General features: G+C 41.2%; 1 protein-coding gene across 17 annotated transcripts; it reads right to left on the bottom strand.

The window, feature by feature from the left end:
- Positions 1 to 552: 552 nt before the first annotated feature.
- LOC124268726 (SCO-spondin-like) lies at positions 553 to 53,123 on the bottom strand. 17 transcript variants are annotated; one of them, XM_046703735.1, is made up of 28 exons: positions 52,800 to 53,120; positions 52,363 to 52,441; positions 49,377 to 49,637; positions 46,665 to 46,838; positions 45,417 to 45,611; positions 43,426 to 43,701; positions 40,918 to 41,112; positions 39,800 to 39,979; positions 37,507 to 37,686; positions 37,027 to 37,206; positions 35,355 to 35,543; positions 34,090 to 34,278; positions 31,738 to 31,926; positions 30,835 to 31,017; positions 29,786 to 29,965; positions 28,492 to 28,671; positions 27,358 to 27,546; positions 26,432 to 26,620; positions 23,906 to 24,094; positions 22,842 to 23,024; positions 21,721 to 21,909; positions 20,863 to 21,060; positions 15,753 to 15,932; positions 9,598 to 9,792; positions 7,113 to 7,313; positions 5,543 to 5,727; positions 4,222 to 4,404; positions 553 to 2,967 (listed from the first exon to the last, which is right to left on the bottom strand). In XM_046703735.1, the coding sequence occupies exons 2-26, from the start codon at positions 52,439 to 52,441 to the stop codon at positions 5,654 to 5,656; spliced, it is 4,617 nt and encodes a 1,538-aa protein (XP_046559691.1). In that variant the 5' UTR covers positions 52,800 to 53,120; the 3' UTR covers positions 553 to 2,967; positions 4,222 to 4,404; positions 5,543 to 5,653. The 17 variants fall into 17 exon arrangements, with proteins under 17 accessions (XP_046559691.1, XP_046559695.1, XP_046559696.1 ...); XM_046703739.1 differs by lacking the exon at positions 28,492 to 28,671 and having other exon boundaries at positions 52,800 to 53,121; XM_046703740.1 differs by lacking the exon at positions 27,358 to 27,546 and having other exon boundaries at positions 26,432 to 26,611.
- Positions 53,124 to 54,685: the final 1,562 nt, after the last annotated feature.

Below are 54,685 nucleotides of genomic sequence, written 5' to 3'. Positions count from 1 at the left end.
AACGTTGCACTTAAGAATATTTCGCTCATATGACAACGTACATGCATGTGTATGTGTGGCTGCTTGTACTAGCCCAGACTTAAGCTGGTTTTATAGTGCTAGCTCACTGAGATACCATGCCGCAGTTAAGCATGAATACCCAACTCAGACACATTATACTGACTCCGAGCCGACCAGTCCCTGTTTTACCCATTAATGACGAGCACCAGGCAAGGACCAATAAGTACAAATTTTAATGTCTTTTGGTATGACGCGGCCTGGGATCGAACCGGCGACCTTCCGCTCTCCGGGTGGACTCTCTAACCACTACACCACGGAGTGAGGAACTGTGGGACACACTAGGTGTCATCGTTGCTTGACAGCGTTGGTCGTTGCCGATCACTGGATTGTATGGTCCAGATTCGATTACAGGCCGCTATCATGAAATAATGTAACGTTGCTGGGTGCGATGTCTAACAACGCAACCACAAGCACTTAATACATCGTCCTTAAATCTTTTGATAAAAAGAGGATAGATCATAATCCTTGGGCAGTAAATTTGAACAAGCAGTATGAAAACATATTCTTTATTATGAAAAAGTAAAAAGGTATAACACACAATGGTACGTATGTACATGGCAGATACAACTCCAATTAGCCAAACATTCTCATCAGCAGGAGTAGCAATGGTTATATTGATGACTTGATGCGTACATATGTAGCAATACATGGGAAGCTTGTACTGCGATTAATGGAAGATCTGAATGCTGTAAATATCAATATTTAACCAAGAGTATTATGGCACAATCCATTTTATACGATGAGCTACTTACTAAAAACACACTAGTTTATTCACACATTGGTTGAACTTCATACAATCATGTATAGGTTCTTTACTACACACCCTCACGCATCCAACGCACACACGCGCGCGCACTCTCACACACAAAACACAAAGCACCAATTGGATACACAAAGGTAAATTATACTAACGATGTATTATATAGTAAATACAACTGCATGTTTACGCTTCCAGACCCATCTCCTACTGTACTCTACATACATATCTATTACATGAGCTGTAACGCCGATTGACAATGTACAGAGTTGCATCCCGTTGCACGCAAGAAACCGATGCATGTGGGTTAGAATCCTAGTTAGGATCCCAGAATACTGGGTTACGTTTCCTGGCTTGTCAGTCTCATTCGGTTTCATCAAAGTGGTAAAAGTCTCAGACCTGTATCCCTTCGGGATTTTCTCCCACTTTAACCAGACACGCCGTGATGTAACTGTTCAAAGCGGCGCTAAACCAAACTCACTCATTCACACCTTGATGGAGTATTAGTAATCATTAACGCATTCTAGTGACACAAAAAATAATATATAAATATATTGACCATATACACACAAGTAAACAATGTATAAATAAACCCTTGTGCACAAGTACAATGCAACAGCCAAAAGGTGAAATTTCCCGGCAGTGAAAATTAATATCATGTTGCCTTTTAATCTTTCATTGCGGTCTTTCATTCAATGATTTCTGACATCGAACGCCCATAAAGATTGGACATAACGGCTCATTCTTATCAGTTTGATATTTGATTTGAAAATCGTAGCATAAATTCATTCATTTCAAATAACCGACCGCGGAGATGAGATGGGCTCGCATAACTGTGAACCTACTCTTTCCCCTGAATCTATCCTCGTGGTTCTCACGATCTTAAATTCACCGCCCGTAATTTCAATTAGCCAGTTTGATTTGCTACCCTGGCCAGTCTAACGGACCAATCAGAATGTGAGTTACAAATAAGCCTCAGTGGTGGGTGTGATATTTAAGATAGTAGAGTGTTCGAGAAATTATACATCGAAAAAGTGACTACCACGTGAAAAAGAGCCTTCAAACCTATTTTTATAATCTTGCTGGAATTGTTTTCTTTACGTGCATTAAAACTGACGGCGAGTTGTCTTCTCTTACTGTTTTCCTTTACCATATCTCATTGTTTGATTGGTCGATAACATTTCAATATTTTGAGATCACTAGAAACACGTGAGCAGTAACATGACTTTGGTTTACGGATGTGTCAGCTCTTGGGATAAAGAGGTTGCCAAAGAATGAACACAGACAGTACCATTCTTTTAAACCTGGTGTACATCATTACATGATAAATGCTGAGATGGTGTTCCTAGCATACACGACATGTCTGCTAACACCAACCTTCTGATGTAAGTCAATCTTGCTCCCATTACCTAATTACGTCATTACTCAGAGAGCATCATCATTTCGCACACAACACTATTATCACCTGCTGATCGAAACCGATCACCCGTGAACTAGTCAATTTGACGTCATCAGGACATGAACGTGTCCTTATAAAAAAGTTGTAGAAAATAACATATTTTCTGAATACACACTTCAAACTTTTTGATAAGAGTATATCATATTTGACAAAGTGAATGGAAGAGCCTAAATTGTGCAGAAATGAATGTGAAAATAAAGTTGCAGTGGTTAACTGTGGTTGAGATACAGGTTCGTGCTCTTGTCTGTTAATGTTGTAGTATCCGTTTTATTATTACTACGAAATCTTTAGGGGCAGGGACGATACGCCGTATTAATTATAAATATATACTCAGTTATGCCATATACTAATATATACAGGCACTGCTACATCCCAGTTCCCCCACCCTGAATATCACATGGTTCGCCAATCACAATACCCGCCATTTTGAAACGACACCTGCAATGTAGGAAACAAGGTCGAAACACAATATATCTACTGTTGAGTTCTAGATGGCGGTGTACAAGCGACTGGGAAATCGGTCTGTAATCTCTTTAAGAGGAGGGTCACGTGTGTCCCTTTAGTCTCATCTTCATCCTCATCTTCATCCCCCCATCCTCTTGTTCATCATCTTGATGCAGATGTTACATCAGACACAGGCTTATTGCAGCTCCGATCATCACCAGTACAATCGTTCCAGTTGTCTTGGGAGCTGAAGAAGGAACACTTAGTTTTAGTACAATATTATTATAGGATATTTATATAGCGCACATATCCACGCGACTAGTACATGTTCAATATCGCATACAAAAGTATAGCACTTCTTGACTGCAGAGAAATACCGCAGCAATTGTGCTATTAGAGACACATAGAACACAGGTTGGTTGGTTGTTGTTTAACGCCACTCTACAGCAATATTCCAGCTATATGACGGCGGTTTGTAAATAATCGAGTCTGGACCAGACAATCCAGTGATCAACATCATGAGCGTCGATCTACGCAAATGGGATACGATGACATGTGTCATCCAAGCCAGCGAGCCTGACTACCCGATCCCGTTAGACACCTCTTACGACAAGCATGGTTTGTTGAAGACAAATTGTAACCTTGTTCTTCACGGGTCCGAGAACACAGGACTGAAGGTAGTGAATGAATAAGATTTTACGCCTTGAGCAATATTCTAGCAATATCACGACGGGGACACCAGATATACCCTTTAGACATTGTACCTATATGGGGAATCGAACCCGGGTCCTTGGCATGAGGGAACGCTTTAACCACTAGGCTACTCAACCGCCCCAGATTGAATTTATGATATTTTCACAACAAAAAGCAAAACAACATCAAATATTGTTCCTTCTTAAATAGGAGTTGTGGGGTAGTCCAGTGGTACAAACTGCTCACTCGTCATGCAGACGGGTTCGAACCCCCGTATGCATATAAAATACACGACGCCATTCTCTGGTATCCTGAAAAAGTGTTACATTAGGAATATTTTTGAACGCGTCGTAAAATGACGTTCACTCAATTTCTTAAATACCAGTTTTCTTGTTTCGGTCAATGAAAGAATTATTTCTGTTTGAAAGCAAATTATTGCTACAAATTCCCTAATATATAAGTTAAACACAAACAAAATAACATTCGGGGTACCCCAAGGATCAAGTGGCATGTTATGTACGAAATCCGTCCCAGTGGGGGTGGTGGGGTAGCCTTGTGGTTAAAGCGTGCGCTCGTCACACCAAAGACTCGGGTTCGATTCCTCACATAGGTACAATGTGTGAAGCCCATTTCTGGTGTCCCCCGCCGTGATATTCCTGGAATATTGCTAAAAGCGGCGTAAAACTTCACTCACTCACTCCGCCCCAGTGGTGGAAGTAGACCCGTTGAGGGAAATTCAAAACATATGTGCAAACATTAACCACCCGTAATCTACCCCGAATAGCATTGTCAGCGAGATTTAACGTACCACCAGTTGTCGGACATCTGTTTCCGCAGGATCTGTTCTCAGATTGTTTCCCTTCGCCTGGGCAGCCCGTCCCACCTATGCAGGTTCTCGTCCTCTCGACGGTGTGTCTGGCTGACGGACCGCACGTGGCGGAGCATGGAGGGTTGGACCACAGCGACCACTCACCCCAGTTGCGGTAGATCACTGGAATCAGAAGTACCATTTCCTAAACAAGCTGTTGTGTTTTACACACCTACTGGAGTAAAAGGATATTTGAGATACATTGTCTAACACATGTCAAATCGACTTTCACGTTAGCGATTGGGTACGCCATGGTATGGTACGACCGCATTTAAAAACTGTCATCTTCGTAGAAAAGTACTTTCATCTATGAAGGGGACACTTTCATCCAAGTATCTTTAAGGTTCTTTCATCTACGTTGAAGGCACTTTATCTACGTCGGTTCTTTCATCTACGTAGAAGGCACTTTCATCTACGTAGAGGTTTCTTTCATCTACGTTGAAGGCACTTTCATCTACGTAGAGGGTTCTTTCATCTACGTTGAAGGCACTTTCATCTACGTAGAAGGTTCTTTCATTTACCTTGAAACTACTTTTATCTACGTGGAAGATACTTGCCTCTACGCAGATGATTCTTACATCTACGAGGACATACAACATATGTAACCATTTGAAATCTATACCTTTTGAAATAACTCGCTATAACATATGGTATCTAAGGGCAACTCGTGTAAATCTGTTTCTCTAATTTTAACGAAAAGTACTTTCAACCTGTAATTTGAAAGATTTGAAAGAGCGACACACAAATCTTCCTCAAACGTTGTTTGATTAAGGTGAACACTCAATGCCTTAGTAAAGCTTTCAAAACGTGTTAAGGAAGACATGTGAAATTTAATACATCAGTGATACAATTCCCAGGTTTAACTATTACCTGTGTCCTCGTGCTTTACAGGTGAACAATTAATTTGCCTTTGCATGTGTTTGTGACAGCATACGCTTACCTGGTATCATTACTTCTTGATAGAAATTACTAATTACTAAACACATAGTACGAAAACATAGCTCTATGGATAGTTTCGGTGGAGATACTAACACCGTCATCAAGTAAGTGTTAACAATGTAAGTACCTACACCGAAACGTCGCATTTATTGCAATATAGAAGTTGACTATCCATAGAACTTGGTTTTCCTCCTTTATTCATGTATCACATGGAAATACATTAGGCTACGACAGGTATCGCATTTTTAATGAGAGAAAAACTTCACTCACTCACTCACTCACTCACATCGCTAACATTCAATAGCAAAATTGGCATATTGACCTTGGCAGACCGGAAGGTCACAGGCAAACACTTGACCCTGCGTGTTGTTTCCAGGGCAGGTGGGTTGCCCTGGCTGCTGGTTGCAGGTTCTGGTTCTTTGGGACGTTCTTGTCACCCCACACCACAGGTCACCGGGCAACCTGGGTCCACCCAGCGTCCCCAGTCGGCCCACACAACTGGGCGTTCTGAAACGGAAGTAGGAAGGTTAAAGAGTATGTTACAAGTGTTTGTGAATAAGTCATGTACACTGCATTGTATGAAATATACAATTTTACAAGAGTCTCATCATCTGTCACGTAGAAAATCAACCACCCAGTACTACTACTACTAGATTACATTTTCATTTATTGAAATTGCAAATCACGAAATAATGCAATAAAAAGGTGAAACATATGCACACACGATTAACAACTTGAAATGAATTGCAATGGTATTGAGCAATAATACTCTTACAAATAATTAAAAGCATGTACCCGTGAAACAGTCGTGCAAAATGTGCAGCATTGATGGAGCAAAATGTTAACATTAGGGTTCAAGTCAGTTTTGGACAGTGAAGCAGTGTTCAGTAACGCGTATGACCACCATGAGCACAAATGCAGGCTTCTAGACGTCTTTGCATTGACCAAATGAGCCTTTAAAGTTGCTGGTGTGAAACGTTCTGCCATTTTCTGTGTAACGTCTGTTGAAGGTCATCCAGAGTCTGGAGTGAACATGGAGACAGTAAACACGACTTCCAATAATGTCCCAAGCATGTTCAATGGGATTAAGATCAGATGACCTTGCATGCCAGTCCATATGTGTGATGTTGTTGATCTAAACAACATCGTTTACACCTCTTTCTCGGGATTTATCATCCATGGAGGGGCATTATCATCATAAAAATGAAGTTTGGACCCGCTTGTTGTGCCAGAGGAATGATTACAGGTAGGTTTACACCGATCAGGGTGCATGTGTGAAGAGTGGAGCACATTCATGCCACACATTTTGCATGCCGTTTCTGAGGGTGGTTGTGTTTGGGTGATGTTGTCAATGTCATCAGATAAATCAATTGGACAGTCACTGAAGGTTATGTATTCTTTGAATATTTACCTTTGGTAACATGTGGCAAAAATCGCTGTCAACATTGATAAAGATATTACACTGAAAATATTTGTTGCTTAATTTTTTGTGAGGAGTATATATACTACGATTACTGTCTTCTACTGATGCTGATACTACTACTACTACTATTACTACTACTACAACTACTAGTACGACTTCTGCTACTACTTCTACTACTACTACTACAACTACTTCGACTACTACTACTACTACTACTACTACTACAGATGCTACAGCTGCTACTACTTCCACTACTACTACTTCTACTACTACTTCTACTACTACTGCTACTACAGATGCTACTTCTTCCACTACTACTACTTCTCCTCCTCCTACTATTTCTACTACTACTACTACTACTACTACTGATACTACTGCTACTACTACTACTACTACCACCACTACTCCCACCACTACAACTCCGCTGCTTCGGCTGCTACTACTACAGCATCTATAACTGTTAACATACCACACACAGCTGCTACTCCACAGTCTCGGGTTTGGTTTTGAGTGCTGTCACCAATACACGGAGCTCCACCATCGCTGGGAGGTGGGTTAGTACAGTACCGATCCCTGGCCAAGGTGTGTCTAGCCATGGGACCGCATGTGGCAGGACAAGAGGGGCCACGCCACTCTGTCCACTCTGTCCAGTTCCCGTTTATGCCCGACCCTGAAAAGGAATGTAACGGTAGTTTCATGGTGACATAAACTAACATCTTGTCTCTGAAATGAACATATTTTACAGAAGAAATGTTAATCACAATCTCCACTTTCAGAAACTGTGGACATCTAGGCTTGCCACGTTAATCTAGACTTGCATGGACTTTCTTGGATGCAATTGTTTCAGGGTCTGTATGACAGACTAACAGTGGCAATGATGCATGCATACAACAATGACATGCTTGTACAGCATCTCCTACAAATGCCTTGGGAGTTTTGTTCCAACAAATGTAAAGAAATACATGAATAACAAATTTGTAAAAGAGAACTCCCGTTGATTTCTACAGTTCAAGAATTGAAAAGGTTTATTAAACCGTGCCTGGAAACCTAAACAACATCTGCGCATCTGTATGGACATCATAACGATACTTGTCAGTCACAGTGGACCCAGATCCCATACCGAGTTTTCAAAGTCAATTTCGACCTACAAAAATTAATCGTAGAAAGCTGGTGTTTTAAATAATGGCTAAGTTTCACTACAATAACCAGTGGCTGAAGGGATGGTGTAAATCCAGCTGGGGTCCATGCAGGAAGCAAAGGTACTGTAAGTCCCCATGGTCCCTAGTATGGTGATCTATCTTCAGTTGCTGGTGATCTATAACCTGTTTATATATTGTAATGTACCAAATAGTATACTACCCATCACAAGTTTAGACTCGCTTAAATCAATCACAATAAGTTATGTATGTTAATAAGGTTAAAACGAAGATGGATTTCTCCACTAACTTGGGGGAAACATTTGCAAACCTTATGCAGATTAATTGCACGAGGATCATGCATCAAATTGCTGAAAAACACGTGCAAATATCGTGCATGTGAACAGCTGCGTATTGGTGTAAAGTTATGATAAAATCGCCATTTTTCAGCGAGTTTCATCATTTATTGAACACATGACAATAAACCTTTCAACGTCTCGAATTTGTTTTACAACACATCAGCTCATGTATAAACAGTACCTTTAAACTGTATGGGTTATTTTACAAAACCTAGTTCAGAACAGTTGACTTGAGTAAGTGGCTACATTTACACTAGTGAGTCTAAAGTTTACATGGGGAGTATATATACTGTTAAGTCACATTGCTAGTTTTAAATCTCTGACCGTGATATTCTTGTTCTTTTACTATACTTCGCAGACAGATTTTAAGATATAATAATAATAATAATAATAATAATAATAATAATAATAATAATAATAATAATAATGCTATTTTTTGCGCCTAGAATCTGTTCTCTGGCGTTACATTATTACCCTGACGGAATTGTACTTTCAAAGCTGCTACTAAGCGCTAAGTGCGACCGTATAGGTCCGTACATCCGCATCTCACGTACCCATTTTAAACAGCTGGGTGGACTCACTGCAATGTGGACGAAGTGCCTTGCCCAGGGACACAACACAGTATGAGACCCAGGTCACAAATTTTGATGTCTCCAAATGGGATTCGAACCCTGGCCTTTGGCGTGAGAGGCCAGCATGTTAACCACTACACCACTGTGCTCCACATATAACATTATACATTCCTTAAATATCACTCTTTTAAGTCACGCCATGGCTGAACCATTGCCAAAGTGACTATAACAGTTAACTCACTCACTCTGATACCGAACTACGTTACTCTCTACCTCGGGATCAATCTTGAACTCAGTATCATATAAGCACCGAACATTTGTTCTTCTGTTTAGAGACAGTGTGACGGTAGGTTCGATACGTCCATCAGCTGCGTTTGTGGTGAAGGTTACGAGCTGCAAGGTCGAATACAGGCCATGTCCTTCGTTTCTCGGAGCACAAGGTCATTCAAATAATAGCATCACAGACCTGATTTCAGGCACATGTGACGCATAATCTACACTGGGAATGGTGAATATCCCTCGTATAGCTTACGTGACGGTAAGTAGCCTTGTTATCTGAGGCGGTGTAATTCGCTGTGCAGAGTTGTGGCCCTTGGCGCACCAGAAACCAAAGATTGTTGACATAAACCATTCTATGCTTCTAGGATTGAAAGCACCGTACCCATGCTCTCGGGTTTCTGAAAATTGGTAAACTGCTGTTTAAAGCTTTCGCTCGTCACGCCGAAGATTATGGTGCGATTTCCCACATGAGTACAATTTGTGAAGCCCATTTTTAGTGTTCACCGCAGTGATCTTGCTGAAATATTGCTAAACTCGGCGTAAAATCAAACTCTATTGGTGCGAATTGCAAAACATACATGATAATCTTCAAATGAGTGCCAATTTACCTGTGCAGTCAGGACTTGCCACGCACACTTCCTGCTTCGTCTGGAGAGTGTCACCCCGACAGGGCCCCCCGTTGAAGGCTGGGGTGGGGTTGTTGCAGCTACGGGTGCGGATTAACGTCTTCACCTCGGCCTCACACGTGCCCGTACAGTAGTTGTAGGTCACCCACACGCTCCACGGAGAGAACCCGCCATCAACTGATGATCAGAGGTGTAAGCTGAGTACAGTTACGACGAAGGCTGTTATGATGAATGTGATTATTATAAACATATTATGATCTCTTATTTCTATACAAATGTAACTCAACAAACAGTTTTCAGTACAGTTCACATATCAGAAGGCGGTGGGGTAGCTTAGTGGTTAAAGCGTTCGTTCTTTGGGTCAACGGTCCGGGTTTGAATCCTTATACGGGTACAATGTATGGGGCAAATATCCTCAATGTTACATTGCTTGGAAATTGGTAAAAGCGACATATAATTTCATTCATTTGAATTTAAAATTCGTGCTCGTGGTTTTGTTAAATCATCATCACACCAGACTCTCTCTCTTCCTCCATTTGCCGTAATATGACTTACACGCTGTTAATACTAGTGTTTCGCTCAACCGCCTCATTCATTCACTGTAATAGTATGTCTGACAGTCTGTTCTTGGATGGATGTAGGAGTGGATTAACATTGCTGGGTGTTGGTGTGTATGGACATTGCTGGGTGTTGGTGTGTATGGACATTGCTGGGTGTTGGTGTGTATGGACATTGCTGGGTGTTTGTGTGGATGGACATTGCTGGGTGTTGCTGTGTATGGACATTGCTGGGTGTTGGTGTGTATGGACATTGCTGGGTGTTGGGATGGACATTGCTGGGTGTTGGTTTGGATGGACATTGCTGGGTGTTGGTGTGTATGGACATTGCTGGGTGTTGGTGTGTATGGACATTGCTGGGTGTTGCTGTGTATGGCCATTGCTGGGTGTTGCTGTGTATGGACATTGCTGGGTGTTGGTGTGTATGGACATTGCTGGGTGTTGGGATGGACATTGCTGGGTGATGGTTTGCATGGACATTGCTGGGTGTTGGTGTGTATGGACATTGCTGGGTGTTGGTGTGTATGGACATTGCTGGGTGTTGGGATGGACATTGCTGGGTGATGGTTTGGATGGACATTGCTGGGTGTGGGTGTGTATGGACATTGCTGGGTGTTGGTGTGTATGGACATTGCTGGGTGTTGGTGTGTATGGACATTGCTGGGTGTTTGTGTGTATGGACATTGCTGGGTGTTGGTGTGTATGGACATTGCTGGGTGTTGCTGGGTGTTTGTGTGTATGGACATTGCTGGGTGTTGGTGTGTATAGGCATTGCTAGGTGTTGGTGTGTATGGACATTGCTGGGTGTTGCTGGGTGTTGGTGTGTATGGCCATTGCTGGGTGTTGGTGTGTATGGCCATTGCTGGGTGTTGCTGGGTGTTGGTGTGTATGGACATTGCTGGGTGTTGGTGTGTATGGACATTGCTGGGTGTTGGTGTGTATGGACATTGCTGGGTGTTGGTGTGTATGGACACTGAAGGATGTTGGTGTGTATGGAGCCTGAAGAGTGTTTGTGTGTATGGACATTGCTGGGTGTTGGTGTGTATGGACATTGCTGGGTGTTGGTGTGTATGGACATTGCTGGGTGTTGGTGTGTATGGACATTGCTGGGTGTTGGTGTGTATGGACATTGCTGGGTGTTGGTGTGTATGGACATTGCTGGGTGTTGCTGGGTGTGTATGGACATTGCTGGGTGTTGGTGTGTATGGACACTGAAGGATGTTGGTGTGTATGGAGCCTGAAGAGTGTTTGTGCGTATGGACATTGCTGGGTGTTGGTGTATGGACATTGCTGGGCGTTGGTGTGTGGTATGGACGTTGCTGGGTGTTGGTGGCATGGACATTGTTGGTGTGTATGGACATTGCTGGGTGTTGTGTGTATGGACATTGCTGGGTGTTGGGTGTGTGTATGGACATTGCTGGGTGTTGGTGTGTATGGACACCGAAGGATGTTGGTGTGTATGGAGCCTGAAGAGTGTTTGTGTGTATGGACATTGCTGGGTGTTGGTGTGTATGGACATTGCTGGGTGTTGGTGTGTATGGACATTGCTGGGTGTTGCTGGGTGTTGGTGTGCATGGACATTGCTGGGTGTTGGTGAGTATGGACATTGCTGGGTGTTGGTGTGTATGGACATTGCTGGGTGTTGCTGGGTGTTGGTGTGTATGGACACTGCTGGGTGTTGGTGTGTATGGACACTGAAGGATGTTGGTGTGAATAGACATTGCTGGGTGTTGGTGTGTATGGACACTGAAGGATGTTGGTGTGTATGGACATTGCTGGGTGTTGGTGTGTATGGACACTGAAGGATGTTGGTGTGTATAGATATTGCTGGGTGTTGGTGTGTATGGACATTGCTGGGTGTTGCTGGGTGTTGGTGTGTATGGCCATTGCTGGGTGTTGGTGTGTATGGACACTGAAGGATGTTGGTGTGTATAGATATTGCTGGGTGTTGGTGTCTATGGACATTGCTGGGTGTTGCTGGGTGTTGGTGTGTATGGACATTGCTGGGTGTTGGTGTGTATGGACACTGAAGGATTTTGGTGTGTATAGACATTGCTGGGTGTTGGTGTCTATGGACATTGCTGGGTGTTGCTGGGTGTTGGTGTTTATGGACATTGCTGGGTGTTGGTGAGTATGGACAATGCTGGGTGTTGGTGTGTATGGACATTGCTGGGTGTTGGTGTGTATGGACATTGCTGGGTGTTGGTGTGTATGGACATTGCTGGGTGTTGCTGGGTGTTGGTGTGTATGGACATTGCTGGGTGTTGGTGTGTATGGACATTGCTGGGTGTTGGTGTGTATGGACATTGCTGGGTGTTGGTGTGTATGGGCATTGCTGGGTGTTGGTGTGTATGGACATTGCTGGGTGTTGGTGTGTATGGACATTGCTGGGTGTTGGTGTGTATGGGCATTGCTGGGTGTTGGTGTGTATGGGCATTGCTGGGTGTTGGTGTGTATGGACATTGCTGGGTGTTGGTGTGTATGGACATTGCTGGGTGTTGGTGTGTATGGACATTGCTGGGTGTTGGTGTGTATGGACATTGCTGGGTGTTGGTGTGTATGGACATTGCTGGGTGTTGGTGTGTATGGACATTGCTGGGTGTTGGTGTGTATGGACATTGGGGTGTTGCTGGGTGTTGGTGTGTATGGACATTGCTGGGTGTTGGTGTGTATGGACATTGCTGGGTGTTGGTGTGTATGGACATTGCTGGGTGCTTGTGTGTATGGACATTACTGGGTGTTGGTGTGTGTATGGACACTGGTGTTGTATGGACATTGCTGGACATTGCTGGGTGTTGGTGTGTATGGACATTTGCGTTTGCTGGGTGTTGGTGTGTATGGACATTGCTGGGTGTTGGTGTGTATGGACATTGCTGGGTGTGGTGTGTATGGACATTGCTGGGTGTTGGTGTGTATGGACATTGCTGTTGGTGTATGGACATTGCTGGGTGTGTGTATGGACATTATTGCTGGGTGTTGGTGTGTATGGACATTGCTGGGTGTTGGTGTGTATGGACATTGCTGGGTGTTGGTGTGTATGGACATTGCTGGGTGTTGGTGTGTATAGACATTGCTGGTGTTGGTGTGTATGGACATTGCTGGGTGACATTGCTGGTGTTGGTGTATGGACATTGCTGGGTGTTGGTGTGTATGGACATTGCTGGGTGTTGGTGTGTATGGACATTGCTGGGTGTTGGCGTATGTACATTGACATTGCTGGGGTTGTATGGACATTGGGTGTTGGTGTGTATGGACATTGCTGGGTGTTGGTGTGTATGGACATTGCTGGGTGTGTTGGTGTGTATGGACATTGCTGGGTGTTTTGTGTATGGACATGGACATTGCTGGGTGTTGGTGTGTATGGACATTGCTGGGTGTTGGTGTGTATGGACATTGCTGGGTGTTGGTGTGTATGGACATTGCTGGGTGTTGGTGTGTATGGACATTGCTGGGTGTTGGTGTGTATGGACATTGCTGGGTGTTGGTGTGTATGTATGGACATTGCTGGGTGTTGGACATGTATGGACATTGCTGGACATTGAAGGTGTTGGTGTGTATGGACATTGCTGGGTGTTGGTGTGTATGGACATTGCTGGGTGTTGGTGTGTATGGACATTGCTGGGTGTTGGTGTGTATGGACATTGCTGGGTGTTGGTGTGTATGGACATTGCTGGGTGTTGGTGTGTATGGACATTGCTGGGTGTTGGTGTGTATGGACATTGCTGGGTGTTGGTGTGTATGGACATTGCTGGGTGTTGGTGTGTATGGACATTGCTGGGTGTTGGTGTGTATGGACATTGCTGGGTGTTGGTGTGTATGGACATTGCTGTGTTGGTGTGTATGGACATTGCTGGTGTTGCGTTGGTGTGTATGGACATTGCTGGGTGTTGCGTGTGTATGGACATTGCTGGGCGTTGCTGGGTGTTGGTGTGTATGGACATTGCTGGGTGTTGGTGTGTATGGACATTGCTGGGTGTTGGTGTGTATGGACATTGCTGGGTGTTGGTGTGTATGGACATTGCTGGGTGTTGGTGTGTATGGACATTGCTGGGTGTTGCTGTGTATGGACATTGCTGGGTGTTGGTGTGTATGGACATTGCTGGGTGTTGGTGTGTATGGACATTGCTGGGTGTTGGTGTATGGTTGGTGTGTGTATATGGACATTGCTGGGTGTTGGTGTGTATGGACATTGCATTGCTGGTTGGTGTGTATGGACATTGGTGTGTATGGACATTGCTGGGTGTTGGTGTGTATGGACATTGCTGGGTGTTGGTGTGTATGGACATTGCTGGGTGTTGGTGTGTATGGACATTGCTGGGTGTTGGTGTGTATGGACATTGCTGGGTGTTGGTGTGTATGGACATTGCTGGGTGTTGGTGTGTATGGACATTGCTGGGTGTTGTTGGTGTGTATGGACATTGCTGGGTGCTGGTGACATTGGGTGTTTGGACATTGCTGGTGTTGGTGGACATTGCTGGCGTTGTGTGTATGGACATTGCTGGGTGTTGGTGTGTATGGACATTGCTGGGTGTTGGTGTGTATGGACATTGCTGGGTGTTGTGTATGGACATTGCTGGGTGTTGGTGTGTATGGACATTGCTGCGTGTTGGTGTGTATGGACATTGCTGTGTTGTGTGTATGGACATTGCTGGAGTGTTGGTGTGTATGGACATTGCTGGGTGTTGTGTGTATGGACATTGCTGGGTGTTGGTGTGTATGGACATTGCTGGGTGTTGGTGTGGTATTGACATTGACATTGCTGTATGGACATTGCTGGTTGGTGTTGGTGTGTATGGACATTGCTGGGTGTTGGTGTGTATGGACATTGCTGGGTGTTGGTGTGTATGGACATTGCTGGGTGTTGGTGTGTATGGACATTGCTGCGTTGTTGGTGTGTATGGACATTGCTGAGTGTGTTGTGTGTATGGACATTGCTGGGTGTTGGTGTGTATGGACATTGCTGGGTGTTGGTGTGTATGGACATTGGACATTGCTGGGTGTTGGTGTGTATGGACATTGCTGGGTGTTGGTGTGTATGGACATTGCTGGGTGTTGGTGTGTATGGACATTGCTGGGTGTTGGTGTGTATGGACATTGCTGGGTGTTGGTGTGTATGGACATTGCTGGGTGTTGCTGGGTGTTGGTGTGTATGGACATTGCTGGGTGTTGGTGTGTATGGACATTGCTGGGTGTTGGTGTGTATGGACATTGCTGGGTGTTGGTGTGTATGGACATTGCTGGGTGTTGTGGTGTGTATGGACATTGCTGGGTGTTGGTGTGTATGGACATTGCTGGGTGTTGGTGTGTATGGACATTGCTGGGTGTTGGTGTGTATGGACATTTGCTGGGTGTTGTATGGACATTGCACATTGAAGGATGTTCGTTGTGAATGGACGTTAATGGGTGTTGCTGTGTATGGACGTTAAAGGTCGTGGATGGACATTGCTGGGTGTTGGTGTGTATGGACGTTGCTGGGTGTTGGTGTGTATGGACATTGCTGGGTGTTGGTGTGTATGGACATTGCTGGGTGTTGGTGTGGATGGACATGAAAGATTAATACAAGAAATATGACAGGGTTACCTGGACACAACACGTCGATGCAGGTGAAGTTCCTTCTCTCGAGGCGGGAAATTCCACATGTGTTGTCGCTACCACTGGGATTCAGAACAGTGCACGTTCTAGAACGTTCCTGAACGACTCTGACGTGGCGACCACAGGTAGCCGGGCAAAGAGGTCCAGTCCAGCTGCTCCATTGAGACACTAGAAACAGGGGATTTACAGTTAACCTTTAATCCTATGCCTCCATTTCCTGATAAGCTCCATATCCAACTTAAGATGTTAACAAATAGACAGAATAACAAGAAGTCAATATCCCCCGCAATGGCAAAATACTCTTCATGATTATGTCTACGAGTTAGGATTATGTCAAATATTTAGGTGTGTGTATAGAAAAGTGGAAGGAGTGTATTGAAAAGTTTTTAAAGTTCTGCTCCAGAAAGGAGCACTATCACCAATTTCAGGCTAAGTCGAACTTGTTGCCATGGAAACGCCAACAATATTTTATTCAGAATTCCAAAACTACCAAAAGGCACCAGTACACCACCAGATCTATCTATGTGCCAAGTTTGGTGAAGAAATAGTGAACGGTTTTAGAGTTCTGCTCCGGCAAAGAGCACTACCACTAGTTTCAGTCTAAGTCGAAATTGTTGCCATGGAAACGCCAAAAATATTTTATTCAGAATTTCAAAACTACCAAAAGGTACCAGTACACCACCAGATCCATGTATGTGCCAAGTTTGGTGAAGAAATATTGAACGGTTTTAGAGTTCTACTCCGGAAAAGACAAATGTGCACGGACGGACGGGGGATAATTATCGATAGTAACATCTCACATTGATATTCACACTGTACTCGTCTATTTGTCCCTGACACTCGTCTATTTCCCCACATGTACCTATCCCCTGACACTGTACTCGTCTATTTCCCCCCTATCCCTTACACGGTTCTGCCTATTTTCCCCCTTACATCCTTCACTGTCTATTTCCCCACATGTACCTATCCCTGACACAGGACTCGTCTATTTTCCCACATTTACCTATCCCTGACACAGTACTCGTCTATTTTCCCACATGTACCTATTCCTGCCTCTGTACTAGTCTATTTCCCCACATGTACCTATCCCTGACACTGTAGTCGTCTATTTTCCCACATTTACCTATCCCTGACACAGTACTCGTCTATTTTCCCACATGTACCTATCCCTGACACTGTAGTCGTCTATTTCCCCACATGTACCTATCCCTGACACTGTAGTCGTCTATTTCCCCACATGTACCTATCCCTGACACTGTACTCGTCTATTTTCCCACATGTACCTATCCCTGACACTGTAGTACTGACACCGTCTATTTCCCCACATGTACCTATCCCTGACACACTGTAGTCGTCTCCATGTACCTATCCCCTGTACCACACTGTACTCTGTCTATTTCCCACATGTACTATCCCTGACACTGTACTCGTCTATTTTCCCCACATGTACCTATCCCTGACACTGTACTCGTCTATTTCCCCACATGTACCTATCATCCCTGACACTGTACTCAGTCTATTTTCCCCCACATGTACCTATCCTCCCACACCGTATCCCTGACACTTGTAGTCGTCTATTTCCCCATGTACTCTATCCCTGACACTGTAGTCTATTTCGTCTATGTACCTATCCCTGACACAGTATCGTCTATTTTCCCCACATTATACCTATCCCTGACACAGTACTCGTCTATTTTCCCACATGTACCTATCCCTGACACTGTACTCCGTCTATTTCCCCACATGTACCTATCCCTGCCTCTGTACTAGTCTATTTCCCCACACGTACCTATCCCTGACACTGTAGTCGTCTATTTCCCCACATGTAACCTATCCCTGACACAGTACTCGTCTATTTCCCCACATGTACCTATCCCTGACACTGTACTCGTCTATTTCCCCACATGTACCTATCCCTGACACTGTAGTCGTCTATTTCCCACATGTACCTATCCCTGACACTGTACTCGTCTATTTCCCCACATGTACCTATCCCTGACACTGTACTCTCGTCTATTTCCCCACATGTACCTATCCCTGACACTGTACTCGTCTATACCTATCCCCGACACTGTACTCGTCTATTTCCCCATGTACCTATCCCTGACACTGTACTCGTCTATTTCCCCACATGTACCTATCCCTGACACTGTACTCGTCTATTTCCCCACATGTACCTATCCCTGACACAGTACTCGTCTATTTTCCCACATTTACCTATCCCTGACACAGTACTCGTCTATTTTCCCACATGTACCTATTCCTGCCTCTGTACTAGTCTATTTCCCCACATGTACCTATCCCTGACACTGTAGTCGTCTATTTCCCCACATGTACCTATCCCTGACACAGTACTCGTCTATTTCCCCACATGTACCTATCCCTGACACTGTACTCGTCTATTTCCCCACATGTACCTATCCCTGACACTGTAGTCGTCTATTTCCCCACATGTACCTATCCCTGACACTGTACTCGTCTATTTCCCCACATGTACCTATCCCTGACACTGTAGTCGTCTATTTCCCCACATGTACCTATCCCTGACACTGTACTCGTCTATTTCCCCACATGTACCTATCCCTGACACAGTACTCGTCTATTTCCCCACATGTACCTATCCCTGACACTGTACTCGTCTATTTTCCCACATGTACCTATCCCTGACACTGTACTCGTCTATTTCCCCACATGTACCTATCCCTGACACTGTAGTCGTCTATTTCCCCACATGTACCTATCCCTGACACTGTAGTCTATTTCCCACATGTCGTCTAGTACTCGTCTATTTCCCACATGTACCTATCCCTGACACTGTAGTCGTCTATTTATTATCCCTGACACAGTATGTCTATTTCCCCATGTACCTATCCCTGACACTGTAGTCGTCTATTTCCCCACATGTACCTATCCCTGACACTGTAGTCGTCTATTTCCCCCCATCCCACACTGTAGTCGTCTATTTCCCCCATGTACCATCCCCTGACAGTACTATTCTATTTCCCCACACGTACCTATCCCCTGACACTGTACTCTCGTCTATTTCCCCACATGTACCTATCCCCTGACACTGTAGTCTATCCCTGACACTGTAGTCGTCTATTTCCCCACATGTACCTATCCCTGACACAGTACTCGTCTATTTCCCCACACGTACCTATCCCTGACACTGTAGTCGTCTATTTCCCCACATGTACCTATCCCTGACACAGTACTCGTCTATTTCCCCACATGTACCTATCCCTGACACAGTACTCGTCTATTTCCCCACATGTACCTATCCCTGACACTGTACTCGTCTATTTCCCCACACGTACCTATCCCAGCCTCTGTACTAGTCTATTTCCCCACACGTACCTATCCCTGACACTGTACTCGTCTATTTCCCCACATGAACCTATCCCTTCCACTGTACTCGTCTATTTCCCCACATGTACCTATCCCTGACACTGTACTCGTCTATTTCCTCACATGTACCTATCCCTGACACTGTAGTCGTCTATTTCCCCACATGTACCTATCCCTGACACTGTACTCGTCTATTTTCCCACATTTACCTATCCCTGACACTGTACTCGTCTATTTTCCCACATGTACCTATCCCTGACACTGTACTCGTCTATTTCCTCACATGTACCTATCCCCTGACACTGTAGTCGTCTATTTTCCCCACATGTACCTATCCCTGACACAGTACTCGTCTATTTCCCCCACATGTACCTATCCCTGACACTGTACTCGTCTATTTCCCCACATGTACCTATCCCTGACACAGTACTCGTCTATTTCCCCACATGTACCTATCCCTGACACTGTAGTCGTCTATTTCCCCACATGTACCTATCCCTGACACTGTACTCGTCTATTTCCCCACATGTACCTATCCCTGACACTGTAGTCGTCTATTTCCCCACATGTACCTATCCCTGACACAGTACTCGTCTATTTCCCCACATGTACCTATCCCTGACACAGTAGTCTCGTCTATTTCCCCACATGTACCCTATCCCATGACCACAGTACAGTACTCGTCTATTTCCCCACATGTACCTATCCCTGACACAGTACTCGTCTATTTCCCCACATGTACCTATCCCTGACACTGTACTCGTCTATTTCCCCACATGTACCTATCCCTGACACTGTACTCGTCTATTTCCCCACACGTACCTATCCCTGACACTGTACTCGTCTATTTCCCCACATGTACCTATCCCTGACACTGTACTCGTCTATTTCCCCACATGTACCTATCCCTGACACTGTACTCGTCTATTTCCCCACACGTACCTATCCCTGACACTGTACTCGTCTATTTCCCCACATGTACCTATCCCTGACACACTGTACTCGTCTATTTCCCCACATGTACCTATCCCTGACACAGTACTCGTCTATTTCCCCACATGTACCTATCCCTGACACTGTACTCGTCTATTTCCCCACATGTACCTATCCCTGACACAGTACTCGTCTATTTCCCCACATGTACCTATCCCTGACACTGTACTCGTCTATTTCCCCACATTAACCTATCCCTTCCACTGTACTCGTCTATTTCCCCACATGTACCTATCCCTGACACTGTACTCGTCTATTTCCCCACATGTACCTATCCCTGACACTGTACTCGTCTATTTCCCCACATGTACCTATCCCTGACACAGTACTCGTCTATTTCCCCACATGTACCTATCCCTGACACAGTACTCGTCTATTTCCCCACATGTACCTATCCCTGACACTGTACTATTCTATTTCCCCACATGTACCTATCCCTGACACTGTACTCGTCCATTTTCGCACACGTACCTTTCCCTGCCACTGTACTGATGTATTTACCCACCTTGACAAGTCACTGAAACGGCTTATGTTCACCCACATGTACCTATCCATGGCACTGTACTGGTGTATTTACCCACATTGTCATGTCATTGAAACCTTCTATTTACCCACATGTACCTATCCCTGACACCGTACTCCACTATTTACCCACCTTAACATGTCATTGAAACCTTCTATTTACCCACATGTCACTGAAACCTTCTATTTACCCACATGTACCTATCCCTGTCACTGTACTCCACTATTTACCCACCTTGACAAGCCACATTGCATGGTGCTGTTCGGTTCTCAGCGGACGGTCCTGAACAAGGCAGACCCCCGTTCTGCGGTGTAGGTTCAGTACACGAGCGTGTCCGTGTGTCGGTCTTCACCCCGTCTCCACATGGCACTGAACACTGACCAGTGCTCCACGTGCTCCACTGACTGTAGCCGCCATTGATTGTAACATTTGCTGAAACATAAATAATTAATAAAACAGGTAGAATCGTCGGTAAACCTACTCGTGGTAATAACACCCACCCACACAGACAGTCAGTCAGTCAGTCAGTCAGTGAGACAGACAGACAATCCGACAGACAGAGGGACAATCAGACAACAGAAAGACAATCAGACAGACAGACAACAGACAGACAGACAATCCGACTCGTAAAGGCCTGGTGCCGGTCCTCGTAGTTTTGTTCTTAAAAAACATAACAGCCACAAAATCATGTTCCATAGTAGTAAGATATCTCTGATACCATTGTACTATTCCAGTTTATGAACACATGCATATGCCTATGAACTATATTACCAACCAGTTGCAAAAAAATATGTCTACCCTTCCTCACTGGTGTCACCCGTTAAAACACATTAAAAGGCAAGGCATGAATTACCCTTTTGAATTTCATGAAATTTTATGCATTAAGTCACGTTTACCATTTTTCTATGATTAACTTTGATACCTGCTAAAGACAGTATATATTAATTTATCCATTCGTCTCCATCGATTCAAACACGATCAACAGCCAGCAGTAGAATAGAAGAGAATAGAAGAGAGTAAAATTATGTATATTCTTATATCCTATTACACGTGCAACAGAAACATAAAATCAGAAAGAAATGGTTTTAATACCACAAAATGACGGTCCACAGGATATGCTTTCAGTCATTGAGCCTTGACCAGAACAGAACACTCCACCACTGCTGGGAGGTGGGTTATTACAAGACCTGGATCTCGAGATGTTGCGTCTGGCTGTTGGACCACACGTGACAGAACAGGGGAGACCACTCCACTGTGACCACTCGCCCCAGTTCCCGTTTACTGAAACAAAAGAAAATAAAGGAAATTCAGGTTAACCGAGGTTAACATCTTACTATTATTAAAGATACATTTCAGTGGGATATATATCCTTACATCTATAGTATGTATTTTCCCTTTATGTAAGATTCAAACAGATTGTAGTAGGCGGAAATTGAAGGTCACATTGTGATCACAACGAAAATTGCCGGCATCAGCAATGGTTAATTCCATTGCAAACCTCTCCTGAAAAGAGTCTGTTTCTGTCACGTACGAATTCCATCAATGAACTTTGTGACATACACGTATTTGATACTTGATACAAGATACAGGATACGTGGCATGTATTTGATACATCTTCAACAACGGAGAAAGTTTGGAAATCTTGTTTAGGCGTGATCATTCATTAAATAGATTTCAGGTCATTTTGCGAGATCTTTAACAAAGGTGACATCGATGACGGCTTATCCTTGTTCTGTTTCTGTGTAACACTTACAACATATACTTTCACTTACATTGGCTATTTCATGTATATGTCAGCTTCTATATCCACATCATGGTCCTCGTTTTCATTATACGCAACAAAAAAGGACCACCCCAATATTCAATATTTAAGCATTGTATGGAACATAATATGAACTATTAAATACTTTAATATTGAAAATTGGGGTGGTCCTTAACGTTTATTGTTGAGTATATTATTATTGTTATTCTATGTGAGCTCTATTTTTTTTTGCATAAGAGATTACATATTCTGTCACTGTGTCGAAACACAGAGCACGTATTCCCTGCCTGGGCTGAAAGAAAGACTGCACGTCCTAACTCCGCTTACAAAATTTTTACTTTCATGTTACATCTCCAAGACTTAATCTGCAATCTAAGGCACGTTCACTCATTCTGTTTTTAAGCAGAAAAACATAATGAAGAACAAAAGAAATTCATTTCACATTGGTTACCTGCGCACAAAGGAAGGTTGCACGTCCTAACCTCGGAGTCCTCGGTAGAACCAGAACAGAAGGGTTGACCTGGCTGCTGGTTGCAGGTCCTACTTCGAGTGGCAGTTCGTGTCACACCAGCACCACATGTTCTTGAACATCCGGGATCGATCCATTGGCCCCAGTTGTTCCAGGTTGATTGTACTGTTTTATATAGGTGCCAGTCAACAATATACAGTCCCCGCAAATGATAATCATGTCATTCAAAGGTTATTCAAGGAGTATAAATAACTTTATCAAGTTTCGGTATTACATAAGCATGCTTTTTTTACATACTGTGTTGACGAAATTGACGCGCTTACCATGAAATTTCAAGTTCTGATACAAGTAACTTTTCATTCGAGTGAAGTAACGTGGTATTGTACTCAAGAGTTGGCTTTGGTCGTCGTTAAATTCATCCACGAGTTGAAATGTCAATTTTTTTCAAGATTAGACATGACATAAACATGGATTTGTTACAAGAAGTAATGTATAGTTTACTGTAGTACTGACATTCACCATTTGTACAGATATAAACAACGTTTCATTCAAAGCAAAATTATTACTTAGATAAATGCAATATTTTATTAGCAAAAATCAATAAATGTATCATCCTTACATTTCTAACATATTTTCATCTGTAGGAATTTGTTTTATAGGTTGTATACTGTGTTAACGTACTCTGAAATGTGAAGTTCTAATGGAATGAAATTCTGTAGTAAGGTCGATTGCTATTTCTCAAGTTTCCTATCAGTCTTACATATTTAAATAACTAGAGAATTCTAATATGTCTGTATGTTTTATCTAGGTTCAGAAACCATTAAGAATCTGTATATTTTGTTCCATTGATTCCATGGATGTAATTGTAAGTATCTTATTGCTTAACGTGTAAGCAGCTATATCCATAATACTTTGTGTTCCTTATATCAAAGATATCGCTTCTTAAATAATATATAGGCATTTACACGTCAATAAAGAAAAAAAACTACAGAAAAGGAAAGAAACAAATGAGTATGCATTGATGTAAAAACTTTTGAAGTACCTACCACATATGGAGGGTCCACACGAAAATTCATTGGTCACTCTGCCAAGGCCCGAACATGATGCGCCACCATTACTGGGAGGTGGGTTATTACAGAGCCTGGACCTGGTGATGGTCGTTATGGCTGTAGGTCCGCATGTGGCAGAGCATTGAGGCGCACTCCACTGTGTCCATTGACCCCAGTTTCCATTAACTGAAAGTTGTAATTAAGCAATAGGTAAGTCACGATATAATATATTTTGTGGGTATTTAAGCTAGGTATCAACAATACATGTAAAGTTATGGAAGCACCATTCCCCAAAACATCAGATTTAAAGAGAGTGCATGAAATCTTAAAAGAACTGACATTTCATGCATAAGCATTTCTATTTCCAAATAATAGCGACACAATTATACATCTCTCGACTGTACAATTCTGACTATATCGTGAGCATGTGTTTTCAATCACTGACAAAAATATATAGGGTGTTCACGAAATAACAAAGGCAAGTCACATCTTCACATAAGATTCGGAAAAGTACGGTGCAAGTAGAAATAGGGAACTGCACTGGACATAATTTTGTCAACGATGTGTCAACATTTGAATTTCCTTCATATGTGTACCATACAACTTTTTGAAAGCTTTAACCTTGCCTTGAATGTTGTAACCTTGATCGACAAACATTTACTGTCAAACTTTACGAAGATTTTATGAATGAGGCATTTCACATTTTGTTTTCTCAGTAATTTGCAGATGGCATTACTTTCATTCTTGACAAAATGTCACTATCCTCTGAAGTTGGATAAGTCACCCTATCTATGCTCATCACGGTTATTAATAAAAGCCCCATGAATAAAGGAATGAAGTATTTCCTTAAGTCTGTCCTGTGGGATAGTCTTGTATGACACTGGAAAATCAAATGTTTTGATACTGAACTGAACTCGGTCCGTTTCTGAGATTGCAAATATTCAAGCACAAGTTTCTTAGAATCCTCATGACATTGATTCCGCTTGTTTCAAATACTTTCTGTGAATATAGAGAGAGTCTTTCCTTGAAGGGTTGTGATTTATCTTTCAGACAGTCATTTTGGTGATACATTTGCTGGGTACAACAATATCTCTCTCTTTGCATGGGCTTTCTAAAGTTTTGGAAGCCAGTAGAAAAGGAGAATGGGTTCAGGCTTTAGAGTAAAGCCAAAGGGTGATAATACCGATGACTGGTTTCCACAGATTACCTTAAGTTAAAATACTGGCCTAATATATGTTTCATTAGATGCTTGGTTGGCATTTAAGAAGATGATATTTGATGAACATAGAGATTTTTTCTGGGTTACATCTTCTTTTCATTCTCGAGTACAACGTTTCAGGGCTTGTTCTGGCCCCATCATCATCATCATCAGTTTTACCTGATGATGGGGCCAGAACAAGCCCTGAAACGTTGTACTCGAGAATAAAAAGAAGATGTAACCCAGAAAAAATCTCTATGTTCATATGTTTCATTGTTTGATATAACCATTTCAATAATTGGGAATTATGAATTCACTTAGGAATCCAAGGAATACATTGTGTGATATCATGTGTGAAGCCTGCAACATCATTACTCTTAAACACCGATGTAGTGATAATAATGTGATAAATTCTAAATGTTTATGTTCAGACAATAATACAAAGGCAATGAAAACATAACAATGTAAGTAACAATATCCATCAAAGTCGTGACAGTTTCCTGATATGTTTCACTTGTTATGTTCAGGAAATGATATGAATACAGCTGCACTTTATGAAAACTTGTCACTTTGTCTCTGACCCACTGTCCCATGGTTTTGTAATACCTATTTCAATATCTCTATTAACGGAACCTTACGGTTGCAACTTTGGTAGCATACGTGTATTTATCAAAAATTTCAAAATAACAATGTTTTTTTTCTTGCTGCTTCCCTCAATTGTACATATTTCCAGTGATTTCCTAAAATTACGAAATTTTGGTCGTTTTCTGGTACTATCGATTAATTTCTCGTTAGATTAAGTCTTCGAGAAAATAATCTTAAGTACCAGAATATTTAAAATTTCAAGAAAGTATAAAACGAGAGAGGAAAATACCAACGTTTGAAAGAATGGAATTAGAAATTCGTGTTTTTACAATAAACTTGAAATGAGGAGAAATTAGTCGGAAAATTAGAAAACAATCCAAGAAACGACAAATAACTCTACATTTCGAAGAATATTTAAGCAAGAAAATATTTTAAACACCGAGAGAAAAAGGCACATATCAAGTTTTTCAAATAACTAAATTACTAGGAAACAATCTAAATTACAAAAATATATCAACATTTCAAAAATACACACCACTCATAGTGAAATAACGAGAACGTAATGTTCATTAATAATTTATGCTCTTGAAGTGCCAACATCAGGCTTTCTTAGCTATCACTCTAATGGTAAGTACTGCTGGATGTGTAATGGTATATGTACAAGAACGAATATTTGATGTTGCTAAGGGACAAGGCTAAATATCCTATTACAGAAAGGAAATGGTATATATGTTGCCTACCTGGGCACAATGGAAGCTCGCACGCCCTAACTTCGGAAACCTCGTTAGAACCAGAACAGAACGGTTGACCTGGCTGCTGGTTGCAGGTCCTCCTTCGAGTGGCAGTTCGTGTCACACCAACACCACATGTCCTTGGACATCCGGGATCGATCCATTGGCCCCAGTTATTCCATGTTGAAGTCACCGAATCTGTCACATAGGAAGATTGTCGAATGAGGAAGACACTATATTTATTCTAAAGGCAACAGCAATTTCTTGGAGGCTATTGGAGAATTATTCTTAAAACAGATGCTTCTCTTATCTTGTGATCAGGTAGAGTTAATCATTGTATAGAAAAATGAGAACTTGGCAATTCACGTGGCGTGACAAAACTAAAATTCATTGCACTAACCACCAGAACTCATTCTGACACAAAAGAGTACTGTCAATTCGTATACAACAGGAAGTTAAATATATTTGATCATGTCTCTTGAATGAAGATTGGATTGTGACCGACATCACAGCCATATTCCCATTGCGTATCACCTAAATTCATATTCTAATCATTTGAACAGAAAACTCAACATCAATATAGTCCTCAAACTGAATTAGACCCGTGAAGATCCGGGTTAGAATTGATCTTCAGTAACCCATACTTGTCGTAAGAGGCGACTAACGGGATCGGGTGGTCAGGTGCGCTAACTGGGTTGACACATGTCACCGTATCTTAATTGCGTAGATCGATGTTCATGCTCTTGATCACTGGATTGTCTGGTCCAGACTCGATTATTTACAGACCGCTGCCATAAAGCTGGAATATTGCTAAGTGCGGCGTAAAAGTAAACTCACTCACTCACTCAAACATAATTAAGACAACAGAACCGTGCTTTAAACTAAAATGTAATATGAAGGTATACATTGATACAAATATATCTTGAAGTACGCACCACAGATGGAAGGTCCACACGATAACTCATTATTGACTGTGCCTTGGCCTGGACAGGAAGCACCACCATTGCTGGGAGGTGGGTTATTACAGGACCTGGATCTGGTGATGGTGCGAATGGCTGTAGGTCCGCATGTGACAGAACATGGAGGTCCACTCCACTGTGTCCATTCACCCCAGTTCCCATTTACTGAAATCGTTAATTAAACAGTAGTTTTATCAAGGTTTACATATTTTGAATGTATTGAAGCTACGTATGCATAATGCATGTTTTGTTACTGCGTCACATTTCCAAATTACAGCAGATTGAGTGTACAGTACCAGAGTATAGGAAGCCTTATAGAAAAGACAATTACGATTTCATTAATGACTTCAAGGATTTTATTGTGTGGCATTAAATATAAATTCACCGCACATGAACACTAAAATAATGATAATTTTCCGTTGGATTTTGTTTTCAAGATTTCTCGTCATTTTGTCTCTGGCGCACTGGCACACAACCATTTATTGCACATTGCAGTGTCAATATCTATGAAGGAATATATAAGTTTTGCAAAAATGTCGTTAATTCAACCATATTTTGATTATTTCACATCATTTCAAGTAAAAGAGTTCTAGTTTAAGAATATATATTATGGTAAAGCCTTGAAACTTCGAGAACAGTAAGCGTGTAAAAATAATGAACGTATCGAGACACAAAGTAATAATTTCCTAATATCCATTTGAAATAAGGGCAAAACAATCGGAATGACTGTAAAACAGTCGAAGTAACTAAAGTAACTCGAAATCTTGAGAAAAACATGAAATAATCAGAAACTGATCATAGTGACGAAAAACGAATCGCAATATTTTCAAAATATTTGAAATTATTAGAAAGCAATCAGATTTAAGAAAACATATAAAAATTCTTAGAAAAAAATCAAATGCATCGACAAAAAAGAAGGAATAATTGAAATAAGGAGGACTTTCAGGTTGGAAACTATATTTATGCTACCAAACTATCACAATTTCACTGTCATGGGAATACATCTCAAGGTCAATTCTTCTAGGTTGTGTCATTTTCTATTGACGAGAGTGTATTTTCAATTATACATTCATTCTGCCGTGAGATAGAAAGATATTTCACATTGCTTACCTGGGCACAAAGGAAGGCTGCATGCCCTAACCTCGGAGTCCTCGCTAGGACCAGAACAGAAGGGTTGACCTGGCTGCTGGTTGCAGGTCCTCCTTCGAGTGGCAGTTCGTGTCACACCAACACCACATGTCCTTGGACATCCGGGATCGATCCATTGGCCCCAGTTATTCCATGTTGAAACTAATTGATTACATTGTGGAGTTAATTTTGATGAATTGCCAGCTAATTGTTCTTGCTATGGCATTAGGATGTGCAAAAGAGATACTTTGTGATAAGACACATGCTCTTTCACACATGTTTTGATAAAATGTTCATATTCAACATGTACAAATGTTGGATTGGTAAATTCAGGAAATACAATAAACGTTTTAGTGACAAGAAAATGATTATGTTCTATTTGGTATGCATTATATATCCGAACCTGATCTGAATAAAGACAGACACTGACGCCAAAAGTAACATAAGGATACCTGTCTGCAAGGGAAGATAACCCATCCAGGTTCATTTTTGTGGGCATGTTCGGGTCCTGTCTCAAGTGTACGTCATCGTAAAATTGATAATATATTCGAGTGAGTGAGTTTAGTTTTACACCGTACTCCGCAGTATTCAAGCTATATGACGGCTATCTGTAAATAATCAAATCTGGACCAGACAATCCAGTGATCAACAGCATGAGCACTGATCTAACGCAATTAGGATACGATGACATGTGTCAACAAAGTCAGCGAACCTGACCACGCGATCCCGTTAGTCGCCTCTTACGACAAGCAAGGGTTACTGAAGATCAATTCTAACTCGGATCCTCACGGGTGATAATATATTCGAAGTAACGGAAAAATATGTGAATGGCATATTTTTAAATTCTTCTTGTAATATGGAGACATCATTCGGAATCACTATAAAACAATCGAAGCAACGGAAAATATATCCATTTTTTCAAAATATATGAAACAACCAGAAAATAACCAAAGTGATGAAAAAACGATTGAAACATCAACTATATGCAGTGTACTTGAAATTACTAGAAAACAGTCACGTTAAGGAGAACATATATGCAACAACCTTCCAATATTTGAGAGAAAATTAAATGAACAATTGAAACAATGAGAACTCCACTTGGACAAATAGATTTATGCAACGAAAGTGGCACCATTTGACTATATCACACTCTACATAATGATCAAATCATGTAGGTTGTGTAATGTTACATGAACGAACTATTCTTTATATTATTCTGAAAATAGGTTTCTACATTCTGTCGTAGGGTAGAAAAAATCCATTTCACATTGCTTACCTGGGCACAAAGGAAGGCTGCATGCCCTAACCTCGGACTCCTCAGTAGGACCAGAACAGAAGGGTTGACCTGGCTGCTGGTTGCAGGTCCTTCTTCGAGTGGCAGTTCGTGTCACACCAGCACCACATGTCCTTGGACATCCGGGATCGATCCATTGGCCCCAGTTATTCCATGTTGAAACTACATGATTACATTGTGGAGTTAATTTTGATGAATTGCCAGCTAATTGTTCTTGATATGGCATTAGGATGTACAAAGGAGATACTTTGTGATAAGACACATGTTCCTCTTCACGAGTTCTGATAAAATGTTCATATACATGTACAAATGTTGGATTAGTAAATTCAGGACATACGATAAATATGTTAGTCAAATGCTTATGTTTAATATGCTGAACCTGATCTGAATAATGGCAGACACGGACACCAAATTAGCATAACAAGCCCTGCCTGCAAGGGAAGATAATGCATCCAGATTCATGTTTGTGGTCATGTTTCAAGTGTAAATAATCTTAAGATTGAGATCATAATCGAAGTATTGAGAATATCGAAGATTGAGAATATAATCGAAGTAACCAAAACATATACTAATGTCCTGCTTGTTTTATAATCTACTTGAAATATGAAACAAATAATCGGAATCTCTGTAGAACAATCGAAGTAACGACAAATAAATCGAGATATTTAGAAAATACAAGAAATAACAAGAAACTATACAAAATGATGAGAAAAGAAATGAAACATGAGCTGTATTAGATATACTTGAAATTACTTGAAAACAATCAATTTGGGGAAAACATAATCGTGGATATTAAACGATCTTCAAATATTTGAGCAAACATTACATGAATAATTGAAATAATGGGAACGTCCAGTTGAAAAAATATATCTATGCCACCAACGTGGCACCTTGTGACTGTCGGAGCAATTTACCTAATGGTCAAATCTTATAGGTTGTGTGATATTATACGAACTATTATCTTTCTTATTCTGGAACAAGTTTCTACAGTCTGTCATGAAGAACACAAAACATCTTTTCACATGCCATACCTGGGCACAAAGGGAGGCTGCACGCCCTAACCTCGGACTCCTCAGTAAAACCAGAACAGAACGGTTGGCCTGGCTGTTGGTTGCAGGTCCTCCTTCGAGTGGCAGTTCGTGTCACACCAACACCACATGTTCTTGGACATCCGGGATCGATCCATTGGCCCCAGTTATTCCATGATGATTGTTCTGTTTTAACAATTTGATTGTGGTGTGAATCCATATGCAGAATGATTAGCTTGGTTGTTTAGACTCACATGATTGACATAGATGCCAGCGAACCAGTTATCATCAAAACAAATAATTATCACATCATGTCGCTGAGAAGTTCTTGAAGGGATATAAAGAGAAGAGACTTTTTGTGGGTATCCGACTACACGTTTATGCCATCATAAACTTTATCAAGCTTCGATATAACATAAACGTGTGTTTTTTTCTTTACAAGAAATGACTAATGTTCAATGTATTGTATATTGTGTTAATGATATTCACACCTTATCCTAAAACCTTAAAGATATTTTTATTCAAGTGAAGTAAGATGTTATTTCAATCACGGTATTTAGTATCATACATACGATATTTTATTGCTTTATCACATGTCAATAAATTTATCATCAATATATATGTAACATATTTGTGTATATAAATATAGTTAAAAAATCGTTAGGAATCTGTTTTAATGAAAATATTTTGTCTTAGTGATTTAGGTCATGGAGATACGACTTCAATGCTAAGCCTATATAGAACTGTATCCACAATACTTGTGTCTTTCTTTAAACGTTCATTACAAGAAAAACCCTGCTTCCAATAAAAAGCAAGGACCATTAATTCAGGAAAACAATACTGTTTTACAATAGATGAAGGAAAACAATGAGTATACAATGACGGAAAGATACGTAGTTTACGAACCACAAATTGACGGTCCACACGAGAGCTCATTGGTTACTGTGCCTTGGCCTGGACAGGAAGCACCACCATTGCTGGGAGGTGGGTTATTACAGAGCCTGGATCTGGTGATGGTGCGAATGGCTGTAGGTCCGCATGTGACAGAACATGGAGGTCCACTCCACTGTGTCCATTCACCCCAGTTCCCGTTTACTGAAAGCGTTAATTAAACAATAGTTACGTCAAGGTTTACATATTTTGAATGTATTGAAGTTACGTATGAATAATGCATGTTATGTTATTGCTTGGAAAGGCGAATGTATCTTGCCCACCGTTGGAACCCATCATGACCAAACGCAAAGGTTATTCAAATAGAACGATTTCAGTAATGTATGGCTCAAGTCAAATTAGGCAATTGCATTATGCATCATATTTATTGCAGATGCGTCTACTTTTGCAATTTCCTCCATACGCCTACTATACAATTTGCTGAAAGCATTACAGAGTCCTTGAATGTTGTAAGATTAACCCGATCGAGAATAGTACGACGCTCTTTCAAATTTTGGTAAAAGGATCATGCTCGATTGTACCTAAAATACCTGATTGTCAAATGTACAGATGGTAGGCTGTGTCTGTTGGAATATTGCTCGACATAAAGGCAAAACATGCTGTTCGAATGTTGAAATCACCACTTTAGTCATACACCCTTGTGGGTAATGTCACACTAGATCTTTATCCATAGATCTAAATATGACATTGTCTCACGTGTCTCCTTTAGCTCAAACCCATTCTGGTAAGTTCGAACAAAGAACTGGCCATTAGATGGCTCTTGAAAGATGTTAGATCATCGATATACCTAAAGTTAAGCTCAAACTTATCATACAATGTACCTTGTTTTGATTTTGAAAACCCGAGTAGAATTCTGATTCATATGCATACCAAAACTGGTCCGGAGGGGAGGACAACTGATGCCCATGTGGATGCCTGCTTTTTGTCTAAGTGGTTTACCCCTGAAGTCTACGCAGATATTATCAATTAGGAAGTCCAGGATTTCACATACTATTTTCTCAATACACTGTAAATAATATATAGAACATAATAAAAATCCTTGATAGTTTTCAGGGTTGTGGTTTATATTTGGGATGGGATTTTGGTGGTACATTTGCTGGGCCTAACAATATATCTCTCTTTGTTCGGATATTTATAGAGCATTAAAATCCAGTACAAAAATAATGATATGTCTTCAGGTTGATAAGCCAAAAGCTGATAATGACGATGGCTTGTTCAGGCATGTTTTTCAGTTAACATCATAGCCTCATATATGTGCCATCATTTAAATTAAATTATTGCCACTTATCAATTATGTGTGTATCCAAGGAATACACTGTGTGACATTATATGTGAATTCTGCTACCTCATTGCTAATAAACACCAAAGTAGTGATACTTTTGTGATAGATTTCAAATGTTTATGTTCAGGCAATGATATAAACACAAGATAAACTTAATCGACGTATCAACAAACAAAAGATGAAATTGCGAGATTTTGAAAGAAACTTAAAATAGATTGAGAAAACAATCAAAGTAATAAGAGTCAAAGCCTCATTTCCATCTTTCACAGTGCCTTGAAAGGAGAAATCAATCGGAATTACCAGAACGAAGTCGAAGTTTTGACGAATAACTCACATCATTCGCGAAAAAGTTTGAAACAGTAAAACTCAATAATCGAAGCAAAAATAAAAAATAAACAGCGAACAATCGAAATTACGAAAATATAAGGTGTACACACAAAGGTGTACACTTTCCGACTGAAACATATTTTATGCTCCCAAAATGGAACCATCGGGTTTGTATAGCTATCTATGAAATGGCCAGTCCTGTAGGTTGTGTAATGGTATAGTATATACAGTATACCCTGGTTATAATGTCCCGTTCATCCAGGAGCAAAAATGGCATTATATCCAGGGTGGCATTATAACCAGGTAGGACAGTTAGAGGCCCTATGCAATCAACAAGGTGATTGGGCTGATTGAATGGCTGGATGACCCCTACGTGTACCGGCGTCTACCGACTGCAGGTGACTTGTTGTAGGAGGTAGGGAGCGCATTGTCACATGTGTTATCCCATTTGGGATTACATGAGTACTTAAAGCATTTGGTCAATTGGTTTGAGTCATGTCAAGTAACCAATTAAGGTATGTATACTACATGCAGATAGTGTAAATGGCATCATAACCAGGGGAAATGGCTTTTGTTCCAAAAACCATTGGCAAATGGCATAATATCCAGGGTGGCATTATGACCACGATGCACCGTATATACTATATATACAAGAACGATTCTTTTATATTGTTCTAGGGAAATTTCATGTTGCTTACCAGGGCACAAAGGAAGTTCGCACACCCTAATCTCGGAAACCTCATTAGAGCCAGAACAGAACGGTTGACCTGGCTGCTGGTTGCAGGTCCTCCTTCGGATAGCAATTCGTGTATCACCAGCACCACATGATCTTGGACATCCGGGATCGATCCACTGGCCCCAGTTATTCCATGTTGAAGTCACCGAGTCTGTCATATAATACTATTGTTGAGACATGAAGGCTCTGTACTAATCTAGGTGCAACAGAATTATCGTAGAAGCTATTGGGGAAGTATCCTTAAAGATATATATGCTTCCCTCATCTTCTCTTAGGGGGAGGCAACGATTAATATATGAAAATGACCCATTGTCAATTCACAATATGTGACAAAACTGTAATTCACGCTTGAAACCCTGAGTTTGTTCCGCTGTACTAATCACCAGAATTCCGACACATCAGATTACTCGTCACCTCAATAAGAACAATAAAGCATAATCTTATAAAGATAGAATAAGGGTATTCATTTGAGATAAACACAGCCCACCATTAGCATTTCTCTCTCTGAAAAGTATATATTATTATTATAGGATATTTATATAGCGCACATATCCAGGCAACAAGTGCTTGCTCAAGGCGCTGGTATTTTCGCCTCGATCATTGCATGTCAATCTCAACGGCACATCATATTATCAATCTCAACTCCCTGAGGAATATACAACTCTTGCAGCAACTAGGCGCACCGAGTTATTGTGGCTTTCTCATCCCAACGAGGTACCCATTAACAGCTGGGTGGATTGGGACACATAGTCACAGTACTTTGTCCAAGTTCACTGCACGTTGTTGTACCCGCAACTAGGTGTTTGCACGTATTCATGTGGCCACCATCTGGTCATATACCAACGGATGCGTGGGTTCGTTTAAGTGCACAGGGTTGTGTACTCCACACTAGGTGTTGTGACAACACTGAAAGAGTCTGCACACAAAGTTTTTTGGTCACAGGTTGGCTCGATCCCGACACCTCAACCTCGCTGGATCACTAGCCTGGCGCCTTAGCCAGCTCGCCCAGCTCGCCCACCGCGCCCCCATCATATATTCATGATAATGTCTTGAATGGCAGTTACAATACCGACACCGCAGTCATATTCTCATTTCGTATCACCTAAATTCATAGCTGGGTGTTAAATGTCATCGTCAAGATAGTCTTCAAGGGGGGTTAAGAAAATAGAACCGTCCTTTTTAAACACAACAACATGAACGTATACTCTGATATCTTGAAGTACGCACCACAGATGGAAGGTCCACACGATAATTCATTATTGACTGTGCCTTGGCCTGGACAGAATGCACCACCATTGTTGGGAGGTGGGTTGTTACAGGACCTGGATCTGGTGATGGTGCGTGTGGCTGTAGGTCCGCACGTGACAGAACATGGAGGTCCACTCCACTGTGTCCATTCACCCCAGTTCCCATTTACTGAAAGCAGTGATTAAACAATAGTTACGTCAAGGTTTACATAATTTGAATGTATTGAAGTTACGTATGAATAATGCATGTTATGTTATTGCTTGAAAGCAGTGATTAAACAATAGGAAGGATTCGGATTATATATGCTGCGTGTATTGAAGTTACGTATGGATAATGAATGTATTTTCTTTGACACACCTTTCCCAATTGCATCTAATAAACAGTAAGAGATCCTATAGAACAGGCATTTCTGGCATCAGCAATTTCGTAATTCCAAAACCACTCGATGACATTTTTGCTTATTACGAATTTACTAATGAATCCAAGGAATTCCTTATTTGACATTATGTGTGAATTTTGCGACATCTAACTCGTGATAATTTTCTGATAGATGATAATTATGAACACAGGCTCATCTGATGAAGATTTCTCGTTATTTTGCCTTTGATATACTTTTACAATACAACAGAATGCATACGAGTATTTTGATGTCCCTGTCTATGGAAGCCACTATGGTAGCATACATACATTTTTACAGATCCAAAGTTCTCGTTACTTCATTTATGCGTTATGATTTTGCAAACATTCGGGCCTTTTCATCGATTATATTTCCGTCAAGTTGATTTCAAGTCTAATTTGTCTTATTGTATTTTAACACCTTGAAACTTTGAGAACATCTTCTAGAGCATGAATAAATAATCAAGTGACGAGATAAATTTTGACATGTTATCACTGAAATAACGAGAAATAAATTATAACCACAGTAATGAGAAAATAGACTTAAAAAAACAAACCGAACAATGAATTGAAATAACGAGAATATTTAATTTTAAACATACATAATGCCACAAATGCGGCACCATTTGCTTATTCTGACTGTCTACCTCATGGCCAAATCATGCAGGTTTTGCAATGTTGTATGGAGGAACTAGTCGTTTAAGTCATTGAGTAGAAGTCCATTTCACAGTGATTACCTGGACACAAAGGAAGGCTGCACGCCCTAACCTCGGACTCATCGCTAGGACCAGAACAGAACGGTTGGCCTGGCTGTTGGTTGCAGGTCCTCCTTCGAGAGGCAGTTTGTGTCACACCAGCACCACATGTTCTTGGACATCCGGAATCAGTCCATTGGCCCCAGTTATTCCATGTTGAAACTACATGATCACATTGTGGAGTTAATTTTGATGCATTCCCTGCTCAGCGGTCTTGATTGGGCAATAGAATGTGCAAAGGAGATACTTTGTGATAAGACACACATTCTCTCTTCGCATGAACTCATAAATGGTCACTTTTGAAACGTACATATGTTGTCCATTGATAATCATGAAATAATAATAAATTACATGTATAATAAAAATACACTTGCATAGCGCGTGTATGTAGGTAGGTTATGTAATGTTATATGCACGAACTTCTCTTTTCATTATTCTGGAATAAGGTTATACATTCTGCCATGGACTGGAAAAAGAAATAAAAATATCACATGACTTACCAGGGCACAAAGGAAGGATGCACGCCCTAACCTCGGACTCATCGCTAGGACCAGAACAGAAGGGTTGACCTGGCTGTTGGTTGCAGGTCCTCCTTCGAGTGGCAGTTCGTGTCACACCAACACCACATGTTCTTGGACATCCGGGATCGATCCATTGGCCCCAGTTATTCCAAGTTGATACTACATAATTACATTGTTGAGTTAATGGTCATGCATCCTCTGCTCGTTGATCTTGATAGGGCAATAAGATGTGTAAAGGAGATACTTTGCGATAATACACATTCTCTCTTCGCATGATCGCATAAACAGCTCGCATTCGAAATGTACAAATGTTGGATTAGTAAATTCAGGAGACACGATAAACATGTAAGTATATATTATATACTGTTATAAGGACGAAATACTATTTTTGTATTCTGGAGCAAGGTTATACATTCTGACATGGACTAGAAAAACAAAAAACAGTATCACATTGCTTACCTTGACACAAAGGAAGGTTGCACGTCCTAGCCTCGGACTCCTCAGTAGGACCAGAACAGAAGGGTTGACCTGGCTGTTGGCTGCAGGTCCTCCTTCGAGTGGCAGTTCGTGTCACGCCAACACCACATGTCCTTGGACATCCGGGATCGATCCACTGGCCCCAGTTATTCCATGTTGAAACTACATGATTACATTGTTGAGTTAATGCTCATGCATCCTCTGCTCAATGTTCATTGTAAATTCAGGAGATAATGTAAGCATATAAGTGACAAGAAAATACTTATGTTCTAATTGTTATGCATTTTCTACCTGATCCTAGTCTAAATAAATACAGAAACTGACGTCAGAGTAACATAAAAAGCTAAGGACCTGTCTGCAAGGGAATATCCCCACTTACGGTACATGTTTTTACACGTTCGGGTCTCAAGGATAAAGTCATCGACGTAACGACAAAACCCCTAGAAATTACTAGATAATAATAGCAATACTGAGAAAGTAATTGAAGTAAAGAGAGCAAATCTTAGTTTGCTGTTTTTAAATGCACAGGACATAAACAAAACGTAATTGGATTAATGTAAAACGAGGGAAGTAACGACAAAAATCTCTAACTTTTTGGGGAAAAAATTAAATAACGACAAAGTAATGGAAGTGACTACAAAAAATAGAAATATCAATTATTTTGAATATACTTGAAATTACTATAAACAATAATCATTACGAAACCATATTGGAAGTAATGAGAAAACACTAGTATATTTGAAACAAAACCGAAACTAATATATTGATGTGAGACCTTTTAGTTTGGTGGTATAAATATAATTCTTGAAGTGGCACCGTTTAACTTTGAATAATATGAAAAATTAGAACGTCCAAACTATATCTATTCCATATGGTGGTACCTTTTGCCTGTCCTACGAAACAACCAAGTACAGTCAGGCCGCGGTAATCCGGTCCTCGTTAATCCGAATCCCCCGACTTCCGAACGCTACTCACCGGGCACCAAATCATCTCCCTATATATTGTATATAATTGACACCTCGTTAGTCCGATGATTCAGCTTCCGCCTCCGAACGCTGGTCAGTCGGAACGGATTGGACTAATTAAGTTGTTAACAGCTGCGTTAATCCGAACGATTGAAGTTGACCGCGCTGCTGACTGGTCCACCCAAAGTGACACGTTGTTTGTTTAGCGACTTAGCGACTCATCCCTTTGATCCCTTTATCATAAGTGATAGGGAAATTTCGACGAACACGCTGTTTGGGAAAGACTTCAATCCAGAAATATATGCTCGGTACCGAATTAAAATTATAAACTATTTTTCGCAATGTTATTGAAAACGATTCTCGGACACATACTTCGGCAGCGGGTCCACAATAGCATTGTCAAAGAGCAAAGTAACGATGTAAATTGAATAAACTAATGAATAAAATCCATAATTTACGTATAGGTAGCGATTTCTTGCTTAATATGTTCAAAATAGCATTATTTTACCCAAAACTTTCGTCTAAATCTAAAAGTTTTCGTTTACTTAGGTCACGTGTCTGATTTTGACCAATCACGACCCTTATAGCAGACTGTAGCGAAAAAGCGTCATTAGAAACCAATGTTTATCCAATAAAATCGCTTCTTACAACTGTGAAAATACTCTCGGCAAGGGTTCAGTGATGTTGTTGATGTTCAGAGCTTTCGAACGATACCCGACATCAAACGATTCGCCTCCCATGTTATTCATACGACGCTTCGAAAACGGAGGTATTTTCCGTTGTTATGTCATGTTACCGAGCGGAAAGCCACAGATATCGGGAAATAGGCGACCATACATATTATTTAAGAAATCTTTTTATAATAATTTTCTGATGACGTAAAAATGAAAATATAAAAGAAAAAGGCACGGGCATGTTATGACATGTCTCAAATGGAAAAAAATCGCCATAGTTTTTTAATAACATTATAAAAATAAACTTCATATTTATCAACAGTAGGATTAGATCTTTTAAATGGTGTATGGGATGTAGTAGCAATAACGTTTTACAAGCTTATAATTTCCTTCATAAACATATAGGCTTCATCTCTCACCTCAGAGTCTCGATAGTAAGGAAAGATATCAAGGGGAAGTAACTCGGTGCATATACTGTGGTTTCAGCAGTACGAACGTTTCACTATCCGAACGTTTTTTTTAAAAAACCAAAGTGTTCGTATTAGGTTGTGTAATGTTATAAAAACTAACATTTCTTATTTTGGAATAGTTTTATACATTATGTCATGGCGTAGATAAAAATATCACATAGCTTACCTGGGCACAAAGGAAGGCTGCACGCCCTAACCTCGGAGCCCTCACTAGTACCAGAACAGAAGGGTTGACCTGGCTGCTGATTGCAGGTCCTACTTCGAGTGACAGTTCGTGTCACACCAACTCCACATGTCCTTGGACATCCGGGATCGATCCATTGGCCCCAGTTATTCCATGTTGTAACTATATATCAAGAAAGTGACATGAAAATGATCTTCTATTATCTGTTATGCATTATCTGCGTAAACCTCGTCTGAATGAATTGCTGAGTGCGGCGTAAATATAAATTCACTCACCCAGTAGTCTGAACGAAAGCAGACTCGGACGCCTTGACATTACAAAGGAGATATTTCGTGATAAGACACATTTTCTCATCTCACCATGCTCCTATATAATGCTCATATTCGAAACGTACAAATGGTCGATAAATAACTTCAGGAGATAACATATAAGTGAAATGAAAATGCTTGTGATCAATTTGTTACGCATTATCTACCTAAAACTAGTCTGAAAGAAGAAAGACACGGACGCCAAAGTAAACTAACACGATCTGTCTGCAAGTCAAGATAACCCATTTAGGTTCCTGCCACATCTCAAATGTAAATAATCGTATGTTTGAGAATATAATAGAAGTAATACAAAAATCATCCTAATGCCCTGTTTTTAAAGTCTACTTGAAACATAGAGAAAATAAAGTGTAACAGAGAAGGATTATGATGTCATAATACCATAACTAGACATTGGGACAATATAGGGAGTTAGTATTTGCCTGATTTTAAATTTCGAGTCTGGTCCAGACAATCCAGGGATTGACATTATGAGCACCTATCTACGCAATTGGTGACTTGACTACAGGATCCCGTTAAACGTTGCTTAGAACAAGCACTGGTTGCTGAAGATCAATTTCTACCCAGATCTTCAGGGATTAACCACTACCAAAATGGTTCTGATCGTTAGTTCGAATCCTTGATTATGATCACTTTTTGCACGTTAGGATTTAACGAATGTTGTAATTTGCATCGATCATATGCTCAAAACAGAGATGGACTCACTCATTTTCAAGTATACCACGTCTGTTTTGACGAACGTCAATGAGAAAATAGAAACTAATTTATACCCACCACAGACAGCAGGCGCACAATCTTGGACTTCACTTTGGCGGTTTTCTCCAGGACAGGAAGCGCCACCACTACTGGGAGCTGGGTTGTTACACGACCTGATTCTTTCAACGTTGCGTCTTGCTGTAGGACCACACGTGGCGGGACAAGGGGGGCCGCTCCACTGTGACCATGTACCCCAGTTCCCGTCAACTGGACCTACAAATACACGTATACTGGTTTATAATTAGTATCAAGAATAGATGGAGATAAGCGACAAAAATTCCGAAAAATATTCACACATCCCCAGGACACCTGACTGGAGGTAGATGGCAGAGATGTCACGACCACTGTTTACAAAGATGTGTTCCTCAAACGCAACAATAAACCCGACGGGGTTGATATGGTTGCAGCACAACATCACTGTCATCCCTGTTCTGAACTGTAGGTAAATTAATTATTTAAACAGAACCATATCGTATATATCCTAGTGACATACTTTTGGCATAAATTTTGTATAACTTGTAACTGATGTGTGTCAGGGAAGACATTGAAATATATGTATGTTTCTCAGATCTAAACCAAGCAGGCTCATCTGACAATGCAGCTATTGACGTCATAAAATTCAGGATGGATTTTGTGTCACAAATGTTTGGTAAAACGTAAATAAAAAGAGCAAGAGGGAATTACCGGTTTCCGGTTGTATTTGAAGTTAACAATATGTTCTCAAATATATTACATCAAATGCGCCACTGTGGCGTCAACCGTGTAATAACATACCGCCACTGTGGCGTCAACCCTGTAATAACATATACCGCCACTGTGGCGTCAACTGTGTAATACCATATACCGCCACTGTGGCGTCAACTGTGTAATACCATATACCGCCACTGTGGCGTCAACCCTGTAATACCATATACCGCCACTGTGGCGTCAACTGTGTAATACCATATACCGCCACTGTGGCGTCAACCCTGTAATACCATATACCGCCACTGTGGCGTCAACCGTGTAATAACATACCGCCACTGTGGCGTCAACCCTGTAATACCATATACCGCCACGGTGGCGTCAACCCTGTAATACCATATTCCGCTACTGTGGCGTCAACCGTGTAATAACATACCGCCACTGTGGCGTCAACCCTGTAATACCATACACCGCCACTGTGGCGTCAACCGTGTAATAACATACCGCCACTGTGGCGTCAACCCTGTAATACCATATACCGCCACTGTGGCGTCAATACCGCCCGTCAACCCTGTAATACCATATACTGTGGCGCCACCATATACCGCCACTGTGGCGTCAACTGTGTAATACCATATACCGCCACTGTGTCAACCGTGTACCAACGTGTAATAACATACCGCCACTGTGGCGTCAACCGTGTAATACCATACCGCCATCACCGCATATACCGCCACTGGCGTCAACCCTGTAATACCGCCATATCACCGCCATATACCGTGGCATCAACCGTGTAATCACCATACCATATACCGCCACTGTGGCGTCAACCGTGTAATAACATACCCCACTGTGGCGTCAACCGTGTAATACCATATACCGCCACTGTGGCGTAATAATCACCGCCACTGTGGCGTCAACCGTGTAATACCATATACCGCAATGTGGCGTCAACCCTTTAATACCATATACCGCCCTGTATACCGCCACTGTGGCGTCAACCCCATATACCGCCACTGTAATACCATATACCGCCACTGTGGCGTCAACCGTGTAATACCATACCGCCACTGTGGCGTCAACCTTGTAATACCATATACCGCCACAGTGGCGTCAACCCTGTCAACATGTAATACCATATAATAACGTGTAATACCATACACCGCCCCAACTGTGTAATACCATATACCGCCAATGTGGCGTCAACCTAATGTATATACCGCCACTGTATCAACCCGCCACTGTGGCGTCAACCCTGTAATACCATATACCGCCACTTTGCTGTATATCTCCAAACCCCCTATACCATGGTTGACTCTGAGAAACAAAATGATTGATTCACGGATTCTGAGAGATAAAATGATAGCTAACAAGACTCACCAAAATTGATGATATAATATATGCTATATTTGGAGTTACACGTTCTTTGTAAAGTACAAATTCTAGTACTTGTCTTGGGTTGAGTCCCATCCGGGATTCGAACCCACACCCTCAGAGACAGGCACCTAATCGACAGCAGATTAGTGAGATGCCTAGACCCCTCAGCTACATAGGCTTCCACAAAAATGGAAGTCGGACAACTGGTAGTCTAGACTGCGGACTTTGTGAGCCCATCTAATAAGTGTAAATTGGCACGGCTCCCACGGCCGAAATCTATGAATACACAATGTCATTTAGATGATGATGTCAGCCCGATCTTAAGTACATCACCTCAATTATATCAACAATATGGATTCACTGCAAAGTATGCACTCAAGCAACGATGTCAAGTCCCTCTCAACGGAGGGTATTCCTGCTCCAATCAAGCTATTGATATAATTTTGCAATTAGTTTTGGACATACCTGAGCCAACTGTCAGCTGTGCTTCGGTCGTCTCTCCATTGTACGTGTAGGAGTACCGGCCAGAGTCAACGGCGTCGAGGGGCGTTATATACAGATACTGACTATTGCCAGCAGAAGCGATCACAATTTTGCCACCATCCTCAATGACCACACCATTTTTCCTCCATGTGCCTATGATTCCTGGAGCCGGGGCCTGAGTAAACTTCACTTCGAATAAAATCTGCTCACCAATGCCTAGACTCACGCTTCTGAGACCCATACTAAAGACACTCGGTGCTGTTAAAAAAAAATTCTTTTAGAATGCATGATTTCTTTGCATCTGTTTTATTAAAGATGTGTTATGATTGTTACCAGAGAACCGGGTGCAATATATCTACCATGAGCACTGTGTCTGATATTTTACATACATGTTGTGAAACTGTGATAAAATTCTACGAATGTTCATTCCTTGAAACCAAACGTATGACACCTTCATCGTTTTATGATACCACCCTGGCCTCATGCCACCGCCATCCATCATGCGTTAAATCTGCTTGGTCGTCTAAACATATAACATTATGCTGATATTTAAACTTCCCAAATTCCTATTTGATAAATACGAATGCAACTCCTTCTACTACTACTACTACTACTACTACTACTACTACTACTACTACTACTACTACTACTACTACTACTACTACTACAGCTACTGCTAGTGTTGATGCTCATGCTGCTACGACAGCAACAACAACAACTACTACTACTGCTGCTGCCCCGGCTACTACTACGTCTTCTACTACTACTACTACTACCTCTACTGCTACTACTACAGCTACTGCTAGTGTTGATGCTCATGCTGCTACGACAGCAACAACAACAACTACTACTACTGCTGCTGCCCGGCTACTACTACGTCTACTACTACTACTACTACTACTATTACTACCTCTACTGCTACTACTACAGCTACTGCTAGTGTTGATGCTCATGCTGCTACGACAGCAACAACAACAACTACTACTACTGCTGCTGCCCCGGCTACTACTACGTCTTCTACTACTACTACTACTACTACCTCTACTGCTACTACTACAGCTACTGCTAGTGTTGATGCTCATGCTGCTACGACAGCAACAACAACAACTACTACTACTGCTGCTGCCCCGGCTACTACTACGTCTACTACTACTACTACTACTACTACTACTCTACTGCTACTACTACAGCTACTGCTAGTGTTGATGCTCATGCTGCTACGACAGCAACAACAACAACAACTACTACTACTGCTGCTGCCCCGGCTACTACTACGTCTTCTACTACTACTACTACTACCTCTACTGCTACTACTACAGCTACTGCTAGTGTTGATGCTCATGTACGTCTTCAACAACTACTACTACTACCTCTACTGCTACTACTACAGCTACTGCTAGTGTTGATGCTCATGCTACGACAGCAACAGCAACAACTACTACTGCTACCACTACTACAAACACCTACTGTTGCTGCTGTTCCGGCTACTGTTACGTGTTCTTCTTCTTCGTCTACTACTACTACTACTACTACTACTACTACTACTACTACTATTACTACTGCTACTGGGGCGGTGGGGTAGACTAGTGGTTAAAGCGTTGGCTCGTCACGCCATAGACCCGGGTTCGAATCCCACATGGGTACAATGTGTGAAGCCCATTTCTGGTGTCCCCCGCCGTGATGTTGCTGGAATATTGCTAAAAGCGGCGTAAAACCAAACTCAGTCAGTCAGTACTACTGCTACTACTACAACTACTACTACTACTACTACTGCTACTACTACTACTACTGCTGCTGCTACTACTACTACTACTACAACTGCTTCTACTACAACTACTACTACTACTATTACTAGTGCTACTACTACTATTACTACTGCTACTACTACTATTACTACTGCTACTACTACTACTATTACTACTGCTACTACTACTACTACTCCTACTACTGCTACTACAGTAATGTGTACATACCACACGTTGCTGGCGCACACGCTTCGTTTTGACTCTGCTCCCGTTGCCCGGAGCAAGGGGCGCCGCCATCTATGGGAGCTGGGTTGTCACAATTCCTGGATCTAGTGATGTCGCGTCTCGCTGTAGGACCACACGTGGCAGGGCAGGAGGGAACACTCCATTGGGACCATGTTCCCCAGTTCCCGTTAACAGGACCTAAAGTAAACAAATGTTCCAGTTTTCTACATACACAATATGTTTGTTCCTGGTTTGTTCCTAGTTTGTTTGAAGCCTGGGATAAAAAATTTTTTGTGTTGACGCTTTTCTATTTGATTTAACCTGGCAAGAGTTGAGAGCAGGTAAATATTAAATTTTCATTGACACATGTCAATGTTTACTGTACATCTAATGTTTACTGGTTTTTTTTCTAATTTTGTTTACTCGCATTACCTTTTATGAGTGCACAACTGACTATAATAGCCACAAACGTATATTTGGAAAACATTTAACTTGAATCTAAAGTCAAGTTTTAATAACAAACAAAACAAACAGTGAGTCTGATTTGGTATTTCTATATCTTGGAAACTTACCAGTAAATAGAGGAATGAAAACCATGTTCATTTTTAAACAAATCTTTAACTATTTATGGCAACATTTTCTCAAGTTATACATAATTTCTCTATTTCAACATTCCTTAATTCATGAACGGCGTGCTACCCGTGGTATATTTTGTGTAGAAGAGTGAATAGAAACCCTTTATCTCCAGAAATCAAAATCTGTGAGTCACTCTCTATCGTCAAGTGAAAAGTTAAAACCCACCTGTTTCACAGTGCCTATGACTGACTCCTTTCACTCTATTCTTTTCAGCGCGCTGAGCATTCATAAGTGTCTAGACAATTGAGCTCTGTAAGTGACCTTATCATTATTATATTGTGTCAGTCCTACACTCTCTAGGAGGCGGTGGGTAGCCTAGTGGTTAAAGCGTTCGCTCGTCACGCTGAAGACCCGGGTTCGATTCCCCACATGGGTACAATGTGTGAAACCCATTTTTTCGGTGTTCCCCGCCGTGATATTGCTGGAATATTGCACACACACAAAGCGGCGTAAAACCAACTCACACACACACACACACACACACACACTCACTCTCTAGACATAGGTCATCAGCGTTAAAATATTAAACTGTTCCATTATTTGTAAGTTTGGTTTCATGGCCAGTCTCGGCGTGGTTAACAGGGACCTATACAGCATACTAGTGCCACAACATACCACATGCAGGTCCACACGATCGGAATGCACTCTGGCTTCCTACTCCAGAACAGGAATTGGCAAAGGAGCAGGTCCTGCTTCTACTAGCATTGTGCATGGCTGTAGGACCACACGTGACCGGACAGGGGGGACCGATCCACTGTGTCCACTCCCCCCACACTCCCACCACAACATCTGAAATCAGACAGGCGCTCTTGATTCAAATGATACCGATAGACAAAAGAAGGTGTACACGTACAAATTGGATTTGACCAATAATTACATAACGTTACCAAAATGTTCCTAGGCCAAATACTTCGCCAAAACACTGGAAACTATATTAAATGTATATATGTCGTATAACCATGTCTGGTATATTTTATTTTCAGCCACCATCAAGCATAGCTATTTACTTTCCAATGCACATCTGTCTATATGGTGATTAATAATAATGATAATGAGTGAATGTGTAACCCGCCAAACTCCACGCCAGCTGGTATGCTCATGGCGCTACATTTAAAGTTTTTAGGTGAGAGTCTAGACAAAGTACTTCTTAAATAAAAACGTTTTGAGGAGAGTTTTGAAGGAGAGCAGGCGTGGGGCTGTCTTTGAGATCTTCAGGCAGAGAATTCCATAGAACAGCTGATTGGTAGGCAAATGATCAGAATCCAAATCGTTTTAGTCTGTATCTAGGCACTGTGCACATAATTTGGGACTGGGCTCTGAGAGTTCTGGTTGGATTATACTGGCTTACAAGTTCACACAAATAGGATGGCACGATAGCGTTAAGGCACCGGTATGCGAGTATAAGAACTTTAAACTCAATTCTACCTGAGATGGGCAGTCAGTGTAGGGATCGTAGAAGTGGCTGTGTATCTACAAACTTTGGAGCAAGACACACAATTCGGGCTGCAGTATTCTGTATTTTTTGAAGCTTTGAAACAGATTCTTGTGACACACTACACAGTAGGCTATTGCAATAGTAGTGACTAACTATTAGTGATTAACTAATAAATAAATGATCTGACCAATTGCTTGCTCAACATTAACTTTAACTATTTTCTGAAAATTCGATTAGCTGTATCATGCCAGCAGTAACTATCACACACGGACAGTTGCTGGCATGCTAGAAGACGTAGACTCCGGGGCGGTAGGGTAGCCTAGTGGTTAAACCGTCAGGCTCAGGACCCGGGTTCGATTCCCCACATGGGTACAATGTGTGAAGCCGATGATATTGCTGGAGTATTGCTAAAAGCGGCGTGAATCCCAACTCACTCTCAAATCACCCGGGACCGTGTTAAATGGCTCCCTTTTCTCACATTTCAGCATCCGTCTAATTTTCATTTAACGAAGAGAATTATTGATAAACCAATCTCATGAAGTTCCCGATCCAATAAACATGCACATGAATTCACCTTGCGTGCCTTCAATTCCATATATACAACGCCAACTTGCTAAAACACAATTACATCCTTTCAGTAAGTTGATTTATTACTTAAAAGAGGTATTTCCCATGGCGTATTGTATTTATATAAAAACTATTCATTGAATTTTGATTATTTTCAGGATGGTAAAAACAGTACTAATTTTAATTGCAGAAGTTCTTAAAACTGAACTTCTGGATCTTTTCCACACATTTCAGAGGTTCAGTTTAAATACGGCCCATCGTACTTTTTATCAATATTCTGTCAATATATCTTTAATTGAAATTACAAAAATGTATCAGATTACCCATAATTACTTATGCTGTATCGCAATATCTGTCATTCGTGTACACAGCGCATGTAAAACATGATTCATTGTGTTTATATAGCACCTTTATATATTTACATACCAAACACCAAGTATTTGCTTTGAGTCACATGAGAGATATTGTACACTGTACGGATGTAACTTTATTCATTCATTCATTCACTTAAGACAGTGTACATCTTAGGATGTAGCTTCTGTATGGCATTTCATTAATTCATTCGTTCATTCACAGGAGATATATTGTACATCTTCAGATGTAACTTCATTCATTCACTCATTCATTCACATGAGATATAGTGTACATATTCAGATGTAACTTCATTCATTCACTCATTCATTCACATGAGATATAGTGTACATATTCAGATGTAACTTCATTCATTCACTCATTCATTCACATGAGATATATTGTACATCTTCAGATGTAACTTCATTCATTCACTCATTCATTCACATGAGATATAGTGTACATATTCAGATGTAACTTCATTCATTCATTCATTCATTCACATTAGAGACACTGTACATCAGATGTAAGTTACTTCATTCATTCACATGAGATATATTGTACATCTTCAGATGTAACTTCATTCATTCATTCACATGAGATATATTGTACATCTTCAGATGTAACTTCATTCATTCACTCATTCATTCACATGAGATATTGTGTACATATTCAGATGTAACTTCATTCATTCATTCATTCATTCACATTAGAGACACTGTACATCAGATGTAAGTTACTTCATTCATTCACATGAGATATATTGTACATCTTCAGATGTAACTTCATTCATTCATTCACATGAGATATATGGTACATCAGATGTAACTTCATTCTTTCATTCATTCACATTGGAGACATAGTACATCAGCTGTAACTTCATTCATTCACATGAGAGATGTCGTACATACGATATGATAACTTCATTTATTCATTCATTCATTCATTCATTCATTCATTCATTCATCACCTACCTCCTACTGTGAGATATGCTGACGTGGACTGTCCATTCACTGTAAAGGTATATCGTCCAGTGTCAGACATAATAAGGCTAAAGATGACCAGCTGACGTAACTGTCCAGTGGAACTAATCTGTAGTTTGCCGGGTATGTCAAATAGTTGTACGCCATCCTTAAACCATTGTCCGGCATCTGGTATCCCGGGAATGACTGTAACCTCCATGTTACCAAATCTTCCTGGTTCAAAGTTTACGTCCTGCAATTGTTGCTGAAAGACTAACAGTAAAAAAAATCGTGAAAACATATCAGGATGTTACTGTTCGAACAATGTATGAAATGTGCTCCTGATATATTCACATTTATAGATATAAAAGTAAATATCCTGGAAAGGGTAAAACTGGGAGGCATATCATATCATATCATATCATATCTGGATACGGGACTGATTCGGTAGCTTGTGACCTTCGTGTAATAAAGTTTTGTTTTGTCAAGTTTTAGAAGACAGTGGTTTTAATAAGAGTGAGTGAATGAGTAATTATGGTTTTACGCCGAATTTAGCAATATTCCAGCAACATCACGGAGGGGACACCAGAAATGGGCTTCACACATTGTACCCACTTGGGAAATCGAACCCGGGTCTTCGGCGTGACGAACGAACGCTTTAACCACTAGGCTACCCCGCCGGCCCGGTTTACAAAGAGATGTAACGGTATATTGTAAGTATGACTATTCCGGTATAATAACGGTACATCCAAAGCATAGTTCGACAGCACGTATACTTCTTTTGTTGTCTCCATCCTGAGTATGTCAAGGTTGGGGAAAGAGTGGGATGGTGGAGTGTACGCTAGTGTGTGCGTGTGTATGCGTGTGCGTGTGTGTGTATGGATGTGTGTCGGGGACGGAATTGGGGAGGAGAAGGGGTATGTGAGTCTAATGTATCTTTTATGACGTGTCCAGCTTACCTTAAGTTATATGTCCAACGTATACTTTGGGACTTGTTCAAAAGTAGACACACAAAGAATAGGAACAAAACCATTAAACTGAGGTGAGTTGGTGTATCATGGTACCTTCGGATGTATTTATGGGTCATTATTTTGTTGAAAGTCCAATTTGTCACTGGTTACGACACATCGGACTACAGACATACGCGGTACAATTCACATTTCCATCTGATCATCATGGTGCACTGTGAGCCCTATGGCCACACATCTTATCGTCTTTTGTGAGATATTAATAATTAATCGCATAGCCAAACCCTTTCATGTCTAGCTACAATCAAATAAGGTTATATCCTGTCAAACCCTGTAGTATCTCGCTCTGATGTGACCTGAAGGTTGTCTCGAAGTAAAACTGTTTGCGTACACCTTCGTAAGTTATCATTTTATCGGTTGTGCCGAACCTTGGACAACTCGATGTGAGTGCGTTTAGTTTTACGACGATTTTAGCAATATTCCAGCAATATCACAGCATGGGGCACCAGAAATGGGCTTCACACATTGTACCCATGTGGGGAATCGAACCCGGGTCTTCGGCGTGACGAGCGAACGCTTTTACCACTAGGCTACTCCATCATCCCCGAATAACTCGAAGTAATCACATAATTCCTTTCGACTTCGACGTGACGGCGTGTAACTGTTATTTCGTTTGCTCTACTCTCACACAGACACACACACAAATGACGACAAACAACGGCGTTGCAGTAATAGAAAGATTATATACACATAGTCATCGTTCATTCCCACACCAATACTATCGGTAATTTAGATGCTTCAATAAATCAAGGTAGTTATTTTATTATCAAAGCTCAAAAATGAGGACAGTGTTTATGGATATACAACGTCTTTATTCTGTATAGGCGACGTTTCGACACAGATTTTAATGTCACTTGCTAAACACTAAATGTTCTTGCTTGACGACATTAGAATCTATGTCGAAACGTCGCCTACACAGAATAAAGAAGTTGTATATCCTTAAAAAAATGTCCTCATTCTTCATCTCCTCAACTTCTAGAATGCCAATCAAAAAATATATTAAGCTCAGTCGAATTTCCTTGATGCATCAGTGAAGATTAAAACTTGAGTTCGACGTTTAACTGAAATACGCTATTGTAACGTTTCATCGCCGTGTTCATACTTGCATACACTCTAAATGCATTGAAAACCAGGGGCGTTTCGACATTATGGTGTCTACACTTAAGGGCTGTAATAATCATAAATATGGTGCGACGATGATAAAATCCATCTGCAGAGAAGGAATGCCAAGTTATCAAATGTAACCGCTAAGGACACCATTGTACTGTAAGCCTGTTCCCAATATTTCCCACATGAGTCATCGTGAGTAAAACATGCGCCAACAACTACCACAGTGTAAAACACCCGTTTCAACTGAAGACAACCGTCAGTTTCTCCTGGAGTTGAGTCTCATGGCGTCATTTCGTCACACTCCAGGACATTGGGGGTACTCCCCACAGGGGGTATGACTACCGACTGGGAACAATGCCCACACCCCTTTTCGCTGTTGTCAACACTGACCCGAGATTGTCTGTTATCAATGACATTCTCTACCTTTTCTCGCAAATAGATACATGCGTGAATACCCCTTTGATGTGAATGCCCATAGTTGTCAGTCGGGTATAGGCGCGTACAGATTTAGAGGTATTCAAAGCTGGCTAGGAAGGGAATTGTAGGGTAACAACGTTTCATTGTTAGAATACAGGTCATCCTAATGATCCAGTTTGCATCTCGTAGTCTTGCCACGGCGGTGTTGAGTTTTATCTAAGACTCTTCAGAGTTATTTGGCAACACTACACCTACTCTAGAGCGTTTCCTAGGTGTATAATTCAAGGCGTTCTCATCAATATGACATGATATAACTGAAATATATTCTCAGGGGCGTGAACCACACATACACTATTACTCATTCATGTTCACAGTACAAACATCTTAAAATATCCTTGTATAAAGACCAGACTTTTGTGTAATCTAAAGTTATAAAATATTACCGGTCTGTTGATAAGTGAGTTGAAGGCCGATGATCAGACATAATCCGGTCACAATTAGGTTATGGTGTAGGGACGTCATCTATAAAACAACACGTGTTACTAAGACATTTGTTAACGTAAACCCATATCATACATATCATAAAATAACTTATAAACGTTGAACACAAGAAGCAGATCGAGTGACCAATATGCTTGTGATACATATTTCCTTAATATATACACCTGTAATGTATAATTTATTATAAAAACGGTATGTCCGTCATATCTTAACCAAATAAGTTATAAACGTTGAGAAATGAATACGAAATCAAGAAATTAAGACGATCAAAGTGACCAACATGCTTGTTTATACATAATACCTAAATATGTTCACCGGCAATACTTAATTAGTTATAAAAATAGTATTTCCGTATTACTTCGAGGATAAAATGGCTTACCTCTGACTTTGAAGTGACGTCTCTCAGAATCGATTGTCTATATCAGCTTGTTCCTTGAAAGGCGTTGTTTTAGCACGGGTTGTACATCCAGCAAGACTGCATACCGTCACACCCAACCCACTGAACAGTGTGTCACGAATGTGAAGCCCGCTACCGTTAACGTGAATAGCGTTGAATAACTACACGGGTGATTGTTTGCGTTCCCCGAGTCGCTTGTATGCCTTTGTATATTTTCCTCAATCGAAACAGCAATAGAATCAATATACGGGGTGGTTAAACGGGTATGTAGGACAGAGCCCCGCTTCATAACTCGTGCAGCGAGGCTAGCCTGACGTGTTCGACTGGTTTAATCTTCTACATGCGCAGTGTTGCTGTACCAGGGTTCATGAACGTCATCACGAAATGATAATATTTCAAAACAATTAAACCCCAGGGGGATATCGAGGAAGAATAGGGTCCTGGCTCTCAATGTTTGTCGTAAAACCAAGGGGGTTAAAGTCCGTGCCGGCCTCATAACCTCTCGGGTCGTTTACGCTACCACTGGGCGTAACTTTTATAAATGAACACTATGGCTAATTGCATATAATACACGTGAACGTATCATTGTATTAAAGCGTAATTAACGTTACAAAAACAGCATGGGTATACGGTAAATATATAGACACAGTCCTCCTTTAACTCACACACATACTCTGTGTTAGAACGGTTGTTCAAGCATACATTTCCCTCTCTCTCTTTCTCTCTCTCCCTCGGTTTCTATTCACATCTTTCTCTCGCTCTTTCCCTCTCTATCTCTCTCAAATGACCATGGTAGAGCTTGAGTATTGTTTTTTATGTATTTTTATTCTATTTCACATTTTGAAGAACATTATCTTGAGGAAAATAGGCCCTCAACCAACATCCAATACGGGGATCGATCCTTGGTGATTTCGTAGATACATTAATTTTGTTAATTAGGAAACAATTTCACCGTTGGCATCGATTAGTGAACATACATACAACCTAGCTCCGCGACAAATAGCAACAGAGGGCGATCGATATAACCTAAAAACAATGAAAGTGACAAAACCCTTATGCACCCATGAGAAATTTTTGCCAAAAGGATAGTCGACTGTACAATTCTGGCAACATGTGCATGTGTTTGTGAATCAACATCAACATAGTGATGATACCGGGTATTCGCGAACAAAACCCCTCCCACCTAGACTAACGTTTAATCTCTGAATATATATAAGTTTGATAGTAACAAACAATCCCATTTAAATTGAAAAGGAGCCCTAGGGAGACCAGAGATCCTGAACCTGAGGAAATCTAGACTTGCCTCATTTAGGGCTTTAGCATTGCATAGTGGGCTAGGCTGTAGGGACAATAATATGGTTCAGGGACTGTGAGACAGGCTACCCTCCCACCCTACATTAAATTGGTATCCTTGCTATACAAGGCACTTCACCTCATGACCTGACCCCCTGGCTTCAAGATACTCCCCTTTAACCAAGGCTATGCGCCTCGCGCATTTGTGTTCGTCATTCAGTGTTGAATGCACTTCCTGTCATCCTAGGAATGTTCTCAGTTGGAGATATAACGGACTGTACAAACTGCTCAGCGTGAATAGAATGGCCTTGATCTGTCCCGACATTTGTACTGTACAGTGTGTTGTATGGTCTACCCCGCTACAGTTGCTGCCTCATCAACATTGGTATTGTCAGTTCTGTTGGCAGAGATTCTTGCTTCATCGGTTACCGAAAACGTCACGCAGATGACCCGGGTTCGATTCCCCACATGGGTACAATGTGTGAAGCCCATTTCTGGTGTTCCCCGCCGTGATATTGCTGGAATATTGCTAAAAGCTAAAACCTCTCTCACGCTTCTAGTTGCGACTTGTATGT

Source organism: Haliotis rubra, unplaced genomic scaffold (assembly GCF_003918875.1).
Source record: "Haliotis rubra isolate DU_JTF1 unplaced genomic scaffold, ASM391887v1 Scf14, whole genome shotgun sequence".
In the NCBI taxonomy this organism is placed as follows: Eukaryota; Metazoa; Mollusca; class Gastropoda; order Lepetellida; family Haliotidae; genus Haliotis; species Haliotis rubra.
The sequence above is the reverse complement of the archived record's forward strand: the minus strand, read 5'-3'. Positions and strand labels throughout refer to the sequence as shown.

Bases quoted from the DNA above. Each gene is read 5' to 3' on its own strand.
- LOC124268726 (XM_046703735.1), bottom strand. From the start codon at position 52,441: ATGACGTCCCTACACCATAACCTAATTGTGACCGGATTATGTCTGATC. The intron at 24,095-26,431 runs GTAGGCAACATA...TACAACTTTCAG, and splicing joins CGAGCTTCCATTGTGCCCAG to TTAATGGAAACTGGGGTCAA. The intron at 15,933-20,862 runs GTGGGTAAATAG...CCCTGTTTCTAG, and splicing joins ATGCAATGTGGCTTGTCAAG to TGTCTCAATGGAGCAGCTGG.